Source organism: Mustela nigripes, chromosome 13 (genome assembly GCF_022355385.1).
Source record: "Mustela nigripes isolate SB6536 chromosome 13, MUSNIG.SB6536, whole genome shotgun sequence".
NCBI lineage: Eukaryota > Metazoa > Chordata > Mammalia > Carnivora > Mustelidae > Mustela > Mustela nigripes.
This window is the reverse complement of record NC_081569.1, coordinates 43,056,512-43,127,317: the sequence shown is the minus strand read 5'-3', so window position 1 is coordinate 43,127,317 and position 70,806 is coordinate 43,056,512. Positions and strand designations below refer to the sequence as shown.

General features: G+C 48.1%; 1 protein-coding gene across 4 annotated transcripts; it reads left to right on the top strand.

Annotated features, from left to right (window-relative positions):
• Positions 1-14,235: 14,235 nt before the first annotated feature.
• Positions 14,236-70,290, top strand: CA12 (carbonic anhydrase 12). 4 transcript variants are annotated; one of them, XM_059372216.1, is made up of 11 exons: positions 14,237-14,484; positions 19,654-19,674; positions 48,827-49,006; positions 49,853-49,995; positions 53,135-53,230; positions 54,101-54,164; positions 54,344-54,501; positions 55,808-55,934; positions 65,962-65,994; positions 66,854-66,941; positions 67,698-70,290. In XM_059372216.1, exons 1-11 carry the CDS (start codon positions 14,400-14,402, stop codon positions 67,765-67,767), a joined length of 1,065 nt encoding a protein of 354 aa, XP_059228199.1. In that variant the 5' UTR covers positions 14,237-14,399; the 3' UTR covers positions 67,768-70,290. The 4 variants fall into 4 exon arrangements, with proteins under 4 accessions (XP_059228201.1, XP_059228199.1, XP_059228200.1 ...); XM_059372215.1 differs by having other exon boundaries at positions 14,238-14,484; positions 67,695-70,290; XM_059372218.1 differs by lacking the exon at positions 65,962-65,994 and having other exon boundaries at positions 14,236-14,484.
• Positions 70,291-70,806: the final 516 nt, after the last annotated feature.

Sequence of the window (70,806 nt, the reverse complement as noted above, 5' to 3'; positions counted from 1 at the left end):
TGATGCTATGTGATAAATACCACAGTAGAAAACATGCACATAGACCTAGGACCACAAAGTGTACAGAAATAGGTACATGTGCCTTTGTGACAGATGGGAAAAAAGGCACCACAGAGCAAAGAGGACAGGGTAAGTTGCTTAGTAGATAGCACAGGGAAACTGACCACTACATGGAGAAAAATGAAGTTGAATCTTCGATACCCATCAACAAAGGTGAACTTCAGATGCATTAAAAATATGAACGTAAAAGGCAACTGTACAAAAAAAAACATAGAAATATATATAGGAGAATATATTTATGATTTTAAAGTGGGGAAGAGTACTTTTAGAAAACAAGACCCTGGTTGGCTCAGTTGGTTAAATATCTGCCTTTGGCTCAGCTCAAGATCCCGGGGTCCTGGGATGGAGCCCTGCGTCAGGCTCCCTGCTTATCAGGGAGCCTGCTTCTCCCTCTCTCTTAGCCTTTCTCCATGCTTGTGCTCTCTCTCTCTCAAATAAATAAATAAAATCTCAAAAAAAAAAAAAAACCCACCCCAAAACACAAAAAACCCAAGACCTAAAAAGTACAACCAGAGGCCAAAAAAATGGTGGGATTTCACTATTTCAGAATTAATGGTAATGGTGGATATTGTTACCAGAATTAGCGGACACGTAATAGACCGAGAAAAAAAATATTTGAGACTTCTAAAACCAACTGGGATTATTACCTAAAATGTAAAAAAAAATCCTACCAGTCAGTCGGAAAAAGACAAGAGAACCCAAGAGAAAAACAGACAAAGGATACGAATATATGACTCACACAAGAAAGTCTACTAATTCCGCTCAATTCCACCCGTTATAGATAAATGAAAATGAAAACAAGAGCAAGAGATCTTTTTATCCGCAAACTTGGTAAAAATCAGGAAACCGGGTAACACCAGCTTGTGGCAAAGTCTGAAACTTCTGCTCACTGGCTGGCAGAGGACACGGCTAGCACTCATGGAGGGCAGGTCAAGGATACACAATGCAGGGCACTAGTTCAAGCCAGGCGACAGGTTCGACTCAGTAACTATGTTGCAAGATGGAAAAAGAATTCAGGGAGAACAGGACTCCACTTCCTCAAAACAAAAGGCTGGCAACATTCGAAGGCGGGGAGATACTTAAAGGAAGTGCGAAAGGGAAAGGTATTCCAGCAGGTGTTAAAAAGGCTCAGTCTATGTGATGAGGCCACCCTAGATTTGTTCATTGGTGCGTATCTAGAGGAGAAGCAAGTTCTCCTGTGTCTGGGACAGGAGCTGGGGCTCCAGGTGGCAATGAGGTGACGCTCAAGGTGGGCCCAGCAAGCAGAGGAGAGGAAAAGGTTTGGGGTGGTAGACTGACATTTCAAAGAGCAGAGAAAGTATTTATCACTGCAAGCTTTCTCAAGTCCTTGCTCTAAGAGGAAGTTCGGGAGCCTACCTGCTAGAACAAAGAGCCATTTCTCCTGGCCACTTTGAGCTGTCACTGCTCGGAAAGTGAACACTTCCCGGGGGCTGGGGTCCTCCTAGGGACGACCTTATAGCACCGAAGTGGTGTTAGTGTGCCGTCCAGTCTCTCCGTGGAGCGGTTTGGATGGAGTCTCTAGGGGCCAAGAGCTCTGCAGTTCTCAGGGATAACTTGGCAGTACATTGTCAGGGTCAACTGTCGTAGACGTTGTAACCCAGCGATTCCCTTCCTGGGCCTCTGCTTCAGAGAAACACTTGCTCGGATCCTAAAGGGCCATCAGCAGAGATGCTCATCTCACTGGAGGGCCGGCAGCAGGGAATGGAGGGGGTCTGCCAGGGGCACAGTGGGTTCACACACAGAAACCACATAGAGCAATAGCGTGTATTTTATAAGTTCACATACGTATCCCAGAACATGTTATCCAAAACATGAAAGTGAAGGCCTGTGGGGAGGAGGGAAATGGAAGTATCAGGGATGGAGGAAGAAAATGAGAAAAAGAAAAGAGCAGCGCCTTACACAGCCGGATGATGAGGGGGGCGTAAACCGCACAGGCTACACTTAGAGAGAGACGGCGGTGGGGGGAGGTTGGTGCAGAGAAAGGCTGTCATTCGCAGCGTGGATGGAGAGCCAGAGGCTGGGGGCAGAGGCTGGCGGAGTCGCTGGGTGGTGCGGAGTGGTGGGGTGGGGGTGTGTGTGAGCACGGTTAGGAGAGCAGAGGCAATGGCAATGAAGCCAAACCCTCAGCGCTGATGAAAGACCTGGTGTGCACCAGGCCCTGTCGGGTTCTTCCATCCTGCTTGGGATCCTGGAAGCTCCCCGAAGGAGGGAAACTTTAGAACATCTGCTGCACTGAGGTGACCCCCGGGGTTTCTAACTTGGGCATCTGGGGGGGGGGGTGCAGTGTCCTTAACCAAACTGAGAAATAAGTGATGTGGGAAACACACAAATTCATGGCCTGGGGTGGCCCAATCTATCACTGTGGCACTGAGATATAAGAAGGCACTCCTGCTCAGGCAGAAGAGAAGTGACAGTCACCATAATAATTGGCATTTTCGTAACAACAGGAAATTTGAGTGTTATTGCACATCAGATACCATGCTTGAGCTGACTGCACCTGTTAGTTCGTTCACAACCCTCTAAATACTATTTTTTTAAAAAGCGTCTATTTGTCTATTTGAGAAAGAGAGATGGAGCAAGCGTGAGTTGGGGGAGGTGTGGAGAGACAGCATCTTCGAGAAGTCTCCCTGCTGAGTACCGAGCCCTCTGCAGGACTCAATCTCATGACCCCGAAACAATGACCTGAGCCAAAACCAAGAGTCGAACGCTCAACCGACTGAGCTACCCAGGTGCTCCTAAAATACTATGATTATCTCCATTTTATTTGTTAGGAAACTGGAGCTCAGAAAAGTATGAGCCTCTGGTCCCAAGGTCATGGAGCTTCCGCAAACCCACATCTTCTGATTCCATGTATCAGATGCTATACCACAGGCTTCCTTTTCATGTAATTCTCAGCAGTCTCCCCTGAGATAGGCTTATTCTCTTCATTTTACAAATGAGGCACATGAGCCGCAGAGCCCTATAATGACGGATCCTGCCTCTAATTCAGACCCAAGGGCCATGGTCTTTTCATAGCCACAGCTGCACATCTGGCCGTGCAACTCTTCATGCTACCGAGCTATCGTGCAAAGCCCTTCATGCTACCGATTCAAGCCCTGCCCAAAGGTCAGAGTTGCTGAAGGAGACGCAGGGACCAAGTGCAATGCATGGGCCTTTAGGGAGCACAAATCAAAGAAGTGGTTAGCAGAACCACGGAGAGGACCGCTGGGGAAACATGATGGTGAGGAATTACTCTAGATTCTTGCGAGTGGTAGTAACACTGTGATTATGTTTTCAATAAGGGCGTCCTTTCCAAGAGAGATGTATGTCTAGATGACATCATATAGTGGTTGCCAAAGTGTGGGGCCTGGATCAGCAGCACCAGTATCATCCTGGAACTTGTCAGAAAGGCAGATTCTCAGTCTCACCCCAGACCTGCTGAATCAGAAACCCCGGCCGGGGTCTAGCAATCTGTGCTTGAACCAGCACTCTAGGGGGTTTTGATGCTCAGGAAAGATTAAGAACGCCGCTGAGTCTTGAATTTGTTTTAGACCAGCACCAGGGGAGGGGTGCCGAGTTGGTGAAGGTGTAGAAGGAGCAGGGCTGGACATGAGTTGCCAATTGTTGAAGCTGGGTGATGGGTACATGGGGCTTCATTCTAACTATACTCTCTGGGTTTTTTGTTTGTTTGTTTTAAAGATTTACTTATTTATTTGAGAGAGAGAAAATGAGATAGAGAGAGCGTGACCAAGGGGAAGGGTAGAGAGAGAAGCAGACTCCCCACTAAGCAAGGAGCCCGATGCAGGGCTCGATCCAAGGACCCTGGGATCTTGACCTGAGCCAAAGGCAAATGCTTAACTGACTGAGCCACCCAGGCGCCTGTGCCCTCTGTTTGTATACCTATTTGGAAGCTTGCCCTAGGACAAAGTTTTAAAAAATCTGAATTGTTTTTCTGCAGTGACCCCTCCCACCCCACCCCACCTCCAGCTGCTCTCTCCTTGCTCCTCTAGGTCCTTTTTCTCCAGCTTTCTACTGTCTGGAGTGTTCCCTCTTGGCTTCAGAAATGGTAGCTCCTCTTACTCTCCCTATTTGCCTTCAGTTTTCCAAATCTTAGAGGCTCCCTCTGCTCTGGTGCTGTCTCCTTTCCTCCCTGCTGATGTTTTTAAATGGCCCGTCTCTTCTCAGTCATTTCTCTCTTACGTGGCTCACTCTGTGTGTTTGCAGAACTGGATTTCTCCGAGGCATGGACCAGGACCACCTATCGTCCAAGACCTTTTCTCTGCACTTGCCACTTGGGATCTTTCTGCTGCTTTTGTTGGCACTATTGACTCTTTCTTGGGTAGTGTGACAAAGAACCACAGGTTCAACATGGCGTCACTGAGGCCAAGTCTTGAAACAGGGACTTAACACCTAACCTAACTGTAGTTTCAACCTCTCCTAGAAAGATAGTCTTCAGTGGTCTGTCAGGGAGATGCAATCTGCCCTGTGGGTCCTCTTCATCCACCCCCAAGGGAAGATAAAGTACTCTGCAGGAGGAAACCCCTGCCCCGGCCCCTGAGGGAAGGTGTTCTTGCCTGGACCAATCCTTTCTTTTGTTAATAACCTCTTTGTCCCACTCTTTTCCCCATAAAAACCTTCCATTTGGTACAACTGCTCTGGGGAGCTCCCTTCTATTTGCAAGAAGGGATGCTGCCTGATTCTCTAATTGCTTAATGAAGCCACTTAGATCTTCAAATTTGCTCCAGGGAATTTTTGTTCTTCCACTCTGGTCTATTGCTTCTTTCATTTAAAAAAAAAAAAAAAAGAAAGAAAGAAAAAGAAAACATTTGCCTCTTGCAATGTTTTTAAAATTTAATTTGTGTTAACACTCAATTTGTAACAGATTTGCTTAAAAAAAAAGAATTAACCTCAAACAACACAGAAGTGTAACAAGTAAAATTGTCACCTTGTTTCTTGGGACACTGTTTTCAAAATTTTTACTTCCTGCCACCCTAGCTAATGCCTCCTCCAGGTCTGAGTTCCTCCCTCCCCTCTCTCTGCCTTAGGTTCCCCAGGACAGCTCGTCATCTATGGAACTGGAAGACTACAGCCCATTGCTTTTTCAGACTGAAAGATGGAGAAAGTTCAAGGGGGAGGAAGAAGTGAAATAGAGAAGAGAAGAGCAAAAGCAAAACCAGTGAGTGGGAGGAGGGTGGTGGGCAGCCTGGAAGTGGGACAAGGAATGAAGTGTCTGTCCTGGATGTCTGACTCTGATGACTCCCCGAACTTTTCCCTTCACTGAGTGTCCTTGGTTCTGAGTCTTGGCTCTTGGGTTCTTCTAGGAGCTCTGAGGCCCAGAAGCTTCTTTAGAGGGCCAGTTGATGAAACACTGAGCACCACGTGAACCTAGAATGAAGATTCATGGTCATGCACTATGGCAGCTCCTGGCTGTGAACTTGGACCCCACCTTACGGGCTCACTTCCTGGCCAGTGCTATGTATACAATCACTTCCCCTTGTCCCCAAAGCCATCAAGCCACTGACTTACAATCTACCCACTGTCATATTTTTCTGAATCCCTCAAATTGTAACTTTGTTGCTCTTCCAGGAATTTCTTGACCCTCTTGAGGAAGTCCGTCAAGAAACTTGACTCCCTGTTTTAAATTGCTCATCTTCCCAGGTTTCATGACTTCCTGAAACTTGTCTTAAGATGTCAGTGTATGGGGGGGGGGGGTGTGCCTGGGTGGCTCAGTGGGTTAAGCCGCTGCTCAGTGGGTTAAGTCCTGCATCAGGCTCTCTGCTCAGCAGGGGAGGGATACTGCTTCCCTCTCTCTCTCTGCCAGCCTTTCTACCTACCTGTGATCTCTCTCTGTCAAATAAATAAATAAAATCTTAAAAAAAAAAAAAGGATGTCAGTGTAGGGACATCTGGGTGGCTTGGTCAGTTGAGCGTCCGTCTGACTCTTGGTTTCAGCTCAGGTCCTGACCTCAGGGTCATGAGACTGAGTCCCACGTTGGGCTCCATGATCAGTACAGAGTCTGCTTAAGGCTCTCTCCCTCTCTCTACCCCTCCCTCCTGCTTGCTCTCTTTCTATCTGTCTTTTAAAAAAACAAATAAATCTTTAAAAAAAGATGTTGTTGATGTAAAAATTATTAAGATCATGTAGAAATGTAGAAAGGTGCTGTGATCCAATGCTAGTTTTTTAATTAAAAAGTTGTATATACAACTTAGCATATTTAATTGATGGTAACTGGATAAATATTTTTGTTGTCATGGACAAGAACAAGAATGGAGTGTGCAGCTAGGATGGATTAGTGGACAATTCTTTTTCCTTTTATGAATTCCCTCTAAGCAATTGTTTTAAAGATTTTATTTATTTGAGAGAAAGTGAGAGCTAGAGAGAGAGAGAGCGCACACAGAAGGAGAGGGAGAGAGATAAGCAGCCTCCCTACTGAGTGGGGAGCCCAATGCGGGACTTGATCCTAGGGCCTGGGATCATGACCTGATCATGATGGGATCATGACAACTGAGCCACCCAGATGTCCCCGTCTAAATAATTTTGTTCATAAAAATCATTTGGCCAATATGTTTCCCTGTTCTAGCTCGATGTTGAGAGTTCTGTTTCCTGTCCTGGCGGGGACTGCTTTGTCCAGCACCAGACTCTTGACTCTTCAGAGAATCACCATGTTGCCCATCCCCCAGGTGGAAGACCACAGGTATGTGTGTGTGTGTGTGTGTGTGTGTGTGTGTATGCATTTATTTTACTCATGATCTCTTAATTTATTTCTTTCCCTTGAACTGTGTTAACATGGCTTTTCTCTCAGAGGTATAAAGACCTCTGAGATCTTTCTTATCACAGATCAGATGCCTTTGCTAAAGACAAACACCTTTACAGATGCAAGCATCAATATACTTTGTAATTATGGCGTATGGAATCCTCCCTAAATGTCTCAAAAGAATTTCACAAATTCTCACTGGAATTAATTGGCATAGTCTCTGTTATAAAATGGACTGACTGAGGTATCTGAAGTATTTCTCTTTCCTGAGCCCCACCTCCAAGGGAAACAGAATTTGAAGGGAGAGAACCCCCAAGTTTCTGGGTTCTAGTTTTCTAATTCTCTGAACATCCTTTAAGGACTCTGTCTCTTGCCATCATTTCTACCCACCACGAAACCCTGTTGAGTCGAGAAAACACAGCTGTGTCTATCAAAAATAACTTTTGCAAGGGTGCCTTATGGGCACAGTCAGTTAAGTGTCTGACGCTTGGTTTCAGCTCAGGTCATGATCTCGGGGGTCAGGAGATCGAGCCCTGAGTCGGGCTTCATGCTCAGTGGGGAGTCTGCGTGTCCCTCTCTCTCCCCCTCTGCCCCTCCCTCTGCTCTCTGTCTCTCTTTCTCAAATAAATAAAATATTTGGAAAAAAACGAACATTTGCATGTCATTGTTAAAAAACTGAAATGCAGATGTACAGAATTTAGTTATAATTTATTCCACTGCAAAGTGAGTCTCAAACTCTTGTTTCTGTTTTCCCTAGCTCACCCTTTTATTACAAGAGGGTATAACTCAGGAACGGATGGAAGAACGGCACAGGGTGAGGTCTGTGGAAGGGGTGCCGTGCCTCTCCAGGGCCCGCTGTTCCCCACATCTCCACGTGCTCACCAACCCAGAAGCTCTCCAAACCCCGTCTTTTTGGTTTTTTTTAATGGAGGCTTCGTTACATGGGCCTGACTGATGAAATCATTGGCAACTGGTGACTGATTCAACCTCCAGCCCCTCTCCTCTCCCCTGAGCCCCACACTCTTAATTTCAAGGATGGGGGATGGGGAAGGCATAAAGGAGTGAGCTCCTTAGGTAAGACTTCTTTACTCTGTGAGCTCACCATGCAGCCTCTCCTCAGGGGAGTCTCTCTAGTTCACTGGCCGTGCTGTTCTGGGTGAGAGAACTCTGATGCCTTGGCTGCCTGTCCACTCTCCTGGTCACTGGGTACACCTGAGCCCTTTCTTGGGGCTTGAGAGGCAGCTGGATCCTTGCCACGGCTGGGCTCTGGCCAGATAAGCAACTCAACTTGAAAGGCTTGGAAGGAAGCTCCCTGGCCTCCGCCCGTCCATGCCTTGAAACCAGCAATGTTAACCGCACCAGGGTCCCAGCCCACTCAGCTCTCTGTCAGGCACTGGGGCCGAAGGAAGGTGGGGGTGGCTTGCCAGTTTTCTTTGAAAGGAAAGGAAATGAGGGATCAGGTTGTTGATTCCTGCGATTGTACCCAACAAGAGTATCTAAGCAAGGGGAAATTACCAGCTTATTATAATAGCATGCACTATCTCTGAGCTCAGGAATACCTCCCAGCTCCAAGATCCTAGTGCTCAGGCATTTCTTGTGATAAAGTAATTCAGAGTCTACTTGATTAAAAAGCATTATTGCCTCATTAGGAAGACTGGTTTGTTAGGGTAAAAGTGATACTCTTTGAGAGGCCAATGTGTAGAATTCGGAGAAAAGGGATGTCTGGAAATCATCATTCATTCTTCTCTTAGGGTTCATGGAAGTTGGTGTGGTTGCCCAAATGAGGGAAGTTGATGGGGTTGCCTAACCTAGGAACTATGGGTAAGACAGTCTCCCTTCAGCCATTCAAGGCCTTTCTTTCTTTCTTTTTTTTAAGATTTTATTTATTTATTTATTTGACAGAGAGAGATCACAAGTAGGCAGAGAGTCAGGCAGAGAGAGAGAAGGGGGAAGCAGGCTCCCTGCCGAGCAGAGAGCCCAATGTGGGACTCGATCCCAGGACCCTGAGATTGTGTCCTGAGCCGAAGGCAGAAGCTTTAACCCACTGAGCCACCCAGGCGCCCCATCGAGGCCTTTCTATACCAGAGAACTACCATTAATATCACACTCCTTATGTGCCACTGGGCTAAGGTCTTTACAGGCCTAGCTTTTCATATTTATTTCTCCCTATTGCTCTTTGGGCAGTATACTTAGCCTAAGGCCCTCACCTCTTTAAAAAGGAAAATAGGAAATTGAAGCTCAGAGAGGTGAAGTGACTTGCCCAATTTCCCAGGAGTAGTGAGTGGTGGGGCTGATTTTCAAAACCCAGGTTCATGTGACGCCAAACGCTTTCCCCCTTGTCCCTGGTCCTTCCTAACTTCAGGCGGAAGTTGTCAGAATTGCTATCAGGGGGACTCACTGGAGGTTGGCACCGTGTGCTCTCTGGGATGTGCTCTGTGTCTGCTGGTTTGAAAGACAGCAGTGAGGGAGGACAGGGCTTCCCACTGAGAACAAGACCAGGATCTGGACCAAACCCCCGAGGTTAGAGAAGAGTGGGTCCAACCAGCAGCAGTGAAAAGAGATGTGAGAAAACTTACGCTATTGTAGTCTCATTATATCGCTTAAAGGGTCTCTTGTCAGCCGACAATGGTCTTCAGTTGACCTGGAAAAAGAAAACATATTGCACTGCTGTTTATTTTCACTCAAAATGCTAAGTTAACTGAGTCTCTGGGCAGAGAATTTTTTTTTTTTTGGCAGAAAATTTTAAATTATAGTCACTTTTTTTTTTTTTTTATTAATCACGAAGAGGGCTTTATAAAGATCCTGATGGTGAGCCACAATTCCCCACTCAGTGGAAGCAATCGTGACAGGAGTCAGTGGACAAGTGGTTGGAACAGAGTCACAAGCTGCCATGGTAACTGGGGGCAGGGGCAGAATGAGAACTTACAGTCTCTTGTTGGAATCTGGTTTTTTGTTTCCTTCGATTGGTAAACCAAGGCTGAGATCAAAACCACCTTTGTTTCGAGCCCCCTCTCTCTCAGCAATATCTTGTATGTGTCAGGTCCTTTTATTTGGTTTTCCAAAGCACTTCCACATCTCCGGTCTCGCCGCACACTCACAACCCAGTGTGGGGTCGGACATTCTTATTTCAACTTAGAGATCCGAAAGCCGAGGCCGACGCTAGCCAGGAGGTTTGCTATGGGCCTAGAGATCGCTCCTGGCAGCGTCACAAGTTCAGCATTCTCTCCTGCAGGTCACTCTGCCCGGCAGCTGATCCTGCCTGAAACCGAGCAGGGCACCCAGGGTTCACACAGAGGTGATGACTCCAGGCCACGGCTGCACAAGTGCAGGAGTAGATATGAATAAAGCTATAAAAGTGACTGCATTTTCAGACCTAGACATTTGCACTAGGATCAACGGAGCCATGCGAGACCTGTCACTACCTAGTCAAAGGAAATCGCTTGGCTTTTTCCATCTTTCTTCTTTTCCCTTCCCCTCTACTTCCCTTTCCTCCCTCCCCGCTCCCCCTGCTTTCCTCCATCCCCCTTTCCTTGGTCAAAGCAGAGTTCACTGACAAAACCAGGAACAATGCAGTCAGGCTCATGTTCTCACTGACTGGAGAACTGTGCAGAATCAGAGCTCTGTGGTCTCGGGCTCCTTGTCCCACACTTTGGCAGGTGTGCTCTGCATTGATCAGGGGGCAGAGGCTTTCAGTCACCCCATGGGGACTGGGGAGGAGGACACAGCCATGTCCCATGCTGAGCATGATTTCATAGAACTGGTGCACTGTGTCCCTCATCATCAAATAAATGATCTGAGCAACCTCATCTCAGCAGGTTCCAGAAGCAGAACAGCCCCATCTAAGGTATCTGCTAGGAGAGCTGTGAGAAGAGCTTTCCTGGGCAGCGGAGAGAGAATCATCTGGTTGAGGACTCAGTCAGTCTCTGCCACTCGAAAGCCTCACTCAAGGAAGGGACTGAACTTCTCCAAGCCTCAGATACCTGATCTGTAAAACGGCAAACCTAACAGCCTCCCCACAGGTTGTTGGAAGAATGAAGTCCCAAGCACAGTGTCAAGCAAACAGCAGGTACTCAATGAATGTTAGTTCTCTTCATACCAGTTCTTTCTTTAGGATTCCCAAATGAGTGACCCCATTTGAAGGGTTAATTCTTACCCTGAGAAATCACAGTCTCTCTACGGACTTTGTTATATCTGAAGGCCAAGGCTAGCTTGAGTGTGGGCAAGTGGGGCCAGCTTTGAGAAAGAGGAGCCCGGTATTAACTGTGCATTTCAAAGGTTTTATGAAGTCACAGAATCGAATTCTTACATTGGTGATGTCTCCCCTCACTGAACCGGGGCAGAGGGGATCCCTTCTGGCTATAAATCAACCTTGTATCACACTTATTCTGATCATAATTATATAATTGTTCATGAGACCGTTTTACATCTACACACTCTCCAAGAGCAAGGATGAAGCCTAGCACAGTGCCTGGCACACCCTGGGTGAATAATGAACAGAAAAGTTCCCACTTGCCTTATCTCCTTCCAGCCAGATCTCAGTTCTGTTAGTGACCCAAGAGCTGGGATGACAATCTGCACTTTAGAGATGAGGAAACTGAAGTTTCGAGAGGTGGTACCACTGTCAAGGCCATTCAGTAAGTAGTGGTGGGACAGGCCCTTCGGCCCAGACCTCGAGACAACACATCTTGGGCTCCTTTCCTCTGCACTCCTCAGCCCTTTGAGTCGTCAGCCTTGCCCTCTTGTTGATTCCAGTGGTGACACTGTATAGGAGTTCCTCTCCTTGGAGCCTTCTGTCTGGGCATGTCATTTGGTGGCCAGCTGCCACAGTTTGAGTGCTGAAGATCTCCTTTCCACCTTAGCCCATTGAACAATGGCTTAGTTATTGGTTGACGAGCGCCCCATCTGATGATGGCAAAGCGAGCCCAGACGTGTCTGGCTGGCTACACGGGCCTCAGGGAGCAGAGCCCCTGGCAGGAAAGATTCCCAGAGCTGGGAACTTAAGTCGGTTAGGTTTGTGCTGTTTGTTAGGGGCAGGGGTGAGGGGGGTGCTTGACATTCAGCTTCAGTACTTTAGAAGATTGGCCATTCCATCCATTCCTGTTTGCTCTTCTACCCTTCTGATCCCCTGCAAAAACAAAAACAAAAACAAACAAACAAACAAAAAACCAAAGCACTTAGGGCAATTGAGTCTCAGTTTATATCCTCAATTCTTTTTTTTCCCTCAATTCTCTTTTAATTGCTATTCATTCTTTACTAATTAACCACATCTCTGATTCAGACAAGTAGTAAACATCCAACCCTCTCCTTTTTCCCCAACAAACCCAGTTCACAATCTTGCCTTACTGTTCTATTACATCCATCTCCCCCCTTTTATCTAATCTCCCCCATCTCTGGGGATTCTTTTTTTTTTTTTTAAGATTTTATTTATTTATTTGACAGACAGCAATCACAAGTAGGCAGAGAGGCAGGCAGAGAGAGAGGAGGAAGCAGGCTCCCTGCTGAGCAGAGAGCCCGATGCGGGACTCGATCCCAGGACCCTGAGATCATGACCTGAGCCGAAGGCAGAGGCTTTAACCCACTGAGCCACCCAGGCGCCCCTCTCTGTGGATTCTTGAAGAACACTTGGGGATGCATGTTCCAGGACAAACTGAACTTATGTTTACCAGACATAATGGGAAAACACGTGAACTGAGAGTAACCAAATGTGTGTACGTGGCCCAGTTTCCCTGTGTCTTGTCGTGAGCTGGGGATGAATGATTTCATCTGCTTGGGTTTAGTCAGTGCATCTCCAAAGCCGCAGGGGCTCTTCTCTATCTCTTGTGTCCTTCAAGTAAATTTCCTTAAGCCCTTGATGACAAATCAGAGGCAGGAATGTCTTAAGAGCCACAAGTGAACAGCTCTCTCACTGCTCTGGAGCTCATTCAAGGTTCTTTATCAAGAGTTGCAGGCAGAAAAGGTCATCCTTAAGCCTGCTGTGGTCTGGAAGTGCTGGTAACAAGATTGTCTTTGTAACTACTTCCTTAAAAAGACTTCGGAGCTCTTTATGAACACAAACAATCGCTGAGCTGATAGGGACAGAACAGTAGCACTCCTTCTAATGCGGATGGCATGTGCTTCCCGGTGACTCTCTCACGGAAGCTGCTCTATCCCTCCAAAACCTGCTTGGACAAGTGGTTTCCCTGGGCGCTGAGGCCGGCTTGAGAGTCCACGTAGGCTGAGAGTCAGCACAGACGGGAGAGAGCTGAGGCTGGTCAGGCTGCGGTGGCCAAGAGAATAGGGCAGGATGGGCCAAGTGGCAAAATCAGGGGTGATGTACCAGGGCTGGGTGAGTACCCTTCCTCAGACCATGTGGTTGAGCAAGTCTATAGGCATGTCTATAGGTCAAGCAAGTCAAGCATGTCTATAGGCAGCAAGGAGCCAAGAGAAGAGGCAAGGTCGCAGAGCAGGAAGGAAACCGGAGCCCAGCATGGGGAGCAGAGCAGACACTGGGAGGCCCAGGGAAGCCAGAAGCACAAGTGACAAGGATAATGGGAACAGTAAGTGGCAGTAACAGGTTTATCACTAGGTTAATAAAACCTCTGACTTAACAAGTGAACATGGACTGACTACAAAGGGGGATCAGAGCCACATGTATCTGACTCCATGTATGCTCCGTATACTTAATACACAAATGTGTGAAAACCGGGCAGAAATGAGCAACAGGTGATGATAATATGCACTGGAAGCCGAACCCAGACCCCAATGCAAAACGCCTAGCACAGAGCCTGACATATCCTAGGTACTCAATAAACAGGTCTTTTTCTTCCACTGCTAACCCGCAGAAGGGCTCCCCCTCCCCCAGCTTCCTAGAGAACGGACCGATATTGTGAAGCCACTTATGTGTTACTAGGGTCAGTCTAATTGCTTCGGAAAGCTGTTCACCGCGCACCCGCGCTGTGCTATTTACCTATTCTAAATGAATTTCTTTGTGTCCAAAGGAAAATGCAAGACCTTATCAGGCTGCACTGTACCATCTGCAGAGTTTGAGCTGGAACGCACCCTCTCTGCTCTCCTATCCAGTCCCTAACGTGGGCCTGGCACACGACTGGGGTGGGGAATCTGAAGGAGGTTCTTTTCCACGTGGCATTTTACTTAGGGGGCTTGTCAGTAAGGGCTGCGACAGACCAAGGCAGCGACCCCGGGAGCCAGGACGCACCCTTCCTGGGGTGGGGCGGGCAGGATAGGCGGCTCCCCCAGCCCTGCCCGCCGCTCCCACGGAGAGACCCGGGTTCCCAGGTGAGCGCGGTCCCGCGGAGCGCGGCTGAAGTCAGGCTGCAACTCACCTCGCAACCGGGGCTCGGGACCTGCTGCGGGCAGGGCGTTCTCCACCCACCCCTCCCGCCCCCCGCACACGGTGACATCATGTGTTTAGGGCTGAGTAGCTCTATAAAAGCGGCCCGCGCGGCGCCTGGCGCCCACAGAGCAGACGCGCTCGCACTGCGGGGCTGCGCATAAGGTCCCCAGCGCGGGAACAGACGCAGCGGGAACCCCGGCTGCGCGCTGGCCCTGACCCCGGCCCGGCCCCTGCCCTGCCCCGCCACGCGCGATGTCCCGCAGCCTGCACGCCGCCGCCGCCGTCCTCCTGCTCCTCTGCTTACTGGAACAGCCGGCAGCCCCGGCCCCGCTCCACGGTAAAGTGTCCGCCTCCTCCTCCCTCGGTCCCGAGCGCGCAGCCATACCTGGCTGGAGGACTGCCTGCGGGGCTCACTAATGCAAACGCAGAATCATTTCGGGGAAGCGTACTCTCCAGGGGCGTATTTTTGGACAAATTGGAAAAGGCGTTTTTGGAAAATTTGTTTTCCTTAGGCGGGCATGACCTGTTGCAGTGGGCGGAAGCACGTTGTCTTGGGATGAAAGCATGCTCGTGCATTCTTGGAGCTCTCCCCAGGTCTGGAGGGGTGGTGGGGAGCTTGCTAAAGAGGAAGAGAAAGGGAACCAAGATTTAAAATGTGCCCCATCCACGATCCATGTGCAGGTGGTCGAGGAGTGAATGTGGCGTCGGAGCCGCCTGATTAGCCCCAAGGCTTTGCCGGGCCCCAGCTGCAGCACCTTCCCACAGTGGTGGATGCTTTTCTTTACCATTTTTACCTCCAAGTCAAGGGGATGATGCATCCCATTCTTAATCATTGTTTTTCTCCAGAAGGGTTCTACTATCTTGACCGTGAGTGTGTGTGCACTCAGAAGAGCATACACACCTCACTTCTGAGTGTAATTAGGGCTCTTAACCCTGACAGGCTGGAGGCTGAGGGTGCCCAACGGGATGGCAGGAGGAGGTGTGGGGACCTGAACCGGAGGCTCCGGTCATGGCAGTGAGTTTGGGTGCATGGCCAAGGTCAAGGTTAGTTAATTCCTGTGAGTTTGGGTGCGTGGCCAAGGTCAGGGTTAGTTAATCCTTAGGAGCAATAAGAGGATGCCAAGCTTTTGCCTGCCTCTCCAACTGCTGGGGGAGCACTTTTCTGGGAGTAGGTAGTGACTTTTGTGGAAACTTCCCGGGTAACTAATGGTAGCTCCTGCCCTTGATGGAGTTTGTTTCAAGTTGTGAGGACATTTGTAGGTTCTACCATTCCTGAGTGGAGGTCCTGGGCTGAGGTTAGGCTGAAACATTTGTAGGACGGCTGAAAGTGACTGTGATGGCTGGAAATGGATCTGCCCTTGCCGGACACGTGGTGTGGGAAATTGATCCTGCTCTGTAGCATGAAAACTCAGAGCCTCTTTCTCTGCTGGAGGTCACTGTGTCAAGGAGGCTGGGTGGGAGGGAGGCGGGGGAGCTGGCCTGTCGCAGTGTTGGCATTACTCTTAATTCAACTTAAATCCACTGGCTGGCAAGATTTGGTTGATATTATTTCCCTTGTCTGGTCTGGGAGAAAGAGAGGGTTGGGGGACACCTGAGTGGCTCAGTTTGTTAAGCACCAGACTCTTGATCTTAGCTCAGGTCTTGATTTCAGGATCATGAGTTCAAACCTTATGCTCGGCTCCATGCTGGGCTCCATGCTGGGCATGGAGCCTATTTAAAAAAAAAAAAAAAAAATTTTTTTTTGGTGGGAGAAAGTGGTTATATGAAAGTGGAAATTAATTTTTAAAACTGTAGACTTTGACATATATTCCTCTTTTGAGAAAGCTGCACAGGGAGCTGAAGTTCTGCTGGAAATCTCTCTTGGAGTTCCAAGGTGCTCAGAGACAGGCGAGAAACAGCCGTTCATTGGCTCTTTCCAGAAGGCCTGTTACTGCCTTCACTCTGGGGCAGCTCCTCCCCCTTTCCCTCTCTTCCCCTGCCTTGTCATTCCCTCCCTCTCCTCCCTCTCTCCCTAGCCCCTGCCCTTGCTCCTGCCCTTTCTCATTCCCGCCCCTCCTTTGCCTTCCCACTCTCCCCATTCTCCAAGTTGGGATGGGGGACCTTGCAGGCAAAAAGCCACTTTCACCCCACACTGAGTAGCCAGCCTGCCTACCCCCAGGTTCTAAGAACACCGTTTTTATTCTGTTATTCCTCCTGGAGTTTTCTTGGCTGCTTAACTGCCTCAGGGGACAAGGTCAAAGCAAAGGTCACCGAGATGTAGCGTGTCAGTATTAACCCAAGGTGGGGAGTGGAGGGGGTTAAGCTAGGTAATGAGGCCAAAGTGTAGTCTGCCCTCCCCGAGCATTTAAACTCCCAACATTTGGCACCGGGGAATGTGTGAAAAAAATGACTGGAGTGGGGAGGAGGGAGCAAAAGAAGGTGAGGTCACATGTCTTCTGGAGAAAACCCTGGAATGCTTAGTTGCTGTGGGAAACATTTCAGTGATTTCTGTGGAGCCTGCTCTGCCTCAACCTGGTTGGAGAGCTGGGCAGTTTCTGGCTGCCCCCGTGACAGTTCCTCAGAGAAGGTTCTAGCATCCAGAGCAGGAAGCAGGCAGGGCCCTGAACCCCTGGCCTGGATCCTTGTCTGTCCCACTTCCTAGGTGAGCACTCAGACCTTCTCCCTGCCCGGTACAGAGTAGGCCTGCAGGTTCTAACAGGCATCATGCTTGGCCTCCCAGGTCTCCCACACAGAAGAGACAAAATGTCCCTCCTGGCAAAGCCTGTTCCCTCAGGAAGCCTCCAAGGTGTAGCTGCAGGGGCCTTGGCCTGGCCTGCCTCCTGCATGTGGTCAGGACTCCTGCCCTAAACAGGAGGCGGGAACCGTGAGGTGCTATTTCCAAATAAAACAAACACGTGTGCATATGCATATCCCTTAGGGAGTCTTCCTCCGGTCAGTTCTGAGCTGAAGAGAGACCAGGCTGGGTCCTGACCTTCATCTGATGGACCCCCCCCTCCCCCCGCCTTCCTTGGACAGAGCTGCTTCTCTCCAGCCTCCCGCTCCCGAGTCCTTCCAGACACTGTCATTTATACCCAAAGCACCAAGGCCTGAGGACCAGGTGGGCTTGCTCAGAGAGAGGAAGGCAGGAAAGTTTACACCGGATGCTGCAACTTTTAAAGAATGCGTCCCCGGTCCTGTGTCACCACTGGAGGTCTCAGTCCCCGATGTCCACTCTGTGGCCTGGTCCCCGAGCTTCCTGCAGTATCACCTGGATGCCACACCTGAGGATGAGCCAAGACTGACAGGGGAGACGGCGTAGCAAGCTTTGGTAGGGAGAGCTCGGAAGAGGTGGAATAGTAAAGGCGATGATTTGATTCGGAGCTCCTGGCCCAGGCCGGACGGCTGGGAGGCAGCAGTCATGTTTTTGGTGGCCGTGAGGACGGACTCCCGGATTACTTGTGAATGTTTGTGTGCTGAGCTTCCAAGTGCTCTGCCCAGCTAAGTGGCAATGGCCTGGATTCTTCTAGCTCTGAATTCCAGAACTAGTTCTGAAATCCAGAACATTTTCAGACAAAAATGCCTGGAGAGATTCAGAAAAGAGGTTGGAGCTTGGTTCCAAGGCAATGCCTTCCTTGTTCCTTTTCAGGGTCGTTTCAGCCAACGGGCTGGCAGTTCATTCCCTGGGGGGTTTGGTTCTGCCTGTCTTCATCTAATTGCTAATTCCGGTTAATCTTGGGACTCTTAACTCTCCTGGGGTGCATAGCAGGTTTTAGGGGGTTCTATGGACCTCTTGAAATTAATCATACATGAAATTTTGTGTGTCCAAGCCTGTGGGCATTTTTGTGAGGAAGAGGTCTGGAAGTACTCACCAGATATTCAAAGGTGTTTGAACACCAGCCTCCTCACTCCTTGCACTACCCGAAAGATGGAGAAGGAGACTCAGAGAGTTCCCGAGTTTACTGGAGGGCCTGGCAAATGTGCAGAGACACTTCTTAGCAGACACTGGTCTTCCACTGCATGGCAGGGGACTTTCATTTGCTTATGGATAAAGCAAGGTGATGGCTGTAGGTGGCCCCTTGGGGACCTCGCTGCTTCTCTTCTGGGGAGGAGGTCAGTAATACCTCAACCTACACAAATCAGGGAAGAACCATACAGGCCTGTTTTATTGGGATCTGGAGATACTGTCCAAATTGAAAAAGGCTTCAAGGTGCCCTAGGGACCAGGAAACTAGCGAGGGGTTCCAGGGGACTGCTTTATTAAAAAGCCTTGTACAACCATCTGATGCTTTAAACCATGTCCAAGTGTAACTGGCTATTACCATTTTCAAAATTACCATTTTGAAAATTAAAAACAAAATTAATTAAAAGCACGGAGGCAAAGAAAGGAACCAGAACTACAGAAAACCATGAGATTAAACTAGCTTTGCGAAAGCAGCAAAATCCTCTTTTCGCTTTTAAAAATCACCATTGACTCGAATAGGAAATGCTCAGTTGTGGTTAAGGTTGAAGGTTGCTGGTCAGTTAGGTTTTTCCTGCAAATCAGTTCCCAGGAGAGAAAGGGGAGGTGAGAACCTTCCACTTCTGACTGTACCCTGTGGTCCAGGCATCGTGGTGCCATGAGAAGCCAGGAGAGGCATTCGGAATTTGAAGAGTCCCTCTCGCTGGGTGTGTCCTCTGAGACACCCTGAGTCTCAGGGTCTCTGTGAGGTGAAGAGGGAGGTTTCAGGCAGGGTACCAAGCATGCAACCTGCAACATTTTTTTTTTTCCTAAGTATGTTTGGATGTAGGAACGGGGGACTTGTGTGCGTGAAGGGTGTGCAGTGGGAGGTGGTAGGTGACTTCCGTGATATTCCTGGCAGAGCCTCTCCTACGCATTCTCTCCACCCCTGGAATTCTAACTCGGGGGAGGGTGGCAGCTTCCTCAAAGAAAAACTTTTCCTTTGGAGGAAAGTTTTCTCCTCTTTACGGACTGATGTGAATGGCTCTCCAGGGTGTGTTTGTTTGGTGGGAGAAAGCAAGAGGCTTAACAGTGTTTCCAGTATGCTGACATCTGTGTGCAGAAATGGGCAGAAAAAATGTGATTACGTACGTGTGAGTAGTCACACTGTGAAAATGCTCCCAGCAGCTCATAAAACTGGCTCTCTCTTCTGGAAGCAGGGAGATTGAGTGGGAGGAAGAGCTTTTACTGTGTACCCTTTGGGAGTTTTTGGGTTTTGCAACTTGTGAGTTTTTTTTTTTAAACACATATTCAGAAGATAAAATTTGGCTTCTCTAGGATCTGAAAGGCTTCTAATCAAGAAGCCCCCTCCTTCACTCGCGAGTCCCGGCTCCCAGTCACTGCCCCGTGCCCCCCTCTGGTGTGCAGCGGCTCTGGGAAGCAGCTGATCTGATGCAGACTCTGACAAAGTCTGCCATCTGGGCATCCGCCTCCTTTCCAGCCGCACACATTTCAAAATCCAATCTATAGCGTTTTCTCTCGCTGGCTCAAGCTCTGTGGTACTTACTTTATTTTGTTTTGTTCTTTGCAGGATCCAAGTGGAGCTATTTTGGTAAGTAGAGATCTTAAATACTTTTTTTTTTTTTTTTAAAGATTGATTTAGAGAGCCCGAGCGGGGCGGGGGAGGGGCAGAGAGAAAGAGAATCTCAAGCAGACTCTGCATAGAGCACGTGCCTGACATGGGGTTCGATCTCATGACCCTGAGATCATGACCTGAGTCGAAATCGAGAGTCGCACCCTTCACCAACTGCGCCAGCCAGGCGTCCCCTTAGATACTTTTTGGAGGAGACCGTTGTATTTAATGAAAAAGCCCAAAATGCTGTGATCTGCGGAGGTTATCGCGGAGGTCGAGAATAGTGACTCTGATATCATGAAGAGAATAAGAAGGCTTCTCTAAAGAACTGTTTGCACAGGCTGTGTGTGGTTCTTTCTCCAAGCACAGGAGCCTGCCCTGTGCATTCAAACTGTGAATCCTAGCGTTCGGCTTTCCAGAGTCCTGCAAGGATTTCTACCAAACCTCCCAGGTGACTGTGCCTAGGTTACTCCAGATTGCAGGGGCGTTGGGTGGGACAGAGACCTTCTCCTCCATAGGACATTTATTCTACAATAAACAAAGAATAAAGGGCTCCTTTCTGGAAGTTTGGCTCAGGCCCCAGAATTTCAGCTGTCCGCGTGTCTAGAATTAACGTCTTGCTGCCATGTTCGTCAGTACGTGGAGTTCCGAGGTGGTGCGGGCCCATCCTTACTGGGACATCACGTATGCAGTGGGGTTTGGGGGGATTGGGTCAAGAACGACATTTGACATCTCGGGCAGACCAGCAAAATAAGCAGATTGCAATCAGTTCAGCTGGTGTGTGAAATGAACTGGGAACCTGGTCATCAACTGGTGTGGGAATGGGAGGTGGTGCCCCAGGTGCACGGACAAGTGCAAGGACATTCATGTCTTGTGAGGGGCAGTCAGGAGCACTGGGCAAGATAGACTGTTCCAGAAAGAGGAGGCTGGAACTGGCTTCCTTGACACAGGAGGAGGGATGACCAGCAGAGGAGTTGATCCCAGCAGAAGCAGAATCCACAGAAAGGTCTGACTTAGATTTTCAAAAGCTAGGCTTTGGCTGTTTATTAGCCCGGGAGGCACAGAAAATTCACTGCGCTAATTCACCAACCACCTACAGGCCAAGGTCTCCTCGGCTCCGGTGTTGCATGGCTCCATCATTACTAATATCCCTTACGTACTTACTTGTGCAAGAAATGCCGCTACGTGGGTGGGTGATGAGAGGGGCTGTGCTCTGTAGTGGAAGAACTTGCAGCTCCCGGTTCAAAGCTGAAAATGGCAGGTAGGGTATAAAGGTTCAGTGCTCTGCTGGTTCCGAGGAAAGAGAGTGCTCGGGCTGGATGGCCAAGGAGGGCTTCCTGGAGGGGGAGGGCTTTCCTCTGGACCTTGGAGGATGGAGAGGGTTCAGTGGGGGTAGGAAGGAAGTGCTGATGGCCAAGATGATGATGGATCCCATGAGCTGAGGCAAGAAACAAGATGGTATTTGGAGGATGTGGGGCAACATCCACAGAAAATGTTCTAGGGAAGCGATTAACTCTAAGGTCAGAAAGAGACGTTGGGTCAAACAGGAGAAGACATGGGCAGGGGCAGGCTGGACCCTTCCCATTTTGTCCCAGAGATGAAGGGGCAGCGCAGGGAGTCATCTGTGTTTTAGGGAGAGTCACGTGGCAGAGAGGAATGGAGTGGGAAGGATGGGGGACAGGAAGAGCTCTGGCCTTTGCACAGTTCCTATTTGATGTCTTTCCATCCAGCTTGGGGATGGCAGGCAGACGGAAGGAGAGGCAGGACCAATACTTGCCTCAGGAAGACTCAGCAGAGTCTGGACCATGCTGGGGGGGTGACAGGAGCAGCGCAGAAGCATTGCTTTCTGACCGCTCACTCTGGCCGGCCCTCCCTCCCACATCCCCTGCACCACCGGAGCCGTGCTGAGGAAGCAGAGGGCAGAGTCTAATGGTGTGGGACATGCATAGGCGGAGTGCAGAGAAAATCTGGCTTTTGTGGAGTGCACTGAATGCACGTGATGTGGGGTCAGCCCTCGGGGGGGCTGGGTGAAGGAGGTCAGACGCAGGGAGGCCAGGGAGGCGGAGGCAGACAGGTCCAGGCTGGCAGCCGGCACCGGTGCTCAGAGTCATACAGGGAAACAGACGGCCTGGCATAGGTGTTGGGGGGGAAACGGGTTCCAAGCCCTGAGGGCGGCACTGGCGAGTCGAGCCAGATGTCACGTGCTGGCTTTCCCAGGGTGCAGACCTCAGCTACTTTGCACGTAGATGCTGCTGAGTCATCCTGATCCAGAGGCCTCCCATGGCTTGGAACACAGGGGTAGGACTTCCAGAAGCACATGGAAAGAGAACCCTACTCCCGTTTCCCCTCCACAAAGTCAGCAGGCTGACTTCCTGGATGGCCTGCCTGGAGACGGGAGGACCTTCTGGTGGTCAAGCTGGGGCCCACCCTGCCCCTGTGCACCTCTCTGGGGTGGCTGAAGCAGCAGGTAACTGTGTCCTGGGTTTAGAATTGCTGAGCAGGCCATCCCCACTGGGAACCAGTCCCAAATCAGTCCTGCTGGGCCCCAGCAGCTCCTCCACCCTGAACCGGGGGGCAGTGGCAAGTCAGGTTGCCCTGTGAGCAAATGATCAACTCCAGCTTGCCGAAGTGAAATCTCTGCTGTTAGAAGTCAAGGTCGCAGGTGCCCTCCTGCGGTGGGGGTGACGGGAAGGAGGTACAAGGTGGGTGCGGGCTATGTTTTGTTCCTTGGTGTGGGGGCTGTGTTCAGGTGGTGAGAAGTCATCAAGCTGTTCACTGTTCACTGATGACACACTGTTGGGTATGTCTGTTGTAGTCAATAAAAGAGTTAACAAATTCCAGCTGGCAGGGAGAGTCATCCTTACCCTGGAAGGTTTTTTGGCCCTTCCCCACAAAAACCAAAAAAAAAAACAAACCCTAAAAAAAACCCAAAAAAAACCCTAGTGTGTTCAAAACAACAGAGCAACCAAAAAGAATGACTGTGTTGGCATTAAGGACCTAAGGGCATGTCATGTGAGCAGAGAGTGGGCCCCGTGCTCCAATCCTGAGCACACCAGACGTTGCGTTGGGGCTCCCCAGATGTGAGCTCACTCAGAAGCAGATGTCACTGTCTCTAGAGATCTGGGAGGAATAAGATAAGCCTTCGAAGGAGAGGGGATGGATGGGGAACAGGGAAGCCAGGCCCTCCTTCTGGAGACGTCCACCTCTCCTGGAGTCCAGGGCCCTACCTGCATGATAGGTACCCCTTGGGGCCAGCCCTTCCATCCCCCCGCAGGGAACTCAGGAATGATGGTGGCTTGGCCTGGGGATGCCAGACAGTGGGCTGCAGCCCCTCACAGGCCCTCCTGCCCAGCTTCTCTGCTGTGGTGGCAAGGTCCTGGGCTCCGGCAGGACTCCGCAGGACCCAGGCACTGCCACTGCGTTCCTTGTGCTGCTCTCTCTCCTTCATCCCAGACCAGAGATTCCCGGTCTTAAAGGATTTCCTTTGAGAATCAGGAAGGGATCCTTCATGGAGCCAAACCCCTCTGGTTCTCCAGGCTCCCGCCTCCACCCACGTTCTGTCCCAAATCTGCTGGAATATTAGGTTGCCACAAACTTTCCCTGGCACGTGACATCCTTCCCAAACCCTAAGAACTAGATGCGAAACGTGGAGGGAGGCTGGTGGTGGTGGTGGGGGGGAAATCTCTCAACTTTCTATTCTGTAGTCGGGATAAAGGTGCCGCGTGGCCTCACACCCAAATGCAGTTCAGAAGGCAGACTTGGAGCTCAAGGGTGAACTTGAGACAGCAGTGAGAGGGCACGTGCAACTAAAAGGCTGATTTCATTAAGAATAGTTCTTGGGGTCGCCTGGGTGGCTCAGTGGGTTAAAGCCTCTGCCTTCGGCTCAGGTCATGATCCCAGGGTCCTGGGATCAAGCCCCACATCAGGCTCTCTGCTGAGTGGGAAGCCTGCTTCCTCCTCTCTCTCTCTCTGCCTGCTTCTCTGCCTACCTGTGATCTCTGTCAAATTAAAAAAAAAAAAAAAAAAAAAAAAAAAAGAACAGGTCTCGGCTTTACCCAAGGTAGAGATGGTCAGCCAATGGCAAACACCCCTGTGAGCTCTCCCCCAGTCCAGCTGCCGTCCTGAGGATGAATGTGAAGAGGCACAGAGAGCTCTGAGGACAGAGGCAAGAAAGGCCAGAACGTGTTTTTCATACCAGGGAGCTGAATCCCTATCCTTGTGTGTTGGGGGATTTCCCCCTAAGGCTAGCAATCCAACCCACTATCATTTTTGTGATCTGTGCTGTAGTTCCAGTCACTGCTAATTGAAGTTGGGACATCCAGGCTCTATTAGGATGTGGTGTGGTGTGGTGTGGTGTGGTATGGTTGGTCCACCAACTCAGAATTATTTCTCATCTCTTCCGAGCTGCAGAATTGAGGTTTGTGTGTTCTGGGGGTATCTTGGCCTGCATTTCAGTGTTCGCATCTGGCCTTCCCAGCAGGCTCAAACAACAGGGAAGCTAGGATTGGTTCCTAGAGGTAGGTATAGAGGCAGGGGAGTAAGGGGAGGCAGAACTGGAGAGTGCACAGAGCCCAGAACCAGGCAGACCTCCATGAATATCTGCGAGGCTGCTTTCTGGCTGAATGGCCTTAGGAAAGTGACTTAACCTGTTGGAACGTAACTAAACTCCCCTCTGAACTTCAGGGTTTTCACCTACCAAATGGAAGTTTGGCTCAGCAGCCTCAGTGTCCCCGGGGCCTGGGATGCCCTTCCCGAACGAACTCGAAGAACTAGAAGTGAAACAGGTGGGGGGGATGCTGGGGAGAAAAGCCCAACCCCTTCACTCCTGCCCTTTAGCAGTCGCAAAGGCACCTTGTTTGATTTTGTTAGAAACGCGCATTCTTGGGCCCATCCCAGATCTACCACAAACAAAAAAACGCTGGGGCTGGGCGCCCCTGCAGTCTCTTTGCACAAGCCCACCAGGGGCTTCTGATGCCCCAGTCCAAGCCTGAGAAGCACCCGCCGCTGTAGGGAGGATTAAGTAAGACAATGTGGGGAAAGAAGCTGGTGGTGCTTGGCACAGAGCAAGCACGTAATACAGCTAATCACCGTTTTCCACCCCTCTGCCCCCCGCCACATGGGGGTGGGGGGATTATAGTAGCTAATATGTGAGAAAATGCCTCGTAAGCTCTGTAGCCCCAGACAAATGTGAGCTGTGTTCGAAAGGGCTGGCTTCTTCATGCTTTGCTGAATTGCCTGAGTTTTTAATAGCAAGGGGGTTACTGAACAAATAGGACATTTCCTTTGTAAGAAAGGGATTAAGCAAAAAATACAGACTCCTTACAGGCCAGGATGTTCTTTCTAGCCATGTCCTTCAGGCCACGGTGAAGTCAGACCTCATCTCCCTGGTGCTTTCTGGCCTCTAGGGACCAGTCCCTGAGACATCCTCAGCCTCTCAGTCCAGCCCCCGGGGAGCCTCACGGCTTATCCTTAATGGAGCCAGGGTGGAGGCCCTGAACCTGGGAAGAAATCAGAGGTTGGACTGTTAGGATTTGGAGCTAAGTAAGCCCAGCCCCAGGCAGGAGCCCTCACCCACCAGAGGCAGAGTAAAGCCTTAGGACTGCAGGGTGAGAGTGGGCTGACCAGAGCAAGGAGCGGGTCCTGTCAGCCTCTGGCTTTGCTTAGACTTGCCCCTTCTGCTTCGTGCCCCCCGGGCATCCAGGTGAGGGCAGAGCACAGCCCTCCAGGAGCTGGTGAAAGCCCTTGGCAACCCATCCTCAGCACGTAGAGAGATGAGCTCTGGGGTAAACTAGCTCCAAAGGAAGATTTAAGCCAAAAAGGCTTGACTTCAAAGCAGATGTGTGAAGGAGGCTCCAGGCAGGGACTGGAAAGTCTGGTTTTCCACAAAGAAGAGAATGGATCAGAGATTGTTCCAGCAATTTCCTGGGGAGGGAGGGAGGGCCCTCTTTTCTGCTCTGCTGCTGTCCTCCTGTGCAGTGGCCACCATAGGGGTGAAGGGTGCAGGCATCACTATGGAGCCCAGAAGCACAGCCAGACTTCCGGGGGCCACACCGGGTGGCCATGGACAAAGACGATAATTCATTGATTCTCAGATACACATTTTTTCCCTATATTTTAGCATCTCAAATAGGGGTAGATCATCAGTGGTGTCTGGAAGCAATGAAATAGGGTAGTTGATCCACGAATGCTCGCTGAGAAGCCCTCTGTCACAGGCCAAGAACACAAGGAAAGGAGCTGAAATGATTAATTTCCACAATTAAATAGTGAAAACAGTAAGAGCAAAGAGGTCGAAGACTAACGGCCAGTATGTACAGTGTCCAACACAGCACATAGCAATGATGGGGAAACAAATTTGATTTTCAACTGTAACTTTTTCCAATTTTCAATTCATGTACACTTTTTGGTAGTGTTCAATAATATTACAAGTATATAAACAAAGTGATTTGGGTGCTCTGTATATGTGTATGTGTGTGTTTCAATAAAAGTTCTTCTTTAAGGACCAGGCAAGCTCCCTAAATCCCTGACAAGCACCGGATTTTATGCCAACCAGGAAGGAACAAATACAAGGACAGCACTTCCTTCTGTCTGTAAAGGTTGACTCAGAGCTGGTCTAGCCCTGCACAGTTTGTTAAGCTCCTCTTAACGTTTTAAACGGTGTTGCAATCATTAACTTGTGACCAGATCAGCGTGTGACTTCTGGGCAAACTGGATGAGACCCGTCTGGATCTTGGAAGGACACCTGGGCAGTCAGGGCAAAGGGTTCATGCAGTCCCCCCACCTTCTGGGACAGCTGGCTCCGGAAGGCCTCCTTGGTTATGATGAAAGTGAGATTTACCTAAAGCAGGCAGCGCTGACATTGGCCAGTGATACAGCAGCCGCTCCCTGGTGGTAAAAGGATAAAAAGTATCACTCCTCTAAGGTCCCTTAGAAGAAGGGAAACCTGCAAGTGGAGTGGGGAAGGGAGGAAAGGTGACTGAAGGTTGTAGAACAAAGATACTCTGTAGCAAGTCTGAGGCAGTCATGCAAATGACTGTGTTTGCCTTTTAGTTTTGGCCACCAGGAACCCTAGGGCAAATTGATTAACTGTCTATTGTCCTATGACTCAGAGATCTAAAGAACCTTTCTCCTATTACCCTTCCAGGTTCTAGATTATTGTTCCTGCTCCTGAGCCAAATTGTTATAACAGATAGATTTGGGGAATTTTTAGCTAGAAGGGACCTTAGAAGAGTAATACTCTTCTTTTTCTACCACTCTTTTTTTCCACAGCCCTCTGTGGATACTGTTGTTTCAAAGATTTTCTATAACAAATTGATATGTTAGTGAAATAGTTAATTGTCCCCATTTGTTATTATTCAAAGACAGACACAGAAGCCCATCCAAGTTTTCAGTTAGCCCAAGGTAATGGGCTCACACTCATGCTACCATACTGATGAATCCTGAGGGCCGGGGACTGGACTAGATGCTGAAGAAAGGGTGCCTGAGGCTGGCATCTGTCATGCTGGGACTGGGAATCTGGGAGGACACCATGAATTGGATAGGGCCTTCCAGTACAGAAAGAAGCGGTACGGAAGAGACCCCACCTTGTGTTTGGGGAAACACTAGAGAAAGCTTCCTAGAGGAGGGGATATCTAAGCTGAGACCTGGAGGACAGATGAAAGCTCGCCAGGAGACGGGCAGGACGTGGAAGGGTACTGGGGGCTGAGGGACAAATTGTTCCGTGACCACCTAGGCTGGTATGTTCTGGGAACGAGCAAGGAACTCGACATGAGGGGCTGGGGCCAGAGCGAGAGGAGCTCCTGAGCCGGCTGAGGAGGTGGGGGCCTCATTCTGGAGGCAGCTGGGGACTGCTGGAATGTTCTAAGTCGAAACCTGAGGGGATCAAATAAGCGTTTTAGAAGGAGGACGTTGGCTGCAGGGTGGAGAGTGAAAGGAGTGTGAAACGCTAGACAGAGGGAGTTCAGAGGGATGTGGGAGAGGGGCTTGGGGGTGCTGAACCAAGGGAGGGGCAATGGGGGTCTTGACCTGTTGGTAATTCAGCTGGAAATGTTGACACCTCATAGAAATGTAGACGCAATGCAGCCTGCTTGTGGATGAGTGTCTGTCTGTTCCAACTGGCATCCAGACTGCCGTAATTGCCTAGGTGTGACCCTGGGATGGGGGGTGGGGTTGGAGGGGGCCGAAACTGACACAGCCAAATCCCAGCCCTATTTATGAATGAGGCAAGGGAAACTCAGGGTTCCGCAGTGGCCCAAACAGAGGATGAGGCGCCGAGCCAGGACCAGAACCTGGGTCTCCGGAGTCCCATTGCACGTGCTTTCCTGGTCATTCGGCAGATGCTTATTTCATAGCAGGTGTTGTGCGCCCTACACTACACATCATGACACTGTGTAAATGCCATTGAGGAAAGGCGAGGTTTTTTTTTTTTTTTCTTTTTTTAAAGTAAATAATCGAATTTGCCAAGAACAAATTAGGCCAAATTAACTTGTTTTTCTTCCCCTCATTGGGACAAAAGGCTTAGTGGTTAAGAAAACACAATAGACTTAATACCTTTTGACACAGATAATAAACATTGGATACGGTTCCTTGTGCCACTCTCATGGGAAATGTAGATCAAAGACCAGTGTGGTTGCTAGGGAGAAAAAAATTAATAGATTCCAGCCATTGTTACTGTTGGCAACACATGGATGTTACTCTGGTTGGGGTTCCTCTAGAGGTAACCCTGGATCTATTTCCTTCTCAGATTCTTTGGAAGAGGATGGGCAGCTACAGAAACGTGGTGGTGGGAGTCGGGATGGGAGTTGGCAGGAACCACAGTGGAGCTGGTCAGACAAGGGGGTCAGAGCGAGTGGGCTGGGCGGCGGGGGCAGAAGGAGCATCCCTGGGCGAGTGTGGCCGCTGCAGGACGAGGGCAGCCTGCAAAGACTGAAGGGATGTTGAATGCCAGGCTGCTGTGCTCTGCCGCTCTGGGTGCTGGGGGAAGGAGGGCATGTGTGTCACTCACACACAGACACACACTCGCACACATGCATGCCTGCATCCGTAGTCATGTGCATGGCTGCATCCTGGGATACGTCTACATTCGCACACACGCCGACGGCCATCCCCTAGCCTGTGAACTGGGCTTCGCCTCTCAGCTGGCTTCTGACTTATGGCATGGGCGTTTCTATCGCCCTGCTCGGAGAGGTACTCCTCGGGTGAAACCTCCAAGGGACTCCTCAGTCCTTCCTCCTGGCAGCTCCCCGAGAGTCGCCCCGGCTGTTGGCAAACCTTTTGGTGATGCTGCCGCCAGTAAGGATGATGTTGGGAAATTTCCATCCCTGAGTGAGACTGAGCGTACAAATCACACTGAGTGTGCAAAGCTGCCTGGTCAGCAAACTTGTTACACCTTGGAGAAAACTCCGCTGTAGGAGCCTAACATTCTTCTTGCACATAACCGCTGTATGAAACACAGATACTTCTTCCATTAATAGCCAGGGGCTTGCTTCCCAGTGAGGATCAACTTGTCCAGTTACCACTGGAGAAGTTTTTCTCTCAATGGCGGTTTTCCTTTTTGTTTTGTTTTGTTGTGAGCATAAGCCCGCTGCAAGCAGGGCAGTGTTCCAGGGCCTCTGCTGGGTACAGGGGGGTGAGCAAGGAGCCCTTCCCAGCTTCAGGGAGAGTCATCCAGAAAAAGGATGTAGCTGCCCAGGGGCTGCTCAGGCAGATGCACAGACCCCAGCCCAGGGAAGGTGCTCAGGAAACATTTGTTGAGTGAATGTGGAAGAACGGTTTATCTCTCTGTTTATTTTTGACTCTGGGAGTCAGGGAAGGCACCAGGGAGAGGGTAACACTTGATCTGGAGTGATAGGGTTTCCGAGATGAAAGCAGGTAGAAAGCAATGCTGCATCACCATGCATATCTCATTCCAAGTACAGGGAGACCACAGGGAACCCTGGATCTGTTTTCCGGTGAGGTGAAGGGGAGGACTTGCTCTAAATGGTTGGCAAACAGCCCTCAAGAGAGAAATGAAGCATTGAGACAATTTAGCTCAGAAGGACGTGGGGCCCAACATGTCTTGGGAGCCTATCACTTCTGGACAGCGTGCATTCCTCACCAAGAGAATGGGGGAGGTGGGGGCCGCCGCTTTCCTTCTGTGAGCAAAGCTCAGGGCAACTGGGAGATGTGCCTGAGGTCGCACGGCTTGTAGGTGGCTGAGCTGTGATGGGCACCTTGGCTGGACGGCTCCTGAGCCCATGACCTTCCTGTTGTACTTTGTGCCTCTTGGGAGAGGAGATGGGAAGTAGCCTGCAGAAGGATTTCAGGTGAGAGAGACCCATGCAAAAGCCAGTTTTCTCACTAAAAAAGGAAAACTGGGGGAGTAGCTTTGCAAAACAGCAAGAGGGCAATAGGTCAGCTATCGGAAAGCACTTCCTCCTTGTGAAAGCTGGGAAGTGAACTGAGTCAACATCGGGTCCAGGTTTAGAGGCCAGTCACCCTTCGCTTTAGTTCAGGTTCCCCTGTGGGTGACTGTACAAAGTTCGAGTCTTTTATCAGATCCCTTTTCTTCATTATTTCCAGAGTCCCCAGGGAATACTGACAAGGTCACAGATGCCTCCATCACTGTTCTTCCCCTCTGGCTCTGGACAGACACCCAGGGCGTACCTGTGGGTCACCACTCACCAGCCTGTAACTGCTGTCACTGCCCGGGCTCCATGCCCGCTAAGGCACTTTGGGAGCTGCCACAGTGGCCAGTGTGAAGGGCTGGGGTCGGAGGCCATCCTTGCTGCTTACTGGCACTGTGACTTTGGGCATGTATCATCCGACCTCTGTGCCTCTGTCATCTCCTCTATTTATTTATTTGACAGAGAAAGAGAGAGAGCGCACTAGCAGGGGAGAGGGAGAAGTAGGCTCCCCACTGAGCAGATGTGCGACCTGATCCCAGGACCCTGGGATCATGACCTGAGCCGAAGGCAGACACTTAGCCATCCACTGAGCCAAGCGGGCACCCCCTACCGCCTGTTTCTGTAGATAAAATTTTCTGGGCACGCAGCCATACTCACCATTCACACAGTTCCTCCGAGGCTGTGGCAAAATGAGGCAAGGCTGGCAAGTAGTGACAGAAACCGTACAGCTCAGAAATCATAAAATACTGGCCATCTTGCCTTTTGCCAGAACATGGCAGCCGACCTCTGATACAGAATGATGCCTGGCACCTAGTGAGTGCTCCTTACATGGTAGCTTTAAAAAAACAAAAAAAACTCATTAAGCCTTGGAATTGAGCAAAAAATTCAGTTCGGACCCTGGGATGACAATCAGTCTAAAAGAAAAATCTTCAACAGATGTGTCTGTGCACAGTACTCCCTGAGGGCAACGATCATTCCTTTGCCCATGGGTCCCCCACCATCACGTAGGCACCAGTCTTGCTCTCCTGGCCCAGAGTCCTCGTGTGCTCCCTCTTCCCTGTCTCCAGGCCTCTATTCCTCTTTCTGGCCCAGGATGATTCACAGTGAGAGCACCCAGTCCCTTCAAGAAAAACCTCCACGCTGTATGGTCTGGCCCTTCTTGCTTATGCCCAAATGAGGCAGTCCCAATAGTCCGTCCAGTCCAGGCCACCTCAGCCTTCGCGCTACGAACATTCTGGGCAGGATAATTCTGTGTTGTGGGGGGCTGTCCTGCACATGGCAGGATATACAGCCTCATCTCTGGCCTCTACCCCGTAGGTGCCAGTAGCACCTGCCAGCCAGGGCTCCAGAATGTCTCTAGACATGGCCAGATGACAATGTTGAGAATACGGACTTGAAGTCTGAAATACCATCACAAGTGGAACAACGACATTCCTGTCTAAGACACCTAAATACATATTTAGAAAAACAGTGTCCTTGGCATAGACGCAGACCTGTGAAAGATGCATCCAGTTTGTATCACTGGATCACTAAATAGAACACTCAGCATCCCAGCCTGAAGCACCCTGTTTGGATGGTCTTGGCTGGGGCTACGGTTTCAGGGAGACCCTGGGTGGGGCCCTGCCTCACATCTGTGTAGTGGAGAAGGCGGGTCAAAGTGCTCCACGCGGCAACATGGGGAGGGCCTCCCCATGAACCCATTTCTGCTTCCTCCCCCAGAATCTGGAAGTTGCTTATGAACCCCATACCTGCCCACCCCTCATCCAGGCCAGTTTTTCAGCTTCATCGGTTTGTACATCTGCCTCGACCTCAAGTGACAGGAAGAAAGCGCTGGTGGCTTGAAAAGAAGGGTTTATTCACCAATTCACTTATTCTTTCCACCTGCCCTGAACTTATTATTCTTGGTGGGCTGGTCCTGGGATTAGAGATAAGCATGACACAGCCCTGGCCTTCAACGGGTTGACAGCCAAGGGCCCAGCAGCCGTGTGAGCCAGCAATTACAGTGGAGCAAATTAAGTGCTGGTACACCAAGGCACTGGTGCTGTGGACACCAAGGGAGCACGAAAGGCCTCCGTTTGGGGGAGAGAGTGGCTGTCAGGCCTGCCTGAGGAGCTGATTCTTGAAAGACAAAGGAGCTAGGCTAGGAGTCTGTGGGAACGTTACTGTGGATGGGCAGATGCAATTAGGGCAGAGCAGGGCTTTCCATGGTGGACCACAGAGGTCTGAAGAGGGAGTGAGAGCACATGGCACAGAGACACAATCAGGTGTCGGCTGCCTAGTGTTGGAGGAGTGGTGATGGGAGACTCTTACTGCTGGGTCTCTGGTGTTTCAGCAAGTCTGTGGGAAGAGGTGCATCTGATGGCTTTGGTTCCAGACTATCATTTCAAGGATGTTTACATAGCAGATCATTTTATAGGCTAGAGGGGGTATCTCCCTGCAGGGCAGAGAGCAGATTTGTTTGCTGCCCAGTAAGATAAAGACAAGGTCTCCCTTGGGAGTAAAGTTGGGTGGGCTTGCCGATTGCCGCTCTAGAAGATTGGGATTTCCTAAACGGGGAGTTGCATGGCCATGATGCTGAGCAGTTGGCACGTGCAGGTGTCACCCAGCCCTCGCCGTGGCGCCCCGTGGAACCGGGCTTGGCAAACAGGCGCAAATGTTGCTCCGCTACTGCTGTGAGTAATAAACTGTCCTTTCTCTCCAACTCAGGAGTCTTGTGTCTTTGCAATGAAGCTGTGGCAGCATAACTTGTTAGCTTGGGTGAAATTTTAGCTCTCCGCCCCCCTCCACTCCCTGCCCACGGACCTCAGATTTTTGACAGGTGGCAGTGGGGAAAGCCAAGGTTGGAGGACGTGAGATCACAGCGGGCTTGAGGGCTGCACTGCAGATCTTGGGATAACTCTTAAAGCCTTGAGGAGCAACTGAAGACCTTTCAGCAAAGTAAAGTGCAAATGTGGTGTGCATTAGCGTGGAGAGGGGAGGGCTGTGGGGTAAGCCCAAAGAAACAGGGCCCGTGAGGGGCACAGGTATGAGCTGTGGGTCTGAATAAAGGCTGTGCCAGTGGGGACACAGCAACGCCAAGTCTGAAAGAATCTTGATGTGACCCTTGACAGTACTTTTTCTGATGCAGAAGTCAATCCAGATAACTCATTCCATGCTTTTTGGTATCTCTTTAGACCTCTCATGCTGTGACGTTCCTGAAGCTCCTCGTAGGTCCCTCAGTTTGGGTTTGTCCAGGGGTTTCTCATGAGATTCAGGTTGTACATTTTGGCATGAACATCACAGAAGTAATGTGTCCCTGCTTGTGCATTTCATCAGGAGGCACTTGATGGCATTGTTGGTGATCATTTTGATCATGTAGTTAAGATAATGCCTGGTAGCTTTCTCCATTTCATTGTTATCATGTTTCCCTTTTATAAATCATACATAATCTGTGGGAAGACCCTTTGAGCCTGGATGTACAAAATTTGAATACTGACTGAATTTGATTGGTTTGATTTGATTGATTGAATACTATATACCAGTATCGTATTAATCACTAAATTTCCTGACTTGGAGAATTGTACTGTGATTATGTAAGAAAGTGTTCTTGTTCTCAGGAGACAGCCATCTAAGTATTTAAGTACCAGAGAGCATGATGTCTAACACTTTTTCTCAAAAGAGAGCCCTGACTTAATGATGGTTCAACCTAAAATTTTTCGGTTTTAGGATGGTGTGAAAGTGACACACATTCAGTAGACAATAGACATGGAATTGTGAGTTTGGGTCTTTTCCTTAGCTAGTGATACCTGGTGTGATCCTCTCTGGGTAGAGGCAGTAACCCCAGCTCCCATGAGCCACCCCAACACGAGATAAACAACTGACATACTTATAACCATTCTTTATCCAGACAACCACTCTGTTTTTCAATTTCAGCACAGTACTCAACAGTTTACATGCGATATTCAACAGGCTTTGTGTTAGATAATTTTGCCCAGTTGTAGGCTAGTATAAAGCATGCTTAAGGTAGGCAAGGCTAACCTGTGATGTTCAGAAAGTTAGATGCATTTTCAAATTACATGGTATTTGCAATTTACAATAGGTTTATTGGCACATTATCCCATCACAGGCTGAGGAAGAACTGTAATGACAATAATAATGTACGTATAGATGTATATATTGAGAGAGTAATAAAGCAGGTGTGACAAAATGTTAACAGCTAGTGTTTTAGGTGAAGAGTATATGGGAATTGATTGTGCTTTTCCTCTAACTTTTTCTGTACGTTAAAAAATTTTCAGAATAAGCTTTTCAAAAAGACACATAAAACTAAAATCATTATTTCCCTGTGCCCAGCAATGGGATCAAAGGAGAAGATTCGATTCTAGGTTTTGGTGTGGTACATCCGTTGAGACAGAGAAACTCGAAGAAAGCGAGAGAAGTTTTGGAAAAAGGATGGTCAGAGAGGAAAAGATGGCAAGTTTGGTTGTTCTTTTTTAATCGTTTGTCTATCTGCCTCCCTCTGCAGCCATGTCTGGTTTCAGGAAGCCAAGGGCATCCAGTAGGGGCATCTAGAAGGCAGCAGTTCTGGAGCTCAGGAGGAAACTGGGTAGGGCAGAGGTAGACGGAACCACGGGAAGGCTGACATTAGGGGGCAGGGAGCTACCGGTAGTGGGAGAGGAAAGGTTTCAGAAACGGGGTGGTGGTGGACACGGGGGCCAAGGGCTGCAAGAAAAACAAGAACTGAAGAATCTGTTTGAATTCAGTGAGGCGTGGGCCTCAAGTCAGAGTCACAGAGCAGCGAGTCTGAATGGGAAGTAAAGAGGCACAAGCCAGCAGCTTAGGCAATTCTTGGAAGATGCTTGGTTGCAAAACAGAGGCGAGAGATCACAGTAAAAGCGAAAGGGGAGGTACTGGTTCTATTAACAGACATCAGAAGTCCACAGCTAAATTCCTTGTGGGGATCACATTCAGCTTAGATATCCAGCATTGTCCCTGACCTACTATCTAGCCCTGAATGCAGTCATGGTGGGTTACCCCCAGCCTCACACTTTTTTTTTTTTTTTAATTTATTTAACAGACAGAGATCACAAGTAGGTGGAGAGGCAGGCAGAGAGAGAGGGGGAAGCAGGCCCCCTGCTGAGCAGAGGGCCCGATGCGGGGCTCCATCCCAGGACCCTGGGACCATGACCTGAGCCAAAGGCAAAGGCCTAACCCACTGAGCCACCCAGGCGCCCCCCAGCCTCACACTTTTTTTTTTAAAGATTTTTTTTTTTTTTTTTATTTGTCAGAGAGAGAGAGAGAGATGGAGAGAGAGCGAGCACAGGCAGACAGAGTGGTAGGCAGAAACAGAGAGAGAAGCAGGTCCCTGCCGAGCAAGGAGCCCCATGTGGGACTCGATCCCAGGACGCTGGGATCATGACCTGAGCCGAAGGCAGCTGCTTAACCAACTGAGCCACCCAGGTGCCCCCCAGCCTCACACTTTTAACAAAGAGGAGCAACCCTCCTCTGTCAGCTAGAGGAGAAGGCTATATCAATGATTCAAAGCACCTGAGACACATTTCCAGACCTCTTCTTGCCAGGGAAAGAGCCAGGCACAGAGGCAGCTTCTGCCCACATCATTTGCTCTCCCACCAACTTCCTTCTACTGCCAGAAAACATTGCCACACCACTTTGTATGGAATACGCCTCTAAATTAGCATTATGACGTGAGGGTTCCCCTTCTCATTTGGGAGCCTGTTACAAATAATAGCCTCGTTGACCCCTAGACCCATGTTTCCAGGAAACCAGGCTGAGACTTCTTCATCTTGCCTTCACGCTGGCTCTAGTCATGGACCTTTTTTTTTTAAGATTTTATTTATTTGAGAGAGAGAGAGCGAGCGAGAGAGCGTGTGTGCACTCACACACATGTGATGGAGGGGCAGAGGGAGAAGCAGGCTCCTCGCTGAGCAGGGAGCCCGATGTGAGTCCTGATCCAGGATCCTGGGATCATGGCCTGAGCTGATGGCAGACGCCTAACCACCTGAGCCTACCAGGTGCCCCGTAGTCACAGGCTCTTCTAAAACGCACACAGGTGAAACACTGCTGCTTGATTCTAGTCAACAACTATTTTACAGACTAACAGGGCAATTTAACCAGAGTCAAATATTTAATGATACAAATGGATAAACGAATGGTGCTATGTCCATACAAGGGGATAAGATTCAGCTATAAAAAGGAAGGAAGTACGGATGAACCATGAAAACACTGTACTATGTGAAAGATGCCAGACACAAAAGCTGCATATTGATTCCGCTGACATGAAATGTACAGAGCAGGCGAATCCATGGAGACAGAAAGTAGATGAGTGGTTACCAGGGGTTGAGGGGAGGAGGGGCGTGGGGACTGAGGTTGGGTTTTCCCTGTGGGGTGGTGAAAATGTTTTGGAGCTAAAGAGTGGTGACGGTTACCCACCTCTGTGAACACACCAAATGTCACTGGTGGTAGATTTATATTATATATATTTTACCACAAGAAAACATCGATTAATTAAAAATGTAAAAAGCAATCTTACCTTGGCGAGGGAGGGTAAAAGCTCTGGCTCTGACGTCAAGGCCTTTGATCTGAGGAGGGCTTTTCATCAGCTCTTCTCTTCTGTGGCTTCAGGTTAGAATCACCTGGACAGCTTTTTAAGGCTTCCTGTGTGTTGACCCCACCCAAGACCAATTAAACCAGATCCCAGGGGCTGGGCCGGAGGCAAACTTTAAAGCCCTCAGAGATGCTAGAGTAGGTCCAGAGTTAAGAAATACCACTCTAGGGGCGCCTGGGTGGCTCAGTGGGTTAAAGTCTCTGCCTTCGGCTCAGGTCATGATCCCAGGGTCCTGGGATTGAGCCCCGCATCGGGCCCTCTCTGCTCAGCAGGGAGCCTGCTTCCTCCTCTCTCTGACTGCCTCTCTGCCTACTTGTAATCTCTGTCTGTCAAATAAATAAATAAAATTTAAAAAAAAATACCACTCTACACCAGCAGTTTTCAAAGTGTGGTCCCCAGACCAGCAGCATCACCTGGGAACTTGGTAAAAATGCAGAGTCTGAGGCTCCACCCCAAACCTGCCCAATCAGAAGCTGTGGGAGCAGGGCTCGGCAGTCTGTTTAACAAGCCCTCCAGGAGATTCTGATGCTCACTCACGTTTGACAACTGCTCTGAGGTTGGACTCAAGAAGAAATTAAGGAGAGCTTTCCTCAACTAGTGAGGGTTTACTGAGCATCTACTGTAATTTTGGTTCTGTGATAGGTGTGTAAATATGGAGACCTACCTCAGCTCTCCTTAAACATCTACTAGGTGGGGTTCTAGGAAAAGAAATTGTACATTAAAATGAGAGAAGTCTTTTTAGGGAAAAATTGTATCCCATTATATGTCTGTACATTTTGTTTATCTGTTCATGTGCTGATGAATGTGGACTTGGGGTATTTCCACCCTTTGGCAACTGGGAATAATGCTGCTGTGAATACTGATGTCCACGTATGTGCTTGAGTTCCTGATTTCAGTTCTTTTTGAGTATCTACCTAGGAATAGAATTGCTGATCGTATGGTAATTCTAACTTTTTAAGGAGCTACCACGCTGTTTTCCACATTGGCCGCATCATTTCACATTCCCACTGGTGACGTACACTTGGGGTGATGGAAACAGATCTGGAAACGGATAGTGGTGATGGTTGCAGAGCAGTGTGAATGTACTTAATGGCACGAATTCACTAAGAAATTGTTACAATGTAAACTTTGTGTATATTTTACCATACTAAAAAAAATTTAAAAATGAACTGAGCCATAAAAACAGTTTGAGAAAAGGAAGTTATGTTCCTAATAACATTGAATAATTACCTCAAACACATGTTTCCAGAATTACACATCTAATAGTACATTAAAAAGATGATGTCTGCAGGCTTTTCTATTCAGAGATGCTTGAACATGGAGAAGAATATTTTTAATATTCTTTTTAAAGAGGGTGGAACAGGACATCTGGCTTGAATGTGGACTTCACAGTTTTACACCACGATTCATTTGTGAATGAGTCAAGGAAGACCGAAGGGAAGATCGTGGGTTGAGCATTGACCAGTAACTGGAGCCTGCCCAGATTTCATCACTGGGCTGAGGCTATTCCCAATGTAGCAACTTGTTTAACTTACTGGTTAGTCGCAGCTGTTGCTCAAGAACCATTTGTGGGACACTAGAGTTTGCCAGGCTCTGGGGTAGGAGTCAGGGACCCAAGAGTGAGAGAGGCAAGCTGAAAGCCAAGTGCAGTATTCTCAGGCTCCAGGAGGAGCAGCATCACCTGGGGGCTTGATGACAGCCACTGGGTGCCCGAGGAGTGCCTGATTCAGGTGTGGGTTGGGGCCAAGAATCTGCATTGCTAATGAGCTCTTAGGTGACCAGGATGGTGGTGGTGATGATGATGATGATAATGCTTGCCCAGGGACTACGCTTTGGGAACCACTGGTCTCCTGGGGTAGGAAGATACAGAGTATTAACAACACAGTGTAGGTGTTGTTAGGAAAAGAGAAATACACAGAGGAGAGGGACAGTTTGTCCTGCTTTAGGGGGTGAGATGGGCAGGGAGAGGTATCTGCCCTTGGACCTCTCCTCTCCCTCACAACCCTAGCATTACTGGGGAGGGGAGTGCCTCCAGATTACTGGGGAGGGGAAAGGGCTTCTGAGGGCTAACAGAGAACTGAGCTGGTGGCCAGTCTTACAGCTCACCTCTTCCTCACAATCCCACCCCTCCCCCGAAATGGCTAAACCAGAAATGATCCCCAAACCCTGCTTCACCCCAATGTCAGCCCCTCCTCTCAAGCTGGCCCAAACACGAACTGAAATAACAAAGTGGAGAGTCTCACATAGAGTAAATTTGAAAGCATCTTTAGAAAACTTCCCCTTATGGGGCGCCTGGGTGGCTTAGTTTGTTAGGCGACTGCCTTCAGCTCAGGTCATGATCCCAGGGTCCTGGGATCAAGCCCCACATTGGGCTCCCAGCTCAGCGGGGAGCCTGCTTCTCCCTCTACCACTCTCCTGCTTGTATTCCCTCTCTCTCTGTCAAATAAAATCTTTAAAAAAAAGAAGAAGAAGAAGAAGAAAACTTTCCCTTTTGTATTAACCTGTAGCATAAAATCCAAGAAAGCAGAATGGCCTTTAGCAATCTCCCTTTAAGCTTTGTAAATAACAAGTAACCCTGACTCTCTAGCCCCTGACTCACTGCATTGTCTCTGACTCATTTGCAACATTAACAAAGGAAAATGTCAGTTTGATTCCTTGGCCTCCACTTGTTTATAATAAAATCAAAAGACCTCTTCTATCAATCATTAACCCACACCCCTGCTAGCCTTCTTTCCTCCTGGACAGGATCCTGGTCTTTATGGCCATGCCTCTCCACTTGACCGGCAGGAAAACAGGCAGAATTGGCAGAATGTGGCCTTGTGCAGTGGGGACAGAACCCAGCCAGGTGGACTCTGCGGGAACTCGATTCTACTGATAGGCTGAATCCCCTGGACTTCTATGAGAAGCTGTGTCTTTTAATCAACTTCGGAAGTAAACTGCAGGAGCTATAAAGTATATATTGAACTTTTTTTTAAGACTTTATTTATTTATTTGACACAGAGAGAGAGATGATCACAAGTAGGCAGAGAGGCAGGCAGAGAGAGAGGAAGGGAAGCAGGCTCCCCGCCAAGCAGAGAGCCCAATGCAGGGCTCGATCTCAGGACCCTGAGATCATGACCTGAGCTGAAGGCAGAGGCTTAACCCTCTGAGCTACCCAGATGCCCTGATATTAAACATATTTTTAAACGTGGCTTCCACATCCCAACAATAGCCTGAGGACGTGTGGTTTCAATATGGATTTAGAGGGGTCCTTGTTTTCAAGAACTGTGCAAAAGGTGTAAATGATCAGAAGAAAGACAAAAGATTTGTAAATGATACGCTGCGATCTGAATTTCACAAAAAGTTCATGGAGAAATATATTAAATAGTACAGTTTTATGTGCTTAATTAAAGACTGTAAAATGTAAACGATCATTCTCACTTTTTCTTTTGTTTTTCTCTTTCCCCATCTAAATTGTGTATAGGCTTCCCTAATTTTAAGTTCCAAAATAACCTGTCTGAATGGGGTCCTGGGGCTTAGCTGTGTTCTGGGTGGCTCTAGGCACAGGACCGTGACTGGTGGCCCTCAGGGAAATAAATGTATCAGCCCCCTGAAAGGAGGACCTTTCTAACAGAGGAGTGTATGTGAGCAGATGATGCCGGGTGATTCTCTCTGCCTTGTCATAGAGCGATGCCCAGCTGGGGAAAAGGGAAGCCAGATGAATTCTCGGTTCTTTCTGAGTTGAAACATCACATGCATATAAAATACTTAAGCTCTTTGCTGCAGCAAGGCCTCTAAACTTGCTATGCCCCGTCTCTGGAATGCCATTCCTCTGGTTTTGCTTATGGTTGGCTCAGTCCCATTCCTTAAGTCTTAGTTTTAATGGCACCTCCTCCAAGAAGCCTTCCTGTAGCATCTGGTCCATATGATCCTTCTGTTTTCTCCATCCTCATCCTCGCTTATTTCCTTCACAGCACTGATTGCAGACTGGAATAATTTTAGTTACGTATTGGTTTGTTTCTTTGCAACTTATTGCCTGTCTCTTCCACTGGGATGTAAGCTGCATGAGGACAGAGACCAGATCTGTTTTGTTCCCCTAGCACATCTTCAGTGCCTAATACAGTGCCTGGCATTTGTTGAAGAAATGAATGAATGAACTTCCAAATTAAGCAGCATTCCACGGAAGAGTATTTAGTCAACATCTGAGTATGCATTTTTAATGACAAATGTAATCCATTTCCCTAAATGTGTTTTCAAATTTTACACACAATCTGTCATCGCTTCCATTTAAATATACACGCTGGGACAAGGTCCATTTTTATTATACAGTCAGATCCCCTTAGAAAACAAACTTTGGGAGGCTAACCAAAAGCTCTTATTGGACTGAAACTTTGACTGTTGATCGAGAAAAAAGTGTGTCAACATTCAGAATATGTAAACCTTGCCATGAGAGTATTTTCCGGTGGGGCAGGTTTTGGTCTGACGGTGTGTTCTGAGGCAGCTGTCTGCACACATTCATATGGACACAGGCAAGAGGGTACCTCAGAGAATGTGACCACAGGGAGAGGTCAGGGGCAACAGCAGATCTGAGGGACCGACTCAGAAAGGCCCAAAAAGACAAACCTCAAAATAGGATAACCACAAATGCGCTTTTGTGTGTGTCCAGACTCATCAGATAGGGTCCAAATTACAAACAATATTTTTATTGAAGTGTTAATTATTCTTGAGCACAGAGGATGTACAGTCGGTGAGAAAGCATGGCCAGTGGGAAACTAGCAGTTATTAGGTAGTTCTTGTATTCTACGGAGCTCTCTGTGCTTTTATGATTACAATGCATGTACCAGGTGTATAAGAAATCACTCAACTCATAAAAGTTTTTTACTTATCCCTATACCATGTCTGCAAACAGGTTAAAAGATAATAAAACGATCCTGCATTTTCTTGCATCAATGATTATTTGCCTGGGGCAGTAGTAAGTTTGTACCTATATTTGTACAGAGTAAACACACCAGTACCGGGGAGTGATGAAAGCCGGGCCTGTAGACAGAGAGAAGCCAGGAGCCATACTAGCCAGTCCCAATACATGGACCTTCTCTGGACCCTGATTCTAATAAACCGTTCAACGAGTTTATGAGACAACTGGGGAAACCAGAACACTCACTGGATATTTGAGGACATTAAGAAATTACTGCCAACAGTTTTTAAGAAGTGAAAATCGTATTGTAGTTATTTTTCAAGACCTCTTATCCTTAGATAAGCATCCACAGATTTGCATTAACATAATCCAGTGGAGGAGGAGAGATAACACTAAACTCATTGTGGGTAGAAAGATGGGTACATGGGGCCACTATATGATACTCGTTACTTTTTAAATTTTTAATTTAATTATTTTTTTAGAGAGAGGGGACGAGGGGCAGAGGGAGAGGGATAAAGAGAATCTTAAGTAGGCTCCAAGCTGGGAGCCCAGTGTGGGCCTTGATCTGACCACCCTGAGATCATGACCTGAGTCCAAATCAAGATTCAGACACTTAACCAACTGAGCCACCCAGATGCCCCCATACTCTTTACTTTTGTACCTACTTTGAAATTTTCTGTAACTAAAATTTAAAAACAAGACACATAATATATTGGGGCACCTGGGTAGCTCAGCTGGTTGTGTCTGCCTTCAGCTCAGGATCATCTCAGGGTCTTGGGATTGAGCCCCACACTGGGCTCCCTGCTCAGTGGGGAGTCTCCTTCTCACTTTCCCTTGGACTCCCTACTGCTTGAGCTCTCTCTTGCTCTCTCTCTCAAATAAATAAACAAAATCTTAAAGAAAAAAAAAAACACAAGATGTTTTAAGAAAGTAGTGAAATATAAGTTTATTTTAAAAAAATCACATTGACGTTTTTAAGCTTATTGGTACACTTTGGTGCATTGTGGAATATGGAAAACCAGATGGCTTTGTCTTCCCATAGCCAATCCTCTCTGATCAGGTTCATAGGCCTATTGAATTCCGGATTTCTTTTTTTTTTTCCCCCTAAAGATTTTATTTATTTATTTGACAAAGTTCACAAGTAGGTAGAGAGGTAGGCAGAGAGAGAGAGGGGGAAGCAGGCTCCCTGCCAATGCGGGGCTTGATCCCAGGACCCTGGGATCGTGACCTGAGCTGAGGGCAGAGGCTTAACCCACCAAGCCACCCAGGTGTCCTAGTTCCTGGATTTCTGACTGGGATTTTACTTCCTGGGCCTCATTTCCAGGCAGGCTTCAGTGTTCTGCTTGATCCATATGATGAACATTCATTGAGTGCCTCACTCAATAGCCCAGAGTTAATTTCTGCCTCTGCTGGCTGAACCTTCCCCAGCCCGCTGTTTTCTCAGGGCCACACTCCGTCCATAGGCTTTTCTTTCTCCGGGATCCAACCCTTCCTCTCTCTTTCCCTTTCCCTTCTGTATGGAAGTATGCTGAATTCTATCCGTTAAGAACAAATCCCTCCTTGTTATCCTCACCTTCCTATAACCACATGCACACATCCACACACTTCTCTCATCCCTTTATGTCTTGATTTCTGAAACTAGCTTAAGAAACCCTCCAAATCAATTTCTTAAGTGTTGCATAAGGGCCACAATGTCAGACATGTGGGAGGGATCTGACAAAAAGCTCTAGTCCCCCAAAGGACTTTGAAAGCTGCAGACAGAGTTCTAGTCTGGAGCAGGTTGAGGGGCTGGTCTGGAGACAGCGGTCATGCACTTGGCTTAAGGAAGCATTCCCATCACTGTACTGCCGTACAGCAGGCTGGCTAAGGAGTCCGTGGCAAGGAGAAAGCGCTGGAGTAGCTTTGGCAGGACTTGAGATGGACTTCAAGTGTGGACAAGATTTGGAAAGGAGAAGGGGAAAGAGGGCAGCATTTGAAGCCTTAAGAACATTTGTGAAGGTTGAGTTCACAGCGTGTTCTGAGGGTAGGGAAGCCGGGCTGACCATGGTGGCTGACTGGGAAGAGTCTGAAGGCCATCGAAGGCCTTCACCGGCTGAGGTGCTTCAGGGCATGAAAGATGGCTACTACCCCGCTCGGCTTCGTTGGGTGGGGAGGGCATGCTTCGGAGAAAGGGAGGGGCAGGGTGGGGCTGTGCCTGGAAGCAGGGTGACATCTGGTTAAACTTGGTCTCAACAAGAAAGAAGCCTGGCGGTGAATTTAGGAAAGGCTGAGGCAGGGACTCTGCAGGAAGCCTGCGTGGTATGACAAGACAAGGGCAGGTCCTGGGGTAGTAGAGGTGGTGATGATAACAGAAACGTGGGACTCCATGACCGAGTGAGGACAACTGGAGCCAACCTGGCTCTGAGATTATGAGCCTTGGAAGGAGGAGGGGCCGGGGGGCAGTGGTTCTCTGATGAGGCATCACGCCACCAAATTGAGATCTAGGCTGTAACACGTCAACTAACTGCAATATACGGACCTCACTAGAATCCTGAAGGTTACAAATAAACCATTACAAAGTGATGAGATAATTGGAGAACTGAATTCCAACGAGATTTGATAACCTTAAGAAATTGTTAACTTTTTAAGTGTGGTAATGGTAAGGTGGGTTCAAGAGTCCTTATGTTTTAGAGGCACGTACTGAAGTATGTACAGATGGAAATGATTTGGGTTTGTTTCAGGATTATCCAGGGATAGGGGAGAGTGGGTACGATACAAATGAGGCTGATTTGTTTCTGCCGGTGGTTAGTTGTTGAAACTGGGGGATGTGGAGGTTCATTTTGCTGTTCTCTCTGCTGTTGTATGTATTTGAAATTTTCCAGGACAAAAAATTCTTGTCCTTGGATAATGCGGATCCTGTACCCTCAGAATTCCCAATCGGAGATCACAAGAGGCATTTTAAGCTAGGCCATGTTAATCTCCTGTCACATTTCAAAACAGAAGTTTGGCCCAACTCTGTTTTGCCTAAAGCAGAAAAACACGAGCTGGAAAGAAACAAGGCTTTGACTTTGCTTGGAAAAACAAAACCGGGAGATACACATGATCTCCTTTATTGGGATCATGTGAGGAATCCAATTAACTGAAAAGGCAAAGTCAAAACTGAGAAAAGTGGAGTGTTTACGGTAGCTGGAAATGAATGCCTCTTATGGAAGAATCAGTCCCAAGTGAGGTTTCCTGGCACCAGGGCACTTGGCATAAGTGTGAAAGTTGAGACCAAGTTGAAAAGCCACAGTCTGGGCTGTGGTTGCCTGCAAAAGGCCAGCGTTACTTTGGCAACAAGTCACACAGCCCCCAGGCAGAGGCTAGGGGTGGGGGGTCGAAAGATGTCTCCTGACAACACCCCGATACTGCTTCCCTGGTGCCCACCCTCATGGCACCACATACCCCTCCCTCTCACTCACAAGCCACGAGGATGGGAGGCCGCTCTGACAAGATCCCCAACCATGCAAGAAGGGGACACTGGCTATCATGCTGGTGGTGGAGGGGGTTCCTATGAACTGCTATGAAGCCCCATACTTGGCAGGTCATCTCCCAGGCCACAGGGGAGTAAACCAGATTTCTTTCTCACTGACTGCTCCCAAACAGAACACATCCTCATGCAGGCAAATTAGGAAGCTAGGAAGGTAAATTTTGAACCTGAGCAAGTGACCTAAGTTTTCTTTTTTGATGAGAAAAAAAGTGATATGGGGTGGTTGGGAAACTAGGGGGATTAATAAAGTGGCATGTGTCCCTGGAGAGGAACAAGCAGACAATTAGCATCAGAATACGGCCCTGTAAACAGGTAAGGGCCTGCTCTGTGCCAGGCATCATGGGAGAGGCAGGGGTGAAGGTAACATTGCCTTCAGGGAGAGCACGGGGGACGGAGGACACAGGCCATGCCCCAGATCTCCTGGATAAATACTAACACAGGAGGCCGTGGAGGCTCTGTGACTCAGGGAGGTTAACTCTGTAACTAAGCCAAGGCCTAATTAGGGCAAATCATTTAATCTCAGTGCTTCATCTATAATGGTGGGGAAGCCAGGCTGACCATGGTGGCTGACCGGGAAGGGTCTGAAGGCCACTGAAGGCCTTCACAGGCTGAGGTGCTTCAGGCCATGAAAGCCTGAATGCACCATCTATAATGGTGCAATTTTTACCTTGCTGATACTATAGAGTTGTAAGGGCCCAAACTACTACAAATAATGATAATAAAGCAGGAGTAGTAGAAAAGGCTTTTTAGATCCTGTTGCCGGTAAAGGGCTGTGGCTAGTGATCAAAGACAAGCGCCCCCTGGTGACGGCAGCTAACACTGCGGCAGCTTCCTGAGGTGGGTGGCTTGCGCGCCCTGGGAGAAGCAGTGCCCTGTGCTCTCAGTCCCACAGCCCCTTCCCAACAGGCACTTTGTCACATGCCCGGGAGCTAGCTGCCTTGGCATGAGCAGCTCTCTCCAAGTTGTTCAAACTTGCCTGATACAGAGGGTGGAGGCGCTTAGTCCTAGTAATCTCCATCCATCTCGGAGCTCAGAGCCAGAACGGAACTTCCCGAACACAGTGTTCAATTCTCTCATTTGAATGAAGGGTAAAGGAGACTCAGGCAGGGAATGTGACTTGCTCAAGGTCACTCACTGAGGTGGTGGGATGGCTGGTGCTGAAATCTTGTTTTCTGGACTCTTCTGGTCCAACATAACTGCTTCTCTTTCTGAAGGAGGTTTTGCCAACACTGGCTCAGTTGCCTTTTATATCCCTAGCCTTTCCTGCTCCCAAATACCCAATTTAGTGTCAGTTCCAATAAAGAGTATTTAGGGCACAATGAAAAAGAAAAATTCCTCCTGATAACCTTTTCCTAAGCTCTCTGTTCTGTAGGATCTTTTATTCTTTGGCAAAGTGTTTACCAAATGTCTGTTATTCATGTGGCCCTAATCACAATGTGAGCTCACAGGGATCAAAATGAGATGTTCCTATCCCCAAAGAGCTCTTGGTTTAGTTAGCACCAGAATGCTCTCTTCATGAAACCTTTTGGAACCTCTGTTCTGGGAAGAGAAAGTCCTTCTAACCCAGTTCCCTTTAGTCATGCATCCGAGGAGAAATCATTTTATTGCTGTACCTCGCGAGTTTTTCCATTCCTGCATGGCTGGCAGCTTCTGCCACCTTGTGGGTCCCTGTGGGTCCAAATGCCACTGTGAGCAGAAAAAAGGCTGGCAGCCTCACTCTAGAAGGCTTGTTCCTGGTATCTGCGCTCTTGCTGACCTGAGGGTTTGTGTGATGCCTCAGGATTGCTCCCTCTCGGCTTCCTGCTGTCCCTAAGGAATTTGTTTTTGTTTTTTAAAGATTTTATTTATTTATTTGACAGACAGAGATCACAAGTAGGCAGAGAGGCAGGCAGAGAGAGAGGAATGGAAGCAGGCTCCCTGCCGAGCAGAGAGCCCCATGCGGGGCTCGATCCCAGGACCCTGAGACCATGACCTGAGCTGAAGGCAGAGGCTTAACCCACTGAGCCACCCAGGCGCCCCAGGAATTTGGTTTTGTCCTTAGCTGAGTAATGGTCTTACTTTGATGTCCTCCAGGCTCCCTCTCCCTCTGCCATCTTGGTGTAGTTGAACTGCTTTGAATCCAGGGCTCTGAGGTCTTAAAAATTAAAATACAGCTCAGCGAAGACCCTGACCGACATGGGCAAGTGAGAAAACTGGTGTCCAGTGAAAGGTTGGACAGGACATTTTGAAATCCTTTCAAGTTCTAACATTTCCAAGAAGGTATATCCAAAGGTTGAAAGCCTGAAAAATTAGTAGGGTTCTACTGTGCATGTCCAGACCTCGGATCAACTTCTCATAGCATTTTATATGAACCTGGACACCAAGTTTTTCTTCTGACTCTCCTTACTCTCAGATGAAGCCCCCTAGTTAGAGAACAAGGGGTAAGGAGCCAGGATTCTGTGAGGCCAGTGTATTGTGAAATAGTGCTGCTGTCTATGGATGGGGTCCCAGAAGAAGTGGTGTTCATTTCCTCTCTGCTTCAGTTACTGTCATTCCTGGTGCTGAAATACTGATGGACCCCAGATGGTAAAACTTGGGTCCCAACTCAGAGAGAGCCCACAGGGCACCATGGCTCTACCCTAACGAGCCATGACATGCTAATTATTTGCTTTTCTGGAGAAACCTCCGCCTGAAAATCCATTTAATTACCACAGGAGATAATCTTTTAAACACAGATTTACATTCTTTAAAGATTCTTTTCCCTGTGGGAGTGAGAAAGTTTATCTGAACATGGGGTTGGATTGTTTATTGCCATTTCCAGAGGAAGAACAATTACCCGGTAGTTAGCAAGAAGCCTGAGCCCTGGAGGATTTATTTTTTTAAGTCTCTTCCTGCTCACTGGTAGTTTGGCATTAGTTCCTAGTATTGTCACACTCTCTCAGTATAAACTTTGCACTTAGCTCTGTGATTCCAGCCATATAATTACTTGATATATTTTTAAAATATTTTATTTATTTATTTGACAGAGAGAGATCACAAGTAGGCAGAGAGGCAGGCAGAGAGAGGAAGGGAAGCAGGCTCCCTGCTGAGCAGAGAGCCCGATGCGGGACTCGATCCCAGGACCCTGAGATCATGACCTGAGCCGGAGGCAGAAGCTTAACCCACTGAGCCACCCAGGCACCTCAGTTACTTGATATTTTTCAAGCATCCCTAACAGGTGGGGTTTTATACTTGCTCTAGATGTGGGTATGTCAATGTCCTCCAGGGTTTCCTACTAGGAAGATCATACCTATAACTCCACTGACCCCAGAGACCTCCCTGGAGCTGTGGCCAATTTTTCCAACCTGAAGCATCCCAGAGGATTCAAGTTTGGGCAAGCAGGGGCCCTGTTGCTGTGTTCAACTTGGTGGCCCCAAGACTGAGTAGTTCCTGCTCATAATAGGTGCTCCATAAACAGATGCAAAATTGTTGAAAATCAGTAGGTCTTCATGTGGAGAAGATATGTACTGTGTCAAAATATGAACAATGTAAAATTCAAATGGAGCTTGGTGGGCCCTAGTCCTTGGCATGGGGTCTTCTCTAGTCTTTTCCCCTTATCACTTTAAGAGCAAGTGAGCAGTAAGCTGAGCTCTCTGGGCCTTGAAGAATATCCCTCTGGGGATGAAGAGGAGAAAAGCAGTGGATCCTATTGGACACAGAATTAGAAAGGGAGGAAAGAACATTTGTGGAAAACCGACTAAACTTTGGGCTTGAATCTCCCCTTCCAGGTCCCGATGGGGAAAAGAGCTGGTCCAAGAAGTACCCGGCATGTGGGGGTATGCTACAGTCCCCAATAGACCTGCACAGTGACATTCTCCAGTATGACGCCAGCCTTGTGCCCCTGGGGTTCCAAGGCTACAATGTTTCTGACAACGAGCAGTTTATCCTGACCAACGACGGCCATTCAGGTGAGAAAGAGATCTCTGCGATCTGCAAGGGGATGTCCGAGCATCCTCAGCTCCTTGGCCTGCTCTCTTCCATCGGCAGGGATGCGGCTCCGTGGATGTATCCAGGAGAAGGGGAGGGGGCAGCGGGTCCAGGGGAGCCCAGGGATGCCTGGACCATTCAGGAGATGCCGGGGGCTACTCTGCCAGGCCAGCACCTCTCAGAAGAAGCACATCTCTTGGGAGGGGGGAGGGGACAGGCCTGAGCCCATTGGTCCCTTGGCTCAAATACTCCAGGAGCCATGCAATTCATTGTGGGGTCCCCCAGGCTCTGGAGTCAGACAAACATGGATTTGAATCCTGGCTTGACTCCTAACTTAGAAGTCATGAGACTCTGGGTAAGAATATTAACCTCCTTGAGTTTTTGTCTGGAAAATGGGCATATTGATGTGTATTGTGAAGACTAGAGATTATGTATGTTGGGATCTGGAATATGGTAGATGCCTCATAAATAGTCATTTTTATTGTTATTGTTATATTCTACGGCTTGGCAGATACTTCATATGAACTTCTTTCTTCATAGATGGGTGTGTAATACATGGAGGGAAAGAAAACACCCACCCGTTGGTCTAGTGTTCACGCTCCTGCTATCCTTTTCCCAGGGGAGCCAAGAAGGTGTTGGCGCTGCTAGAATTGGTTTAGGGAAATGGGGCCGTTCTCAGAAGAGCCCAAGTTTCTGATCCTCAGGCTGTGTCTCTCTGCTCGCTGAGTCCACCTGCCTCCTGTCTGGGCCCAGGCGGGTATTGCCTCCCTCACTGCTCTCAGGCAGTGCTCAGCGGGCCAGGGCTCTGAAGGCTCCACTCCCCACAGTGAGGCTGAACCTGACCCCGGACATGCACCTCCAGGGCCTCCGGTCCCGCTACACTGCCACACAGCTGCACCTGCATTGGGGGAACCAGAATGACCCGCACGGCTCCGAGCACACTGTCGGTGGGAAGCACTTTGCCGCAGAGGTGAGTGCAGCCACGGGGCTGGCAGAGGCTGCCTGGCGGTGGGTGGTCTGGCACCCTTCCACCTGGATGGTGGACAGGTAAGATCGGAGCACAAGCAGGGGCTGCCTTTAGGCTTGCCACGCCCACGCCTGGCGCTGTCAACAGCACAGAAAGGTAGAGCCACTCTGGCCACCTGCAGCTCATTTGCGGTGTCCTGGTCCCCTTCCTCTCCTCAACACACAGAGTTTGTCTCTCTGCCGCTTACTGAACAATACTGCTCAGAAGGCAGTGCTCCCAGGAGGGCAGAGGGATGCACATACCCCTTTTCTAGACATTGCCTTTCTGCTTGCACAGATCAAGATCCCACCAGCTTGTCTGGCTGATGTAGGTCATCCCAGACACATAATAGCATCTTGACTATGGTATCTGTGTGCTCCAGTACCACGGAGCCACCTATGGCCAAGGGCCAAACCTGTTAGAAGTGTGAGGTACACCAGTCAATGGAAAAACAGTGGATAACCCCGGTTATAAGGGTCTGATCAGTGTAATACCCCTTAGAGATCACAAGGTATCATCAACTGGGGCAGCCTCTTACCCTAGACTTGAGTTAGGATCTGAGAATATGCATCAGGAAGCCCATTCTATATACTATTTTGTATGTATCCCACTGCTGGATCATACTGGGCTAATTGCTCCTGCAGACTTCTCAGTCTTTCTTCACATGCCATGATGTTTGCATAGGCCTTTCCCTTCCCAGCTTTCCTTTCCCCTGGGCATGGGTGATGCTTGGAACCTTGGGACCCAGGGTTACTCTTCTACTTGGCCACAAGCCGAAGGATGGCTGGACATCAGTGCAGTGACAGACTCAACCAGGATAGTTTGGGAGGTGAGCACAGCACTGTGTTATGTCATGTCATCCTGCGGCACTGACCCAAAAGGCCACACGAAAACAGGAGGAGTGGAGCGTTGTGCCTGCCCCACAGGTGTGCAGGGGGGGACGCAGGGTGCTTGATTTGCTCCATTTCAGAGCTCCCAAGGGATAGAACTTGGGCCTATGGTTTTGAACATTTACAGGACAATAAATATAAGTTGGTAAAAGCTACTGATCAGCCAGGTAAATAATGACATGACCATTCTCTCTTCTTTACTGCTAAATCGCTTAATGTCTCAGGCTAATTATAGGTCGAGTTACAAGTGTGGAGGGGCTATAATTCCAGCCCAATAGGATGGCACTCTTGGAGGTGCACGTACTTCAACCAGACCCATCTCTGACCCTCCAGGACTGCAATTTCTTTCAGGCTAATTGCAATGTGGAGGCTTCTACTTACCTATAGGGAATAAAGAAGGAGTTAGGGTGTAGGCTGGGAGAGTTTGGGCATTTAAAAATATTTCTAGTTAGTGTATTTTCTGCTCATAAGCCACATCCATCACCATGGGCTTGGTGAAGGTGGACCATACATGTCTATAATAGGGAAAATACATCAAGGTGACCCCAAAGTGGCAGATTCTCTGTGGAGTGTCCCTGAAAGTGTAGCAGTTCTTCTGGATTGAGTCCTATAAAGAAGACTCTCTTAATCTCGGCAGGGAATTCTGTTCTGTCTGTGCTAGTCCTCACCTCCTCTTCATTTAATCTGAACACAGTAAGAAAAGTGGTGAAACAGACCATGAGCACAAAGGGCAGCTATAGAGATAAGGGTATAGGACCTTCAGAGGTTTAGCCATATAAAGGTCTCCATTTCTCAAAGCTGGGCCAAGCTTACATGGTATGGGCAACATGACAGTCTGTATCCTTCACGGGGAAAGATGGTAAAGTAAGAGTTCCTAAGAAATCTTAATAGAAGACTACTTAAAAGAAAAAACAATTTTGTATAGTTTTTAAAAATTAGAAAGGGTCATTTAAATTTGAAGAACATTGAGCTGTATTCAGTAAAATATGCTTGAATTCTATTTACAAACACAGAAGACAGAAAAAGAGATGAAGAAAAGGAAAAGAGAGAAAATCTCAATGTGTTATAGTCCCAAGAGGCAAAGAATCAACAAAAATGTGTATCATATATATAGACCTACCTACTAATACAAATTTTTGGAGGATAGGTGACACTACCTTTTGGATTAAAAATTAGGTTAAACATCATCAAAATATGTTATAACAATGTCTTAATACTTAGACTTTTAAATTTAAGATTTCTTGGGAAGTTCTCTTTTCCTCACTTTAATAATGACAAGTAATTCCTGCTTTGAAAAAAATGAACTTAGAATTTCATTTTTTAAAATTTCATATTCAGGGAGTAACATTCTTGTTTTCTGCTATCTTAAAATACGGCTGATTAAATCTGTGTAAAACCCATGCTGTGATTTTTTTTTTCCACCTGTGGGATAAACAGGAGTCCTACTCTGGATACAGTTATAATAAGTTACCACTGGAGGTTTCCTGCCTCAGCCACTACTACTTCCAGATCAAATGCAGAGAGGCCAGGCTGAGGCTGGAACAGGCTACATGAGACTCTTTTCCCATAGGCTCCAGAATAAGTTGAAAAAAAAAAAAAAATCAGAGGGGGCACCTGAGTGGCTCGGTTGGTTAAACGTCTCTTGATTTCAGCCTAAGGTCATGAACTCAGGGTCTTGAGATTGAGCCCTATATCTGGCTCTGTGCTGGATGTAGAGCCTGCTTAAGATTCTCTCTTTCCCTCTCTCTTTGCCTCTCCTCCCCATCTCTCTCCCACACTAAAAAAAAAAAAAAAAAAAAAAGAGAGAGAGAGAGAGAAAAAAGGAAGGGAGGGAAAAGAGAGGAAGGGAGGAAAGGAAGGAAGAAAGAAAGACTGAAAAGAGAAGTCCTCCAAAGAACCCAAGCTTTTTTGTGGCTAGTAGAAAAACCCATTCATTCAATATCTGTTGTATACCTGGTACTTTCCAAGCACATATCAGACACGAACACAATGAGTGAATAAGATGGACAGTGTGCCTTGGTAGAGTTTTTGGTCTGGAGGACTAAGAGAAAAAGGAAAACTGGGGAGGCCATGAAGGAAAGGTCTGAGAGGCCTGATCTACCTGGGGCAGGGGTAGAGGGGTTCTGTCCTCCCCACTGGATTGGAGTCTCCTGCGAAGTCAAGGGTTCTCAGGAGTCGTCCATCCCCTGTGAGCGGCTTTTCTTCCACTGCAGCTGCATATCGTCCACTATAACTCAGACCTGTACCCCAACGCCAGCAGCGCCAGTAACAAGTCAGAGGGCCTCGCCGTCCTAGCTGTTCTCATAGAGGTAAGGTGTTTAAAGGGATTTTATGTGAAATTTGAAGCCAGAAGGATATCAGACTCAGCATTTGGTCCATGAATTCCTGTCTGTTGGATGTGTATGGCCCACTCTCGTTGGCCGTGTCTTGCCTCTAGAGATGGAGGTATTCCCCCATGGGGTACATTCTCTTTTGGCCTAGAGGCGGCACTTCCTGTAGCTGGGCAGCAGAAATGGGCATGTCCTTTGCAACACTGGAAAAAATGAGCCCTCGTTCCTAGCCCTGTTGCATAAAGCTCAAAATAGCCCATTGGATAGGACCTGAGTGTAGGGGTTGGGATTGGGGATCATGCAATGCTGCCTCATCAGGTATCTGAATCCCTTACACAACTCCTGATATCCAAGTTCCATTCTTTACATGGACCCTAGAGTGAACTACTTCCTTAGTTCAGAAAATGGGAATGTTTCCTGATTTGCTTGCATGTTTCACCCTAATAAGACAACATGTACCTCATTTCTCAACATGCTTGCTTGCCTGACTTGGCTTGTGTGAACTCAAGCTCCCTTAAGTTCTGGTTAGAGAACATGCTAGTTGTGGCTTTCCGGCTCACAGCCTGATGATCAGGAGCGTGAGCCACATTCCTTGCCTTGGGACACACAAGCCCCAGTGCCTTGAGTGCTCAGCACCTTGGATCCTGAGAAGCAAGAGGGCAGGACCATCACCTCAAATCCCTAACAGCCTAGGGATCCTTCATAATTGTCCTGGTAAAGTGCATCCTCCAGAGAGGATCTTGGCAATGGGAACTATATGCCCCTAGCTAAGCCCTTCCCTGAGCAGCAGTCGAACCAGGCTCAGCCAACAGAATTGTACTAGTTCAGCCTGCCCTATCTCTGTTGCAGATAGGCTCCTTCAATCCGTCTTATGACAAGATCTTCAAGCACCTTCAAGATGTAAGATACAAAGGTAAGGAGTCTTTGGATGCATATTTGCCCTCTGTTGGAGAAGGAGGGAGTCACTCCCATGTGACTTGAAAAAAAATGAATGCAGTGAGCAGGTTCATATTCTAGGTTTGGTCATGGGCGCAGCAGCACCTTGGCCGTGGGGAGAAAGGCTGACACCATTTCTCCACCATGTCTCTCCAGGCCAAGAGGTGCTCATTCCAGGTTTCAGCATTGAAGAGCTGCTCCCCGAGAGGCCCGATGAGTACTACCGCTACAAAGGGTCCCTGACCACACCCCCTTGCCACCCCACAGTGCTCTGGACAGTTTTCCGGAACGCTGTGCAAATTTCCCAGGAGCAGGTAACTGTCATGCCCTTCTGAGTTACAGACCACGTGGTACTTTGGTCCCTGCCGTCACCCAGATCATCATCAATAACTTGGTTTCCTCACTTAGAGCTTCATTGACAGCTATGCCAAACCTCTGCAAATATCACAGGCACCTGGCAGCATAGCAGAAAGGACAGGCTGCGTTGCAGAGTGGAGTTATTGAGTCAAGCTAGGAAAATGAACCTGGGTACACAGTTCCTTACAAAAGAGTTATTAAGCTGCATTTCCTAACATTTCCCTCAGTGGCTGGATGGTGTTTCCTCTGTGGCGGGAGAGAGCACAGTTCCTTTATAGGGTGGAATAAAGACGGAGCCAGTTAGATGGTTTAACAAACCAGAAGGCTGGGGTTGCAGGAGTAAGTAAGCGACAGTCTCTGCCCTCAGGAAGCTCAAAGTCTAGTGCAAAACTGGGGGCACAGAGTCCTCAGCAATCATCTCTGACCCTCTCATTTTACAGGTGATGAAAGTGAGGGGTAAACAGATGAGGGAGCTTGTGGGATCGCCCACTGATTGGCCACAAAGCTAAGCCCCAAAGGCAGACCGGAGTTTCTGGTCACTGTCCATCCCTCTGCTCCCCAGAAATTCATCAAGAAGAAAACTGGCTGTCCCGGAGACACGGCCCAGACAGTGCCACACATGGGCTCCTGGTGCCCCCCGCTCCCCTGGCCCTCTCCCTGAGTCCAGGAAGGCACTCTCTGTTGCTCCTTCTTTTTTACTATGAGCTACTGATCTGAGTAATGTAGATAAATGGCAACAGGTAGGCGGACAGGAATAAAGATGTGATGAATCAAGAGATGAAATGTTCAGGGAAACGGTAATACCCTAACCTAGAAACTGCCTTGGAAACTGATTATATAATCTATGTGGGTGTATGAAAATTCTGTGGAACCAGTCATCAGAGGGCCTGTGAAACTCTTGCCTCCTTCTTTTTGTTCCTTTAGATGAGACCATCAGAATAAGTGTTAGGTCCCTCCAATTTAGAGCTGGGTTCCAAATCGGGCCCATGAGAGGAACACTATTTCTGTGGGAGGTTGAGGAGTCCCTCCGCCACCCAGCAGCTAATAGCGCTAACCTTCCTCCAAGCATTGGGAGGAGAGGAAAGACCAGCTCGCCCAGTGCCCAGTCAACCAGATACCTGCTGGCGAGGGGCACGGTTCTCTGGCTTTCCCATGGCTTTCTAATGTGCCTCCTGCCAAGCCCCAGAGCTCTCTTCACCATTGAGGTCAGGCAAGAGAGCATCACTCTGCCCACGGGGTATGTTTCTGCTGCTCCCCTTGCAGCTGCTGGCTTTGGAGACTGCTCTGTACTACACATATGTGGATGACCCATCCCCCAGAGAAATGGTCAACAACTTCCGGCGGGTCCAGGAGTTTGAGGAGAGGCAGGTGTACATCTCTTTCCGACAAGGTGAGAAGATGCGGTGTGTGTGTGGGGATTGTGGTGCCGAGACACCCATCTTCTATGATGTTGGGTGGCTACCCTCCGACTTTGTCACCGATGCCCTTAGGAATTGGGTTAAGAGCACTCTGGCTACCAATGGAACAAGAGTGTGTAAGAAGCTACTGTGTGTGGGTTTACTGAGGCTGCCCTTCTGCTCTTGACTTCCCTGAGCCTTTGTGGGAAACACTAGCCAGAGATTCTAGGTGTCTGGACCAGAGCCCTCATTAAATCTGGAGTTTCCCACAGATGGGGACAAGAGGATGCTCTGCCTCCAGAGAACTACCCTGGAGAACTACCCTTCTTTTAAGACACATGATAGGACTGTTTTCATGAGACCAAACTCCTGACTTCTTACCCTAGGCTTTCTTGGCATTAAGGCCCATCTCTAGCCTGGCTGGGTGACTCATAGCACCGCCAGCATCACCAATGTCCGGGAAGGTCCTTTGTAAGGATTCACAGAGGGGCATAATCCACGTTTGCAGCTACAGCAGCTCACAGCCTAATATTAGCAGGACCCGTCAGGCAAGAAAGCGTCTGCGTTCACTGCCCTTTGGTCTCATCCCCTTAAGCACACTATACTGAATGAAGCTATACTGAATGAAGCGTGAAGTTTGGTTTAGTCCTAATACTATGAAAGCTCAGTTCTTCTTTTACATCTGTAACCCTAACTCCCCCGAAGGACATTGAACATCTTTATCTGTTCAGTATCTGTGTCGATACTTTTGGAAGCCGGGGGGTCCAGGGAAACAGGTAAGAGAACACTGTTGGGACCCACACTCTTCTTTGAAGCTCTAAGTTCACTTTCTCACTGTAGATTCTTGAGCCACTCTCGAGAAGGGAACCACAAGTGGTCAGAAGCGGGGTAGGTCTGTGGAAGTTCCACTTTATCCTTGTACATCACTTGTCACTGAACTGGGCCAGGTGACCACATCTAAGCATGACCCCATTGACTCACCTGTCAGCTCTCACCAGGTCTCCTCTGGTGTACCTCTTTTGTTGTTGTTCCTTTCTTATTGTGTGAGATTATAATTACCACTGACTAAGCTTAGTTAAACATAGGAAGATTGTATTTCGAAGCCCTTGCCAAAAAGCTTTAGAAACGTGCCCTTCTGAACGGACCCATACCTATGGTCGGAATTAGATTCTTCTGTCAGTTACAGAATCGAGAACTGCCCAAGAATTTATCTTTTGTGCTCTCCTCTCCAGATGCCACTGGTTAAGGTAATTTCTCTCTTTTCCTCAGTTTCCTGGTCTGAAAACTGAATCCGTGAACCATGACCATTCCTAAAAATCAAGAATCTATATGATGATAACTGTCAACTTCTTTTCTAGGAAATGCTTCAAATGTACAGAATTATCCCTTCACGATCTCTTTTAGATATAAATTTCTCTTTTCCCGTTCTTCAAAATGGAATATGTAGTAGTCAAGGGTTAAATGGAAAACACTTCAACTCTTAGATAAAATAAAAACATAAAAACTCTACCTGGAGATAAAGGACTGGCCAACATATATAAGGTAGAATTTTGTTTGTGATTCAAAGATTGTAATCAGATCTCCTCTCTGGCCTGGTCTGTACAAGCCACTGGGGATACGCTGGGTATTCCCCCTCCTATTGTCAAAAGACCTACGTTCAAGGCCTCTGTTTATTTCCTCCTGGCTATATGATATAAGCCAATCGTGTCCCTTCTTGGGGGCTTGGTTTCTTCAGCCATAAAATGATAGGCTGGGCTAGGTGAGTTAACATTCTTTCAGTACTAACATGTTATATGATTCTAAGTGGACACTAACAACTGCTCATCCTCACTTTACATTGCAGGGACAGTGTTTGAGGACAGTTACAGAGGATCAGAAGAAACCATGCAGGAACTTGAGAATGACATCCCAAAGTAACCTCCTCTTATAATAATGGATTGTGGCACTGGGAATAATTAGCCATCTTCTTAGACCGTCTCAGGTCTAAGCTGGCGCTCATGGAGGGGGCAGTGTGGTCAGGCCTGTAGCAGAGCTATTTCAGTAGACTCTCCTAGTCTAGCTGCGGAGCTTGAGGGGCCTCTCAGCAGAAGCGTGGGGACTGACTCCAAGCTAAGGACATCAGGATCAAAGCTCAAATGCAGCTTTGCCACTGCCTTTCCCGAACGGTTCACCCAGAAATGTTGTTTCATGGAGCCCAGGCTGGGCCCAGCTCTCCCCTTGGAGTGAGACACCACGGCAGTCAAAGGCAAACCTGTTCATTTGGAGGCTGATTATAGAAACTTGGCCAGAAATGTCCCCTCCTGCTCACTTCTCAAAGACACAGGCAGCTAACAGGGCTGTTTCCCAAGGAACAATTGCGGGGTGGGCAGCCCCAAAGGAGTGAAGACCCAAATATCACCCCTCAAGGGGCACCTGCATTCATGAGGGGCCTCTCACACCAACTTGGAGGGGCCTCAGACTGTAACATGCCATTTCAGGTTTATGGGATGAGCCCGTTTGTCAGTGTGGACCTTGAGCAATTCAGACTCAAGTATTTATACACTCTTCCACTGAGGCATGCTTGTAATTAGGGTCTGATTTATTCAGGGTTTTCTCTGGAAGTTAGTAGGAACTACAGAGTTGGATTTTTTTTTTAAGATTTTATTTATTTATTTGACAGAGAGAGAGAGAGAGATCACAAGTAGGCAGAGAGGCAGGCAGAGAGAGAGGAGGAAGCAGTCTCCCTGCTGAGCAGAGAGCCCGATGTGGGGCTCAAACCCAGGACCCTGGGATCATGACCTGAGCTGAAGACAGAGGCTTAAACCACTGAGCCACCCAGGCACCCCCAGAGTTGGACTGTTTTGCTAGGAGAAAAGTAATGTCAAGGAAATCCTCTGGGAGAAAAAGTGCAAGGACTTTGAGATTAGGCTCTGAGGGTTAGCCAAATTGTAACAATTAGGAATGAATCATTTAGCTTGACCATGCTTTTTCCTCAACTGTGCTTAGAAAAGGCATAAAGAACTTGCCCTTAATTCTGTCCTTAAGAGGTAGTAGCCTGTCCTTCGGCCATCAAAAGGAATGAAATCTTGCCATTTCATTGCCATTTGCAACAACATGGATGGAACTAAAGAGTATTTTGCTAAGAGAAATAATTCAGAGAAAGACAAACACGATATGATTTCACTCATATGTGGAGTTTAAGAAACAAACTAGTTGAACATAGGGGAAGGGAAGGAAAAATAAAATAAGATAAAAATAGAGAAGGATGCAAACTGTAAGAGACCCTTAACTATAGGAAACAAATGGAGGGTTGATGGAGAGGAGGTGGGTGGGTGACGGGGTAGTTGGAGGATGAGCCCTAAGGAGGGCACATAATGGAATGAGCACTGGGTGTTCTATGCAACTGATGAGTCACTAGATTCTATCCCTGAAAGTAATACTATACTATATGTTAACTAAACTGAATTTAAATAAAACATTTCTAAATATAATAACTAAAATGCTGAAAAAAAGAAAAAGAAAGAAGTAGTCTGTCCTTAAGGACAGACTTTAGTCTGTACTATGATTTGGCCCTAGTGCAGGGATTCTCAACCTTGGGGCTACTGACCTTTTGGACTGGATTATTCTCAGTGGGGGGCTGTACATTGTACGATGTACATTGTGTACATAATATACATTACTGTGGCATCAGCAGAATCCCTAGCCTCTCCCCTCCAGATGCCCATAATATACCCCCAATTCTGACTGCCAAAAATGCCTCCAGACATTGCCAATGTCTCCAGGTCAGGAGAGGCATAATTGAGAACCACTGCTCAGGGATTCCACAGAGCCTTTGCTAGGCTCCGACTGATTCTTTTCCCCCCATTCATATCACAGGATTCTGGAGTTTTCTATCAAATGCCCTGGTCTTTATTACAGCATGACATTTTCTTTTTTTAAATTGCCTTTTAAAAGATTATTTATTTACTTGTTTGAGAGAGAGGAGAGAGCACAAGCCAGGGAGGAGCAAAGGGACAAGGACAAGCAGACTCTGTGCTACGTACGGAGCCCCACACGGGGCTCAGTCCCATGGCCCAGAGATCATGACCAGAGCTAAAATCATATTTGGACACTCAACCAACTGAGCTACCCAGGTACCCCTACAGCATGACCTTTTCAGTCTGGTGATGGTTACCCCTGAAACCAAAAGGTTGTTGGGTTATTAAGGAGAACAACCAAACTCCAGAAAAACCCTGTTCCCCATCTTCCTTTAGAATTTGAATATACCTTCTTTTTATACAATTGGGTACACCCAAGGCTAAGAGAAGTGGATGGCAGAGAACTATCCACCCTAAGGAGAACCATACAAACCACTTTATCAGGGATCCAGAGGCCTCTGAGGAAGCGACTTGCTTTATAATTTCCTTATCATTTTTCTCCTTTGCTTTTTAACCATTTTTCCCCCTCATATGTGTTGTTTCTTGTTTCTTTTGGTTAAAATGCCCACTCTTTGTGGAGAGGTGAAACTCACATGAGGCACTTTTTTTTTTTTTTTTTTTCTTAGCTCTTAGAGAGTGCCTCTTCCAAGGGGCACAAATAGAAGGCTTGAGCTAACGAGAGGACACAAGACTCATTGTCCTCAAGGAGGGATCCCAGAGAGGGGAACACATCTGTGAGTAGACTGGACCTCACAGAAGTCCGATCCCTCTGGGAGATGGCAGAGGAAGATTTACAGACCAGGGGCCCGATTCTTGGTTCCTTAAGTTGACCTCTTCCTAGCTAAACATACCCGTCCTGAGTCCTGATGGTGATGGGGCATAAAGGAAGAGCCTAGCAAACCAAAATGTTCATGTTACCTAGCCCTATTTTTAATATGCCAGGGCAAGGGAAACTTGAGAGACAAGGGGAAGCCAGAGAGTTTCTATAATCATGTCTGTAGTGGGCTTGCTCTGAGCAACAGCATGTCACCGCTGCAGAGCCCAGAGCCAGAAGAGGCACACTTAGGAGCACTGGGCAGCAGACGGCGGGGCGGGGGTTGGCTTTCACCCATGGTACTTATGCGGAGTAACACAATGAGAAGCTGCTTGATGCTGCAGGACCTGGGTAGTTTTATAAAACCTTTACAAAAGAGGAAAGAAATCTTAGAAAGCTAAGATGGCTAATTATTTACATTCTGAGACTAGAATGTATGCTTTGTGGTTACTAACATTATGTTTCTGAAAGTTCCTATTTCTAAATAAAATCTATTAGATGGAAGGTATCGTCAACTCTACCAAGGTATCCAGATGAAAGACCGGAGGAGTTTCTACCTTCAACTTCCCCTGGATATGGGGGGTGAATAGTCGGGAGCAACCATCAAATGTGCCAACAAGTCCCTAGTCCTTTCATCTAGTGCAGTGTAATAGGTCATGTGTTTCCAGAACACGCCCCAAGTCAGGCCCTCTGGGGAACAGAAAACCCCAGCATGGATGTTCTCTGGCGCCTAAGCAAGCCTCTGGCACAGAGCAGACCAGGCAGGAAGTCAGCAAGCCGGACCCTCTTGGCGAGGTGGCCCCGGCTGTCTTCCCAGCACTTCCCGCCCAGCCCCCGTCCATGCCTTGTAGGGCCTCCCTTAGCATAGCACTGCTTTCACCTGTGCACACTTGATTCCCTGTGCCTGGGATGCCCCTCACCTCTTCCACCTGAAAAATCCTTTCAAGACCCAACTCTATTAATAACATTCCAGAAATCTCCCCTGTTTCCCTGAAGGTGCCTTAGAGTTTCCTTCAGTGCAAATGGAATAACTCGTTTATCTCTGTGACTGTTCTCAGCCTATCACAGGGTCATGACTTAGTGCCATGCAGAAAACTAGAATAAGTATGTCTAAATTATCCACACACACTACTAGCCCCCTAAGGACAGGGATGGTTGGCATCTTATTCTTGTGGCAGACATTGTGCCTGGTGCTCATGATGAGTTTGAAAGAATGTAAACCCTACCACTCCCCACCCCGGCTGCCTGCCTCTCTCCTCCCCAGGGTCTTCTCTGGAGAATGATTTGAATGTAAGCCTGGCCAGCTGGCTCATTTTAGTTGTAGGTCTCATTTTGCTTTGTTTTCAGTTTGCCAGCAACATTCAAATCAATCCATTTGCCTAAGAAACATTAAAGATCAGAGCTTAGCTATCAAGTTTTAAAGTCCTGGGAGAGAGTTGCCGAGGGAAGTTGTGAAGCCTTTTTGCTGTTGCTCTGGCCTGAAAGGAATAAAAGGTGCCAGTCCTGGCAACTACCATTCCTTCGGCACAGATAGCCTGAGCCTGGCCACAAAAGGGACCTGAGAGTACTAAGCATTAGTACCTAAGCTCAGTAATCCACGCCTGCTGCTCCAGGATTTAGGCTCCTCAGAGCAATGTGGCTTTCTGTCCTGGGCCTGCAATCCTGCATTCTGGAAGGCAAAGCCCGAACCAGCTCCCTCATGTAATGGGGCGGTATCTCTTTGGCATATTTATTTGTAGAAATTATTTCTTTTTGGGTTCCCTAGTGTCAATAAGAAAAGCTCCCCAGTGAGGTATGTTCTCCAAAGACAGTTCTGTACTGTCTGGTCACGGGGGGCAGCTTCCCTGCTTTTCCTACCAAAGCCTCATCCAAAGATGGGACTAGCATCTCAGTTACTTAAGTCCCCAACTTGTATTAAACAGAATAATGAGAGTTTTTATCATCCAAAAGGGGGTTTTATGTATTTAAATTATCAAATCACTGCTAAACCAAAACTCCACTTTTCTCTTTTATAAGACTGGAGACAGCTAAAGGCATACACATATACATAAGATATAAATATACATATATGTGACTATATAAGACATCACAACAAAACAATCCATACTTGAAAATCATATTTAGAAAGGAAAAGGATTATTTTCTGTTTGAATAAACAGAACTGCAAATAGACCTAAAAAATGCCAGGATTGTTCTAGGAGGGGCAAGCTGTATAAGTGCGGTGCTTGTTCCTTCCGCTCGGCTGTTCTGTGGGTGCACATGAGGCTTCAGAAGACCGCAGAAGCAGCTAACTGGCATCCCTGAGTCCAGCCAGACAGCAGTGGAAGCAGTAGCTTCTGAGCCAGCCAGAACAGGTAGCAAGGCTCCTGTGGCAAGCAGCTTTTCTGTCTTCTCCGGGGGTGTGCCTTCCTGGAAGAGGCCTGTGATAATCAAGGTCTTCTGTATCTGCACAGCTTCCTTCTTTGTCAGACTGCCCTGTCTTTGTTCGCCCTGGCTCGTACTGGAGCGCCTGATGGACTGCAGGGAGCTCTCCCACATCTGTGGGCCACGCAGCCCTTACCACCCAGCTCAGAAGCCCCTTCACTGTGTTCTCATGCAGTAGCTCTTGTGGGCCATTGCAGTCAATCAGCCTGTCTCGGTCTCTCCTGTCTCAGTTTCTTCAGTGGAAACTACTTGTCTTATTTGCTGATTAGAAACAAACCATTGCTTGTTTAATCTGCAGATGAATGTCCCTTGCTGTGTGTCCCTCCCTCCATCCTCCTTGTGGCCTATGTTCTTTCTACAACATCCCCAAGGCTTGGCTGTGATGCAGGCTTAGGCTTCTCTCTCGGGGCCCTACTTCTTCAGTTGCCCCACCATCTATCCCTGTGCTCCCCGAGGTCTCCCTGACTTTCCCTCTCCTGTTAGTTAGTAGAATGGGACCCAAGCCTTGTGCACTGCATCGCTGTCTGCAGGACAGTCCTGCTTCCTTGATGGTTGGTGCTGTCTCAGTTGACACGGGGCAGCATCCCGACATCCTCCTGCCCTGGGCTTCTTTAGGGGGAGAATTCTGATGAGGTGATACCCTCATTGCCACTCCTCTTCCCTGCTCTTCGTTTGCTCAGTCAAGCTGCTTTGTTTTTGCAGCATCAAAGTCTTAGCTGACAAGCATCTGTCCCAAGCTCTGGGGCTTTCCTTGTCTTTGTGGCTGCCTGCTCATTTCATTATTTCCATAGAGAGGCAACTTAGACCCTCACAAGTAGTCATCCATGAGCCAGGAACTCTGTTTAGAGCCCTGGATTAAATTAGGCTGCTGTTTATAGCGCCTAATACAGCCAAGGGCAGCCAGATTTCCCTCCAGATGAGCCACCAACCTGGGCCATGGGCTCTTGGGAAAAGTCCCATTCCTGCGGCCTTGCTTCTGTAGACTTGGCTCTGCCCCCAAGCTCCCTGTGGGTAGCGCCTCCAGCCTGAAGTGCGGCTTCTTAGCTGTATGGGGGGTCTGTGTGGCTCTCTAGATGTTTGAGGTGACTGTGAAACTACAACTTTAGAAACTGTCCAGGTTGAATGGCTTAGCCAAGTGGTTAGGCTTACTAGTGGCCTTATGTGGCGAGAACTAGTTTGGTACCACCAGCATCTGGAGCTTTAGGAACAAAGAACAAAAGAGTATTTCATCAAAAGGCTTGGAAAAGAAACCACAACGAGTTGCGGGGTTTTGGTGGTTGTTTTTAAAATCTTAGAAGCCTTGGTTGTCTCTAGGTACCTTAAAAAAACCCAAAATACCAAATTACAGTGTGCAGAGGCCACAGCATATGCTATGCAAACACCCGACACTCTCCCCAGGGGAGACTCCTATCCTGAGTGTCTCCCTAAGCCACACACTGGTCCTTGTGTTCAGGTTACAAGAAGAGGCCTGGGGCAGGGAATCAGGCCACGGGAGCCACTCTCTCTACCACTTGGGAGGTCATGGGCTGCTGATGGTGGCCAGCAAGAGCCAAGAGAACAGGCCACCCTGTACTCTGTGGATAGCTCCTCTCCACAGCTGCTCCGCTTATCCTTACAATAGCCTGGGGCCCCCTGGGGAAGCCAGACCAGAGACTCCTCATGCCAGCCTTGAGTGAGGGAGTCTGCACACTCCATATGAGATTGTGGAAGTGGACAGTAGGGAAAGGACACAGGACTGATGGCTCCAGAGGACCCAACTAGACTCTGGTCATGCAGCAGGAAAGGAGGGTGAGCATAAATCTCATTCCCAAATCTTGGGTCTGGTTCCCCAAGGGATCAAGTACCCCCAGGTGTGAGTCCCTAGCCCTCTGCTGGTGTCTCACAACTGGTCAGGGCTCTCCCAGGGTCTGAGTCATCACAGTGGGCTCTGTGGGCACAGGCTCACTGGAGGGTCAGGCTGGGTGGCCACTATCTGCACAACCCTGGCTTCCAGCAGAACTGCACCCACACTACACAGGCACATACGTGCTAGAAGTTTCTACTGACGTCAGAAAACCACCAGACAAGAGGGAATGTGTAAGAGAGACTTTCTTTAGTTGGAGGACCTGCCTGGAAGAATAGGGAGTAGTTCTAAGAACCTGGAAGAAGTATGCTGGGGTTACCCAGGGGGAGCCTCATGACTGGGCTCCTCTGTCTTACTCAAGAAGATAGGCTTACCCGTGACCTTCCCCCAATGAGGTCCCTAGGAGGCTGACTATGGGATTTTACCTCAGATATCTGGGCACTAGCTCAGCCCCACTGAGGACTCCTTACTCATCCCAATAATAACTCTCTGAGAAAAACACAATCGTCTGGTTCCACAAAGCAGAGAAGGGAGGCAGATATTGGGGAAGGGTTTCTCCAGCTTTCCCCATGGTTCCAAAGCAAAACCAGAACCAAATATGACCACAAGACTGGATAGGGAGGGGGCAAAAGTCTAGTGACAGGCTCCAACTAAGCCCTGCCAGGCCCAGCCAGCCAGAACCTGGCCAGTTCCTTACCGATGAAGAGGGGTAGGGATCCGAGAGGCACTTAATAGCCTGCCCAAGTGGACTCTGATCCTTACCCTTCCTCAGCTTCTACTTTAGTCATGCTGTACTAAAAACTGAAGTCTTGCCCTAGCAAAGAGACTGCTGTGATAAAGAAGAACTGGAGATGGAGATCACAGTGTGAATTCCAAGGTGTGCAATTCCTTCTGTACCTGAGTTGAGAGTGAAATACTCCTAGAAAGTCTACATAAGCCCTGTACTTCCAACCAAACGAAAGGGGGGGCTTCGCTCAACACACTGGGCAAATTCACCATGGTTTGACTTTGTTAATTTTCACCCTTTTCCTCTCCCTTTGAAGTGCAAGACCTTACGTATGCAGGACTGAGTCTGGGTATGTGGCCTGCCGGCCTTGCATGCTGCGGCTGGGTGATTGCTATGATTCTTGGTGTGATTTGGGCCTGTGATATTTCCAAGCCCATCCTCCCTGCTTCTCTCTGCTCTCACTCTGGCTACTGGCCCTTTTCCTTGCTGTGGGTCCTACCTTCAAATCACTCAATGATTCAAAGATGAAATACCAATCAAATGCTTCCATAATGAAAGACTTAATCACTCTACAGCATGTGTACATTCAATGACCCGAAACAACACCTCTATTGGCCATACTGGGAAGCCATTGCATAAGAACAGGACTACGCCCAGTGTGGAGGTTGGGTGACTACTTAGGCGATCTTGGCAGTGGGCTCCTGGTTGTTTTGGACTACTTAGGACTGTGCAATGGAGCTTGGGAGCAAAGTCAATAGAGACTTCCCAGTGGGCCTTAACTCCAGCAGGCCAAGACAGAGTAAGTTCTCATTCTGTAACCTAGGATTTCTCCAAGTATGGTCCAAGTACGTAGTTTATGAACCATGCATCAGCTACAGCTGTTTCATAAAAATGCAGATTCCTGGGCTCTGTTCTAGACTGTATCAGTCTTTGATGCTCAAGCTCAAAAAATCATCTTCAGATGATCCTGGTGCAAGTTTGCAAACCCTTACTGAGGTATCACTACAGTCTGAAAATGGCCCTAAGTACTTCAGCCAGTTCTACGAAGCCAAAGACCAGAACCTGAGAACAGAGATGGGGAAATTACATCCTTCTGTGGCAGGTTCCACAGCTGTCACTTGACTTCACATCCAAGTGCCATGGGATGAGATGAACACGGCGGGGGGGGGGGGGGGTAATGTAATGCCTGTTCACTGCCTCTTCCCCAGGCATCATCCTTTCAGTGGTCCTGGCTGGCGTTCTGGGCATCTGTGTTGTCCTGGCAGTGTCCATTTGGCTTTTCAGAAGAAAGAAGAGGTGAGCTGGTTTGGGTTCAAAATGGGAGCTGGGTAGCTTATTTGTCCACAAGGACTGATCTGTCTGGGAAGGCAGTCTGCAGAATGAATAGCCCCCATCACCTGTACCAAGGCTGATCCTAGGAGTGCTTTCTCCCAAACACCATCGCCTCCAGCCTCCTTTGCATGAGATTCTGGGCCATTAGGCTTAGAGGTAGAGATGTGCCTGTGGCCGTGGCTAACACCTGAAGACAAGTCTCTTGATTTGGGGGTGGGGAGGTCCCATTTGACTGAACACAAGCAGCAAGGCTGTCCTCTTTCTAACATCTTTATATCTGTTTTTTGTTTTTGTTTTTTCGCCTCTGAATCCAAAAAGGAAAATGAAGGGAAACTTGATGTATAACTCCCATTAGCTATTAATGCCCATTGCTCATGTTTTTATTGATGTTTTGTTTTTCTAAAACCATTTTATTTTTCTGGAGTGTATAAAAAATAGTTTCCAGGAATCCTGTTATAGAATCAAAGGTTTAAAGTTGGGGTGGTAATGAGACCTTCTTCAAAATGCAGGTCTATTATCATCAGGTGTTATAAGAGAACAGTTGGAAAATGACCAGATTCCTTTTCGGTTAATGCTTTATTTTGGGGTCATTCCTCCCAAGACTGACAGAACAGGGGAAGGGTCCTCATGAGAGGAATCTGACCCCATACCTAAGTCAGGCTGCTCTCTGCTTATCTCTTCTCTTTAACTGAGACTCGTGTGTTCTTCTTGTTCCAGTAGCAAAAAAAGTGACAACAAAGGAGTCATTTACAAACCAGCCATCAAGAAGGAGACTGAAGCCCATGCCTGAGGCCCCAGAACTTTCAGGCACATCCAAGGAAGGACTTTGCTTTGGACACTACATACTGTGGCTCCCTAAACATTTGAAATACCTAAGGGTTCTCTGAAGCCCAACCCACAAATGCCCCAGACCCATGGGGGGCCTGTAGGTGGGTGCCCTGCCATCCTGATGCCACAGCCACTGCCAGGACGATCTGTGGATGGGAAAAACTCGCTAAAGAGGCAGGAGCTCTGAGCTGTCTGCTTCATCTGTGTGAGACCATTAAGTTGTTTAGATTCTGGGGGGTATAAACCAAGTCACCCACTGGGCCTGTGATTGGTCAGAAAACATTTTCATCCAGGGATTCCCTTTAGTGTGGTTTCCTTTTAATGTGAAGATTCTGCTTCTTGTCCAAGTTTTCAGACCAGAAGTATACTCTTTGCTTAGATTTTGCTTCTGAGACTCAGTTTCTTTCCTCAGGGAAGGGGGGGGGTTGTTGTCTTCCTCTGATTCCTTCTGCTGTGACAAAACTTATGGTCTGACCTTACAACTGGGAGGAAGAATGATACAGGAAGGTTCAAGGTATCAGAGACAAAAAGAAAACAAAAGATATTCTTTGAAACACAGTAGAGGCATATCCAAAGTCCTGTCCTTTGGATCAAAAGCACTGAATGGACTCGAGATAGAGAGACTGAGAAGACACATAAGGTCTGGAGGAACTCACTTTGGAGTCAAAACTGGAGTCAGAAGTTGTCTGTCAAGTCACAAGCATGAGGACAACAGAATATTAAGCCCAAGCCCAACCTCCTGTTAGCAGTGCAATTATGCTTTGTACTTTACAGACTTGATAAATGATCAGGCTATTCCTTGAAAAGCATTGTTGCTTTCTCTATCCTAGAGTAGACATGAGTTCTGAGATGACCCAAACCACTTTTGAATCTAGAGGAAATAGGCAGAAGCATAATGGCTGAAGAGCTTTGTCTGTGGCACAGATTTCATTTCGGCCACTTCTGTGGTGTCCCTACTGCCAATGTGGAATCGAGACATCCCTACTTCCCTGACTTGGAGGATGTTGAGTCACAGCTTGCTTGAAATCTGTTTCAAGATATGAAAGCAGGAATTTATCTGTGCATGGTGGGGACATCATGGTATTTAGGGACCAATAATAACGGAATGTTACAAAGATACTTCATGGTCTTCTACCTGAGTCACAGTTTCTGTGAAGGCTTAACTCTTTCATCGATGCAAGGGCCCCATGAAGACCAGTTAGTTCCATGACTGAGGAGGAGCCTCCACTACCAACTTCCAACCTCTCTCATGGCCAGCACTTTGCAGTTCGTGGAGAACTTTCTGATTCCTGGTCTCATTTTGACAGCACGGAATGTCCTATCAAAGCACAAGTTTCTTTATAACATCTTTTTCCTTCTACTCATCCCTCTCACTCTGAGAACAGTCTTCTCCCTTCTCTACCATCATGACTTTTTATAGCGGTGGCAAGCCCCCCAAGGCTTTGCAGTGAGTTTGCTAAACCGAGTTACAGAAGGCCTAATGAACACTCAGACGTGTGTGTGCACGAGGTCTTTGACAGCCTGGGAGTCTGGGTGGCATCCTCACCTTGCCTTTAGCATGCCTGATGCTGACCAAATGACAGCAGGGAGAAGCCTCATGACAGAGTGACGTGAATTAGATGATGCTTCCCTGGACTTGGCCCAAAGTTGCCCATCAGAAACCAACATAAATTACTCCAGAGCCCTGGGACTATCTACCTTTTATGGGCAATTCTTGCAAGAGAACAAAGAGATCATTGTACCTGACGGACGGCTATTCATAAGAAGGGAGACTAACTAGGCCATGAAAGCAGTGGCATTTTCTCCTGCCCTGTGGCCAAGATAAAGCAAAGCCAGGGAGGCAGACAGAAGGCTCCAAGAATCAACACTGTCAGCTTCCTTGCTAATCATTATGGTGTTCCTAGGGACCAAGCTTAGGACGTGGGAAGCCTTTGCTCAGCTTCTCACTCATTCCACTGACATCAGTCGCCACTGAAGGAAACCAGCACTGTGGTGTGTGAATTTCCTGTCTCACTCAAATCCCCTGGAGGGCCCAGGTGCTGTGCTGGGTGCACTACAGGTAGAGATCACAAAGACAAGGACCGTGTGGGAAAAGGACAGGGAAGGCCCTGGTTTCTTTGTTTCTTACTAATGGGACAGCTTGAGTCTTTTTGTTCTGTTTCTTTAGGATCATTTGATAAAAATAGTAAAAACTTACACCTATTTCCTTAATAGATATCCTAGGATTTTGCTGCATTGACTATTCATCCCATTTCAAGTTCAGACCTTAAGTTCTTCTCCCCTTCACTAAACTCTCTGAAGGCCTCCTGAGCACCACTGGGAAGCACTGGGGTCTGCAGCATTCCTCTGTCCCTGTGCCTTGGATGGACCATAGGCCACTGTGATGATGGTCTCTTTAGCACTTCTATATTTATTGTAAGAATGATTGTAATGAAGACATAAACTGTAAATATGAGAAATTATAAATAAAATGTTTTTCACAACAGACTGTTTTTTTGGGAGGTGAGGTTAAAGCATTGTTGTTGGCAAAGCACTTTGTAGTTCCTGGTCTATGGTGACAGGTAACTGATTAGAGCAAGTAATGTCATTTGTCTATAATGTCTTAGAACCTGGCTCCAAAGGAAAACACACTGATGGACTTAATCATTTTATTGAGGATGGAGGCCTATGGGGTATTCAGCTCTGGGGTCACATAATTGCTTAGTAAGCAGAGCTGGGAAGTCTAGAATAATCAGGGAAAGGCTCAGAGAGAAGGGGGTTTCTAAGCTGGGCCTCAAAGAAGAAGTCAGATTTGAACAGGATAGAAAGAGGGGGGCATTCCTAACAAGGGGGCATGAATATAAAGAATGGTCTCTCTACTTCACTAGGTATTGCATTTAGTAGGTTGAAGCCTCTCCTGGTTGCCTGTAACCTATTTTGGATTTTTTTTTTTTCTCCAAAACATGCTACCATCTTCCGTAGAATTTTGTAAATCCAAATCCAGATTTCACCTTCTGGTTTG

Excerpts from the sequence above, each read along its gene's own strand:
- CA12 (XM_059372215.1), top strand. The coding sequence starts at position 14,400 with ATGTCCCGCAGCCTGCACGCCGCCGCCGCCGTCCTCCTGCTCCTCTGC. Across the intron at positions 65,995-66,853 it reads GTATGCAGGACTGAGTCTGG|GCATCATCCTTTCAGTGGTC; the intron begins GTATGTGGCCTG and ends CCTCTTCCCCAG. Across the intron at positions 66,942-67,694 it reads CTTTTCAGAAGAAAGAAGAG|TAGCAAAAAAAGTGACAACA; the intron begins GTGAGCTGGTTT and ends TTCTTGTTCCAG.